The sequence below is a fragment of the Chenopodium album genome, chromosome 19 (assembly GCF_948465745.1).
Source record: "Chenopodium album chromosome 19, dcCheAlbu1.1, whole genome shotgun sequence".
NCBI lineage: Eukaryota > Viridiplantae > Streptophyta > Magnoliopsida > Caryophyllales > Amaranthaceae > Chenopodium > Chenopodium album.
Genome location: NC_137852.1, coordinates 11,767,090 through 11,821,380, shown reverse-complemented (window position 1 = coordinate 11,821,380; position 54,291 = coordinate 11,767,090). Strand labels below are relative to the sequence as shown.

The following is a 54,291-nucleotide window of genomic DNA, read 5'->3' as shown; positions in this document are numbered from 1 at the left end:
TTTAATACTCAAGCCCTAAAAAGCCACTTTAAGTAGCGATTTCTGCATTAAACCGTAAAAATTTAAAAATTACTTGAATCGGTGACGTGGACGGTATTGTGGGAATTTTTTAAAAAAAGTGACTGTATTTATGAAATTGAGTTTTTTGGCAGCATTATTTAGGGAAAGGGCTCCAATATAAGCAAGAGATGTTCCATAATGCAAGATCTCTCCAACGGTCATTCATAATTTAAATGAATTATTTTTTTTTATTGGATTCAATAATACGTTATGTTTATACATGTTTTTTTAATTAATAGTTTAATTTTATTTTTCAAAAAAAAAAAAAAAAAAAACTGTCGCCCGATTATATTATTTGTAATGACATAACATATGACAATGAATGGGAATATTTGAGATCTAACAAAATCTGCCGTCCGATGATTATGTTCGAAATTACTTCTCTCACAATGTATTCATAATGTGATGTAATTAAATATAATAAATGATTAATGCATTGTGAGTATTAATTAAATCCATTTAAAAGCAGTATATAAAAGCTAGCTATTCTTGTTCTCTTGAAAAACAAACACTTATCATCATTAAATAGTACTACTCCCTCCGTCCCAAAAAGAACGACCCATTTAGGTTGATTACGCGGGTATTAAGGAAGTTAAGTAAAAAGAAGTAAAAGTATATTAGAAAAATAAATTTACATGGGGTTTGTATAAAAATAGAGAGAGAAAGTAATAAAATAACATGGAAAATCAAATTTTTATATGGGGAAGCTAATTTTGCACAAATATTGTAGCAAATTGGTGGGTGTTTTAATACAAATGGGTCATTCTTTTTGGGACAAAATTTTGGCCAAATGGGTCGTTCTTTTTGAGACGGAGGGAGTACTTGTCTAAGCTAAGTTGAGTGGTAGTAGAATGGGTAAGAATAATTTGTAGTATTATATGTCGAGTGCTAAAAATGTCGATTGTTGTCAAGAGTTGGTCAGTATGCCAAAATTCTATTTTTTTAAGAACGAATGGATTATGCATTGGAGGGTGAAATATATCTTTAAAATTTTACTTATTATTTGTTGTTAAAATATTTTAACCACACTACGGACACACGTTTACCAACAAAAACTTTTACTACCTCCATTACAAGTTATGTGCAACGATTTGACATAAAGCGGAGAGGGAAAATGTCTAATCGTTACACATAACCTGTAACGGAGGTAGTAATTGTTATCATCTTTAATAATCTGTTACCATAGTCCGTTAATCAAGTCAAGGTTAATATTGCATGTATAAATACTTAATACTCTGTAATACATAAGGCAAAGTGATAAAAAGACCTAGATCACACCCGTTACGAGTGTCCACTTTATATGATCAAGTAGGTTCTACCTCAAAACCGAAGCATTTTTAAGTCTTACCGCATAAGAAAGATAGATTAGCATAATTATGGAGCTGAACCATTATTAGGAAAAAAAAAATTGAATTTTGGTTCATGAGATAACATTTTGGCTCATGGCTTAGGTTTATGGGTTGTGCTTCGAGGAGAGAGAAAGAAGAAGAAAGGGAAAAATTAAATTTGGGTCAACTTAATGAAGCACGTGCTTGGCATGTGACGATCAACTCGGAGTTCGACTTGCCTGAAAATTGGCCTTGGTCCCGCTCAACAACCCAAACTGTCCTTTGATGTGGTCCTTTTAAACAACCTTTTTCTTAATAGGTCCTTCTGAACAAAAGGATCCTCTTAAGTGGTCTTTTTGAACAAATTTTCCTATTTTAAAACAAGTTTCTCATGGACTCATGGATTACAGGTTACAGCTATCACTTGTTCGCGTCAAAGGATTAAGCGTGTTAAACGAACTTCTTTATTTCAAAAAAAATAAATAACTAATTAGCATCTCAGCGTGCTTGTTAATTAATTGCAAGATATATATATTTATATGACGATGAATGGGAATATATGAGATCCATAAAAATCAGCCGTCTAATGATTTTATAAGAAATTACATCTCTCCCACTATAATTCATGATCCAACTAAATAGAATTAATGATTATTGCATTGTATTAATTTAATCCATTTAAAACCAGTATATAAGCTAGTTTAGTCTCGTTCTCTTGAAATACAAACACTTCTCAAATTATCATCATTACATAGAGTCATTTAATTATTCGATCAGAAAATTCTACGTACTTGTCTAAGCTAATTAAGTTGAGTGGTAGTAGAATGGGTAATAATAATAATAAGGTGGTGTTTGGAAATAAGATTGGTATGTTATTGGTTTTAGTTTTGGTCATCAGTTATACTATAACAACAATTGCCCAACTAGATAGAGCAAAACTGTTGGTAGCTCCGAAGCTCGAACTAGTTCAGAAGACAAGGATTGCTGTCATACCCAGCCATTTTTAAAAAGATAACACCTGCTTATGATAACTGGGCCGGTATTTTGTATGTATGCCAGTTGCTTGTTTCTACAACACTAATTTTGAGTTTTAATGTTGTTTCAATTCTTTTATCAATATTTCATTTATGTTCATCTTTTGCATATTTAAATTACGGATGACTTTTGAGTTTGAGTGATCACAATCAAATTGAGGGCATTGTATTAGATTAAATCACACCCGTTTATTTCTTTTGATTAATGTAAACCATTGATGGAGTTGACCTTTTGAATTTATCAATGTACTCCTTATGTTTTTATGATGATGAACTTTTAAGTTTTCCCCCACATGATTAAGTTGTTGATGGTGATCTTTTATTTTTGAGATCAGGAGTGGATTGAAGCTATAACACACAATTAATAAGAATGAAAGCAAACGACATTGAGCAGGGAAAGGAAAGAAATTAAAAACACAAGTACTAAATACAGTACAAAATAACCTAAATGCAGGATTTACTTAAATGTGTTAAAGACAATATTACCCTTTTATTAATTTCCAGTATCCCACCCAAATTTCATTCTTAAATTACATAGCTCCTTTCCTCCATATTTTCTATGTACTGTATAGTTTAAGTAAAAAAAACGCTTATACTAGTTGATGGAAGAACGCTTCTGAAAGAAAGAACGCTTATACCACCTATTCCCCATTGATCGCAACTCTTATTACTCTTATTAATCCCTCTTGATAACAATAATGATTTAACCCCTAAAGAAAACCAATACTCTTTAACCACCCCCACCGAAGTAATTTCCAATATTATCATCCCCTGCAAAATTAATTCCGGTACTCTTCATCAAGCCCCGGAAATTAATTCCGGTACCCTTCATCAAACCCCGGAAATTAAATCCAGCCGTAATACTCATGCCTCTGGAATTAATTTCAGTAGAAAATATCTTGATATTTATACTGACAGTTCACCTTAAGCTAGAAAAGTAGTTCCAGTAAGTGTAGATGCTGTTTTTTTTTTTTTTTTTCGATAGTGATTACATAATTAGGAGTGAAAATGGTTTAGATTTTCTTTTTCTTTTCTTTGTTTTTTTTAAGACTGGTTTAGATTTAAAAAGGGTAAAATTGGAAATATAAGTTTTAAATATTTTAAAGTTATTCTGCAGGCAAAAGTACCACCCATTATTTATGTGAAAAATTAAAAACCGAATGATAGTGGGATGGAAAGTGGGAGGGGTTTTTTTTTTTTTTTTTTTTTTTTTTTTTTGTGTCAATGTTTTTTAAAAATAAAATCAAAGTCAACTCCATCAATGGTTTAGTTTAGTTAAAAAAAAAAAAATGTGATTTGATCTAATACAATGATGGTTACAATAAAACCATCCTTAATTTATTGTTTGCATGTCATATGTCTTCGACTCTTCGCACATATTGTCTTCCTTTATTTGTGGTGAAAGATCAATAATAAATTACTACATTAATTTTGTGAAACCTTTTGTGTTCAAATGTATTAGCAATTAATTTAAGTGTATTAAAACAAGTTGACAAATTTTCATATATGGTTGGTCACACCGTGTGGCCGGGTTACTTATTTAGGAATTACTCAGTTGGTTAGTGGTTACCTTCACACAGAAAATGCGATAATAGCTGACTGAGTAACCCCAAAATAAGTAATCATTGACCGACTGAGTAACTAACCCACTGAATAAGTAACTCTGGTCACACAGTGTAAACAGCCCCGAAACAATGTGTTAGAGGCTTGCAGGTTACAGCTATCCGACAAGTGGTAGTTATTTACAACATTTTTTTAAAAAAGAGGTAGTCATTTACAACAATTTTTTTAAAAGGTAGTTTTCATAAAAAGTTGTATATAAAAGGTAGTTTTTCACAAAAAATCCTTTTTTTTTTTTTTTTTTTAATAATCCTAACTTTATACCTCTTCTACTTTAAATGGTCCCAACTAGGGATGGCAATGGATCAGTATCCGACCCGCATCCATGGATCCATATGGATTTTAAAATTTTGGACCCGACGCATTCGGATAATGTGCTATAAAACGGATTTGCACTACTAGACTCCGGGGAAATACTGACGGTTTTTCTAAGACAGCTTACAAAACTGTCGTAATTTTTTAATTTTACGACGTCTTTAAAAGCTATCGTAATATTACGACTGTTTTTAAAACCGTCGTTAAGTTATGACAGTTTTTGGCCAATAAAACTGTCGCAATAGACATTAAAAATTATAATAAAAAATAAATATTTGGAAACTTTGACTTTTACCACCTCTAAAAAACGATTTAATTGATTTTACCACCTCCTTAAAAAAAAGATTTATTTTACCACCAACAAAATTTCCAAAAATTTGATTTTACCACCAACTAACGGATTGCGTCCATGAATCCGTTAATAGGGTCCACCTTTTTGACGTTTCTTCTTTATCTTCCCTGATCTTCCATGTCAACCAACCCGCAACGAAATCAACTACCTCGGTTTATCGGAATTTCGTGTGGGGCTAAGGAGGGGCCGAAATTTAGTGTGTGACTTAGGGAGGTGGTCGAAATTAGGTGGTGGCTAGAGTTTTAGGAGTGCAGAATTTGGTGGTGGCTAGGGTTTTAAGAGTGGTCGGAATTTGGTGGCTAGGGTTTTGAGGTTGGAAATTGGTGGAAAGGGGGTCGAAATCCAGTGTGGTAACTATGGCTCTGCGGTGCGGTGCGAGGGCTGTGCGGCTGTGCGATGGTTGTTGTGTGGAGAATAGGTGGTGGGGGCTGGTAGCGTTTAGGTGGTGGGGCTGGTCGTAGCTGGTTCGGCGGTGGGGGTCCTGTGGGTGGCAACAACCACTGGTTGATGGATGGGGATTTTATATTTTTATTTTTTTAAAAAATTTTACCCAATAATATGGTGACACGTGTGCAAGGTAGGCCCCACTAACGGATTTATGGACGGAATCCGTTAGTTGAGGTGATTGGTGATAAAAGCCAACTTTTATTTTTTTATGTGGTGGTAAAAGCCACTTTTTTTTTTGGTGGTAAAATAAATCTTTTTTTATGAAGGTGACAAAATCAACTAAGTCGTTTTTTGGAGGTCTATATATTTTCGACAGCCGTAAACCGACGCAAATTACTTTTAAAAATGTCGCAATTTGCGACAATTTATGGCTGTCGTAGTGTTGTTTTTTTTATATATAAATTAATTGTATCGAAATACCTTATTCAAGCCCACACCCAAGGATGCACGGGTACGCCTCCTCTATGCTGTTTCCGTATCGGGGATAGATTCAGGTACGGGTACGCCTAGGATACGTCGCCATGGCATACCCTTAAAAAGTGATACGGGGAGCCTTTTTGGGTACGGCTTTCAAGCGACTTGGGGACGTTTCGGGGACAACTTTGTTACTTTTTGGACGTCCCCTAGTACAAATTGAAGCCCAACCCTAAAAAAACCCTCTTTTATTACTTACCTTTGCGATTTGGTACCCTAAATCTTAAAATACACAGACGATGGAATAGATTGGCGACCTGCTGTTGTAGGCCTGTTGCCCGACCACCATCTCTGACCAAGCGACCACTAGCTACAAAGTCCTCTGCTTCTTTCTCTCGCTCTCTGATTCTTTGTTCTGCTTTGTTTTCTTTATATTTCAATTCCTACTATCAATAGGTTTTTACTTTTTCCTGTCGTCATTTTATTATTTTAATCATTAATGGTGTTATGTTGTGACATTTACCCCTATTATGTCATCGAAGTATATGCGTAGTTTACACGTGCTTATTTTTAGAGTTATAACTTTTATTTGACATGTCTCTTTCCCGTGCTCTACTTTTTAAATTAATTTAAAAAGATTATGAGGTACGAGTAGTATCCAAAGAAATATGAAAAGCAATAGTGAAAAAGAAGGGGAAAATGAATAGAAAAGCCAATATGAAGTAACTAGTACTTTTTGTATGTAATCTTTGTTCAACACCAGCTTAATAAGAAGTACTCCCTCCGTCCCCAAATGATAGTCCTTTATGGGTAAAAATCACGGGAATTAAGAAACTTAGATAAAAGTAGTAAAATTACATTGAAAATATAAATTTACATTGGGTATGTAAAATAGTAGAGAGAGAAAGTAATAAAAGTACATTGAAAAACAAAATTTACATGGAAAAGTTAAATTTGCACAAATATTGTTGTAATTGGGGGAAATTTTGATAAAAAATTGATATTAATGGTACTTGAAAAAAGCAAATGAGACTATCAATTTGGGACTAAAAATAGGCCATAAGGGACTATCATTTGGGGACGGAGGGAGTAATTGCTATAAGGTGTTGGTTGAACTAGTAAGACTTGGCAATAGCTTATTATAATGATCCAATCTTCTCTTTTGCGTTTAATATAAAATTATGGATGCGGGTAAGGATTGATTCATCAAAGTTATTGTATTTAATTTAATATCTTTTTTTTAACTGATGCTTATATATATGCTATAATTTCATTTAAGATGATATAACTATTCATAACATAGAATTTTTGATAATATTTTTTTGGAAAATTTGCGAGGAAGGTTCTTTTAAGTGGTCGACCTTGTGAGAAAGACCCTTTTATATAAAAATTAAATAAAAATAAAAAAGGTGACACAAAAGGTCCTTATATCATGTTTGGGTTGTGAGGAGGGTCCTTTGACCAATATCCGGCGTTGACTTTTTTATTTGCCTGCAAATTGGCCTTAGTCCCCATCAACAACCCAAATTGTCTTTTGTGATCCCTTTAAACAACCTTTTTCTTAATAGGTCCTTCTGAACAAAAGAAACTACTAAAATGGTCCTTTTGAACAAATTTTTCTAGTTTAAAACAAGTTTCTCAGCGTGCCTGTTAATTGATTGCATAACATATGACGATGAATGGGAATATATGAAAATCATAAAAATCGGCCGTCTGATGATTTTATTCGAAGTTACGTCTCTCCCACTATAATTCATAATGTGATGCATGTAATTAAATGGAATTAATGATTATATTGCATTGTATTAATTTAATCCATTTAAAACCAGTATATAAGCTAGCTAGCTAGTCTTGTTCTTTTTGTAAAACAAATACTTATCATCATTACATAGAGTAATTATTCGATCAGAAAATACTACAGTACTTGTCTAAGCTAAGTTGAGTGGTAGTAGAATGGGTAAGAATAATAATAAGGCGGTGTTCGGAAATAGGAATTGTATGTTATTTGTTTTAGTTTTGGTCATCAGTTATACTATAACAACAATTGCGCAACCAGATACAACAGAACTAGTGGTTGCTTCGAAGCCCGAAGTGGTTAAGAAGACAGGGAATACCCACCAATTTACATGCCACAGGCAATGTAAATACAAATCAGGTTAAGGCCGCTGTAAATAGATTAAATGCATTTAAAGTTTCCTGCAATGGAGATGACTTCTGCTAATGATAAGTGGCCGGGATTTTGTATGTATGCCATATATGGCATCAGTTGCTGGTTTCTACAACACTACTTTTGAGTTTTAATGTTGTTTCTTTTTATCAATATTTCATTTATGTTCATCTTTTGAATATTTAAATTACAGATGACTTTTGACTTTTGAGTTTGAGTGATCTTGACTTTTGAGTTTAAGTGATCACAATCAAATTGTGGTCATTTTATTGTATTTGATAAATTACAACCGTTTATTTCTTTTGACTAAAGTGAACCATTGATGGAGTTGACTTTTGGTTTTATCAATGTATGTTTTTATGATGATGAACTTTTGGGTTTTCGCCCACATGATTAAGTTGTTGATGGTGATCTTTTAATCTTGAGATGAGGATTGGATTGAAGCTATAACACACAATTTAGAAGAATGATAGCAAACGACATTGAGCAGGGAAAGGAAAAAAAAAATTGAAAACCGAATGATAGCGGCATCGAACGTTGGAGAATATTTTTTTTGTCAGTGTTTTTCAACATTAAAATCAAAAGTCAACTCCATCAATGGTTCACATTAATAAAAAAAATGAACAATTGTGATTTGATCAAATACAATGATGGCCACAATAAAAATGTCCTTAAATTACTGTTTGCATGTTATATGTCTTCGCACATTTGTATCGTCTGTCTGCCTTTATTTGTGGTGAAAGATCAATAATAAATTACTATTAATTTTGTGAAACCTTTTGTGTTCAAATGTATTCTATTGATAAAAAAAAATACGAGAATTTTTTGGTGTTTGATGCACTGCGGAGTATTAGTTAGTTGTTTCTCGTTTTACTAGTTAGGTTTTGATTATTATTATTGTAACATTTGGCTGGGACTAATTATCACGATGACTACATTTAGAATTAATAATATATAGAGCGAAGTAAATGGCTTTGGATTATGAAAATCTTGCAATTTAGGCCCTGTTTGATTCACCATAATTTTGCTGAACTGAAATTATTTTTACTGAACTGAACTTATTTTTACTGAACTGGACTTATTTTTACTGAACTGAAATTATTTTTACTGAAATTAAATTATTTTTACTGAATTGAAATTATATTTACTAATTTTCTATTATAAAACTTCTTTAGAAAACTGAATTTTACTGAACTGAACTTATTTTTACTGAACTGAAATTATTTTTACTTAATATTATTTTTTTAAGGTGAAAAGAACAGGGTCTTACTTATATTCATTGCCACTATCTTATGAACAATTTTATAAAGCGCTCTTGTATGGTAGAGATGAGATGGCTTCATGAGTATATATATATATATATATATATATATATATATATATATATATATAGAAGGAATTATGTCTTCGATAAGTGCAATTACTAGATATATCAAGGATCACTATTATGGAGATAATAAGTTCATTCAATAGGGTCGTCAATATCTGGTGCTAGATATGATAATTGATCTTTGGGTTAGTTAAATAGTCCAAAGCCTTATAGAATGGATCATATGAGGTCACACAACAAGGGTATTGGGTTAAACAAGTAAGAGGCCATTAATGGGCCTCATGAGATTATGACATCCATGTAGAGTGTTGGGCTAGAGTAGTGTGTTTAGGATAAGGGTTTTGGGCTTTTGACATGGGCTCTTATTTAGAGATGTGATCTATAAATAAGATCCATGCCTAGGGTTTGGAGCAAACAGTCATAATTCACACATTGTGAATTTTGACATCAAGGAAACCAATCCCAAAACCCTAAACACTCTCCTCACTCACGGCCCTCTTCTCTCCCCTTCACGTCCGTACGTGCGGCGCCCCTCATGGTGGCTCGTGGTGTTCGTCGTGGTGGTTTGTGGTTAGCTCGTGTCTCTCTTCTCCGTTGAAGGTTGATTGAAGCGTTCAATCACGACTAACTAGCATTAGTGGAGGTTTAACTTGTGCCCGTGGACCAAGTAGAGGAATCATGCTTGGGGTTCTTTATCTCCCTTTGTTCTTGCTCGATCGCACGTGGAATCACGCTTCAAAGGTACAATTATTTGTTCTTTATGTGTTATGCATTAGATCCTTGGATTAGGTACTGTATGAATATGATTCATGTTTTTTCCGCTGCGTAGTACCTATAAACTCCTACAGTGGTATCAGTTAGCCTATTGCATTTACGCATATTGCCAATAATTCTTTGATAATCCACAATTTTAATTCAATTAGGAGGGAGAATAATTAATTATGGTTCAATCTTTATATTAAATGGAGATTTAATTTTTGGAATATGATTAAATATGATTTAATTGCTCAATTTTCTTTCTATGCCCTAGTCGAATTATTTAAACCCTAAAGCCCTAATTAATTTTTCGAAATTTTGGTGTTATGAACCCTAATTTTTCGAATTTAATTGTGTTATTTTCATATTATTTGATTTTGTTTTTCATACTTTAAAAGTTTTGGTTTGATTAATTAATCATATAAAAATGTTTTATGTGATTTAAGAATTGAATTTTATGAAAACCCCAATTTAATTGAAATAAGGATTTTGATTAATTTTAAATTAAGCATAAAATGTTTATGTTTAATTAAATTAAGTCACCAAAATTAATTTTGCAAAAGTTGTATAATTAATTTAACTCAAAAATAAAGATTGAGTGGGAGCAACCACGGCTGGCTGGCAGAACCACCTGCTGGTGGGCCACGGTGGCTGCTCCGGTGGTCAGGTGGGCAGAGGGCAGCGATCAATCGATTCAACTTTGACACCCCTATAATAAAACATGTCTTGTATCATTGTATTATGTACCAGTTAGGCCTGTACAAAACTATCCGAGAATCCGAAAATCTGAAAATTCGATCCGCAACCGATCCGAATTTTAGGATATCCGATCCGAGTTTTCATTTCATCCGATCTGAAAAATCGGATATCGAATACGAATTCGGATACTGGTTTTCAAATTTTCGGATATCCGATATCCGAAAATTTACGGGTATCGGATATCGGATATCCGAACTAATATCCGAAATTAAAAGGGTAAATATTGATATCAGGAAATAAAAAAGCTGAAATTTTCCACTGTAAAACAAATTCACAAGTCACAATACCTTACTTACTTTCAAAGTTTCAATATCTCACTAAAAAAGAAAAACCCTAAATTCTTGCCCTCTCTCTATGTTCAGGCCGCCACCCACCCTTCGTAGGCTCATAGCCACCGGCCACCGTTCACGGTGTTCAACGTTCATAGGCCCTCACTCTATCACGACAAAGATCGTCTTCAATTCTACGCCCAACCTCCCTTAATTTTTTTTTTCATTTTCGATCTTCACGAAGACGCCCAACCTCCCTTAATTTTATTTTTCATTTTCGATCTTCTTCTACTTGCATTTGCTCGGCAAATCGCCATTCTTTCGACCTTAATTTCCAATATGTATGTCTATTTCATTGTTTGGAAGCTTATCATAATGTTAAATAAAACTAAACTTGAAAACTTTGTCTTTTTTGCTCCTACTTGCTGCATCGTTGCTAAGTTGCTAACTGTTTGGAAGTTGATTTGGTTCTACACACAACCACCTTACATAATTTGGTTCTAGTTGTTGATAATTTTGATTTTTTGTTTGATTTTAGATCTACTAGTATTTGTTGCGAGTTTCGATCTGTTTTTTTTTCTTTAATCTATTTGTGTTAATTTTCTGGTTTTCAATTTGGGAATTTTGATTTAATTTGTTATTTTATTATCATTATATTGATTGTATTGCAAAGTGGTTATATTTGAAATTTAAAAAATAAATAAATAAATAAATTGGCCGTGGAATGATTATACTACCTCCGTTTCTTATTACTCGCAACAAAGGGGTATTATTTGTAAGATATAAAATATTCATTTGTTGCAAGTAATAAGAAACGGAGGTAGTATTTGAAATTACGGGCCTGTTCATATTTACTGAATTAAGCTGAACTGAACTGAACTAAACTGATTGGAGCTGAACTGAACTGAACTGAACTGATTGGAACTGAACTGAACTGAATTGAGCTGAAATGAATATATTATGTGAGAGGGAAATTAAGAGCTGAACTGAACTGAACTGAACTGAACTGATTGGAGCTGAACTGAACTGAAATTAAGTAAATATGAACAGGCCCTACATCTATCCCACTTTATATTCGTGTTGTATGCAACTATGCATGTAATTAAATAGAATTAATTATTATTGCATTGTATTAATTTAATCCTTTTAAAACTAGTATGTAAGCTAGCTAGTCTCGTTCATTCTCTTGTATAGTGTTTATTTTAAAACAATGCAAGTTCATATGTCATGGACATGGCTTACAGGTTGCAGACTTACAGCTATCACTCGCCCGCGTCAAAGGATTAAGCGTGTTAAACGAACTTCTTTATTTGTGCAAAAAATAATACTACGTAAATAACTAACCAGCATCTCAGCGTGCTTGTTAATTAATTACAGGATATACATATCGAAAAAATACAAGTTCATCTTCAATTTGTTTATCTAATGGCATTTTCGTAAATAAATCAACAAAAAATCCCAGTTAGCATGGCATTCTCGTAAATAAGTTAACATTTGTGGGACCCGCATATTAATAAAAGTTGTAAACTTATTTACAAAAATGTCATGCTGACTGGAGTGAATTGTTGATATATTTACGAAAATGCCATTAGATAAACAAATTTTGATTATCATGAAGATGAATGGGGGCTCCCTCGGGCAATCAGGCATTACATATGAGTATATGACGATGGAATGGGAATATATGAGATCCATAAAAGTCGGCCGTCTGATGATTTTATAAGAAATTACATCTCTCCCACTATAATTCATGATCCAATTAAATAGAATTAATGATTATTGCAATGTATTAATTTAATCCATTTAAAACCAGTATATAAGCTAGTTAGTCTTGTTCTCTTGTAAAACAAACACTTATTATCATCATTACATACTACACAGAGTCAATTAATTATTCGATCAGAAAATACTACTTGTCTAAGCTAAGTTGAGTGGTAGTAGAATGAGCAAGAATAATAAGGTGGTGTTCGGAAATAGGAATTGTATGTTTTTGGTTTTAGCTTTGGTCATCAGTTATACTATAACAACAATTGCCCAACCAGATACAGCAGAACTAGTGGTAGCTCCGAAGACCGAACTGGTTCACAAAATTGTGGGTCCCACAATGACGTCATCTTACAAAGTGTTGGGATTTTCAAAACTTTTGGAAAAAATTAGGTGGTAAAATTTAAAAAAAAAACTTGAGGTGGTATTTTCAATTAGGAGTTTTTTTTCGATAGTGTTTGCAGTTTGAAGGTTAGGCTGGTTATACATCTAGTCATCTATTTTGTTGAACTGTAAAGAGTGATTACATAATTAGGAGTGAAAATGGTTTAGATTTTCTTTTTCTTTTCTTTTTTTTTTAAGACTGGTTTAGATTTAAAAAGGGTAAAATTGGAAATATAAGTTTTAAATATTTTAAAGTTATTCTGCAGGCAAAAGTACCACCCATTATTTATGTGAAAAATTAAAAACCGAATGATAGTGGGATGGAAAGTGGGAGGGGTTTTTTTTTTTTTTTTTTTTGTGTCAATGTTTTTTAAAAATAAAATCAAAGTCAACTCCATCAATGGTTCAGTTTAATTAAAAAAAAAAAAAAGATTTGATCTAATACAATGATGGTTACAATAAAACCATCCTTAATTTATTGTTTGCATGTCATATGTCTTCGACTCTTCGCACATATTGTCTTCCTTTATTTGTGGTGAAAGATCAATAATAAATTACTACATTAATTTTGTGAAACCTTTTGTGTTCAAATGTATTAGCAATTAATTTAAGTGTATTAAAACAAGTTGACAAATTTTCATATATGGTTGGTCACACCGTGTAGCCGGGTTACTTATTTAGGAATTACTCAGTCGGTTACTCGGTTAGTGGTTACCTTCACACATAAAATGCGATAATAGCTGACTGAGTAACCCCAAAATAAGTAATCATTGACCGACTGAGTAACTAATAACCCACTGAATAAGTAACTCTGGTCACACAGTGTGAACAGCCCCGAAACAATGTGTTAGAGGCTTGCAGGTTACAGCTATCCGGCAAGTGGTAGTTATTTACAACATTTTTTAAAAAAAGAGGTAGTCATTTAAAACAATTTTTTTAAGAGGTAGTTTTCACAAAAAGTTGTATATAAAAGGTAGTTTTTCACAAAAAAATCCTTTTTTTTTTAATAATCCCACCTTTATACCTCTTCTACTTTAAATGGTCCCAACTAGGGATGGCAATGGATCAGTATCCGACTCGCATCCATGGATCCATATGGATTTTAAAATTTTGGACCCGACGGATTCGGATAATGTGCTATAAAACGGATTTGCACTACTAGACTCCGGGCAAATAATGACGGCTTTTCTAAGACAGCTTACAAAACTGTCGTAATTTTTTAAATTTTACGACGGCTTTAAAAACTGTCGTAATATTACGACTGTTTTTAAAACCGTCGTTAAGTTACGACAGTTTTTGGCCAATAAAACTGTCGCAATAGACATTAAAAATTATTATAAAAAATAAATATTTGGAAACTTTGACTTTTACCACCTCTAAAAAACAACTTAATTGATTTTACCACCTCCATAAAAAAAAAAAAGATTTATTTTACCACCAACAAATTTCCAAAAATTTGATTTTACCACCAACTAACGGATTGCGCCCATGAATCCGTTAATAGGGTCCACCTTTTTGACGTTTCTTCTTTATCTTCCCTGATCTTCCATGTCAACCAACCCGCAACGAAATCAACTACCTCGGTTTGTCGGAATTTCGTGTGGGGCTAAGGAGGGGCCGAAATTTAGTGTGTGAATTAGGGAGGTGGTCGGAATTAAGTGGTGGCTAGGGTTTTAGGAGTGCAGAATTTGGTGGTGGCTAGAGTTTTAAGAGTGGTCGAAATTTGGTGGCTAGGGTTTTGAGGTTGGAAATTGGTGGAAAGGGGGTCGAAATCCGGTGTGGTAACTATGGCTCTGCGGTGCGGTGCGAGGGTTGTGCGATGGTCGTTGTGTGGAGAATAGGTGGTGGGGGCTGGTAGCGTTTAGGTGGTGGGGCTGGTCGTAGCTGGTTCGGCGGTGGGGTCCTGTGGGTGGCAACAACCACCGGTTGATGGATGGGGATTTTTATATTTTTATATTTTTTTTAAATTTTACCCAATAATATGGTGACACGTGTGCAAGGTAGGCCCCACTAACGGATTTATGGGCGGAATTCGTTAGTTGAGGTGATTGGTGGTAAAAGCCAACTTTTATTTTTTTATGTGGTGGTAAAAGCTAACTTTTTTTTTTTTTTGGTGGTGAAATAAATCTTTTTTTATGGAGGTGACAAAATCATTAAGTTGTTTTTTGGAGGTGTTAAAAGTCAAAATTTTCTATATATTTTCGACAGCCATAAATCGACGTAAATTACTTTTAAAAATGTCGCAATTTGCGACAATTTATGGCTGTCGTAGTGTTGTTTTTTTTATATATAAATTAATTGTATCGAAATACCTTATTCAAGCCCACACCCAAGGATGCACGGGTACGCCTCCTCTATGCTGTTTCCGTATCGGGGATAGATTCAGGTACGGGTACGCCTAGGATACGTCGCCATGGCATACCCTTAAAAAGTGATACGGGGAGCCTTTTTGGGTACGGCTTTCAAGCGACTTGGGGACGTTTCGGGGACAGCTTTGTTACTTTTTGGACGTCCCCTAGTACAAATTGAAGCCCAACCCTAAAAAAACCCTCTTTTATTACTTACCTTTGCGATTTGGTACCCTAAATCTTAAAATACACAGACGATGGAATAGATTGGCGACCTGCTGTTGTAGGCCTGTTGCCCGACCACCATCTCTGACCAAGCGACCACTAGCTACAAAGTCCTCTGCTTCTTTCTCTCGCTCTCTGATTCTTTGTTCTGCTTTGTTTTCTTTATATTTCAATTCCTACTATCAATAGGTTTTTACTTTTTCCTGTCGTCATTTTATTATTTTAATCATTAATGGTGTTATGTTGTGACATTTACCCCTATTATGTCATCGAAGTATATGCGTAGTTTACACGTGCTTATTTTTAGAGTTAAAACTTTTATTTGACATTTCTCTTTCCCGTTCTCTACTTTTTAAATTAATTTAAAAATATTATGAAGTAGTATCCAAAGAAATATGAAAAGCAATAGTGAAATAGAAGGGGAAAATGAATAGAAAAGCCAATATGAAGTAACTAGTACTTTTTGTATGTAATCTTTGTTCAACACCAGCTTAATAAGAAGTAATTGCTATAAGGTGTTGGTTGAACTAGTAAGACTTGGCAATAGCTTATTATAATGATCCAATCTTCTCTTTTGCGTTTAATATAAAATTATGGATGCAGGTAAGGATTGATTCATCAAAGTTATTGTATTTAATTTAATATCTTTTTTTTAACTGATGCTTATATATATGCTACGGAGTATAATTTAATTTAAGATGATATAACTATTCATAACATAGAATTTTTGATAAATTTTTTTGGAAAATTTGCGAGGAAGGTTCTTTTAAGTGGTTGACCTTGTGAGAACGGTCCTTTTATATAATTTTTTTTTTTAAAAAAAAAAAAAAAAAAAAAGGGTGACACAAAAGGTCCTTATATCATGTTTGGGTTGTGAGGAGGGTCCTTTGACCAATATCCGGCGTTGACTTTTTTATTTGCCTGCAAATTGGCCTTGGTCCCCATCAACAACCCAAATTGTCTTTTGTGATCCTTTTAAACAACCTTTTTCTTAATAGGTCCTTCTGAACAAAAGAAATTACTAAAATGGTCCTTTTGAACAAATTTTCCTATTTTAAAACAAGTTTCTCAGCGTGCCTGTTAATTGATTGCATAACATATGACGATGAATGGGAATATATGAAAATCATAAAAATCGGCCGTCTGATGATTTTATTCGAAGTTACGTCTCTCCCACTATAATTCATAATGTGATGCATGTAATTAAATAGAATTAATGATTATATTGCATTGTATTAATTTAATCCATTTAAAACCAGTATATAAGCTAGCTAGCTAGCTAGTCTTGTTCTTTTTGTAAAACAAATACTTATCATCATTACATAGATAATTTAATTATTCGATCAGAAAATACTACAGTACTTGTCTAAGCTAATTAAGTTGAGTGGTAGTAGAATGGGTAATAATAATAATAAGGTGGTGTTTGGAAATAGAAATGGTATGTTATTGGTTTTAGTTTTGGTCATCAGTTATACTATAACAACAATTGCCCAACTAGATAGAGCAGAACTAGTGGTTGCTCCGAAGCCCGAAGTGAAGAAGACAGGGAATACTCTCATACCCACCAATTTACATGCCACCAATAATAAGGCCGCTGTAAACAGAATAAATGCATATAAAGCTTCCTGCAATGGAGATGACTTCTGCTAATGATAAGTGGGCCGGGATTTTGTATGTATGCCATATATGGAATATGGCATCAGTTGCTGGTTTCTACAACACTACTTTTGAGTTTTAATGTTGTTTCTTTTTATCAATATTTCATTTATGTTCATCTTTTGAATATTTAAATTACAGATGACTTTTGACTTTTGAGTTTGAGTGATCAAAATCAAATTGTGGTCATTTTATTGTATTTGATAAATTACAACCGTTTACTTCTTTTGACTAATGTGAACCATTGATGGAGTTGACTTTTCGTTTTATCAATGTATGTTTTTATGATGATGAACTTTTGGGTTTTCGCCCACATGATTAAGTTGTTGATGGTGATCTTTTATTTTTTGACATGAGGAGTGGATTGAAGCTATAACACACAATTTAGAAGAATGATAGCAAACGACATTGAGCAGGGAAAGGAAAAAAAAAATTGAAAACCGAATGATAGTGGGATCAAACGTTGGAGAATTTTTTTTTTTTTTTTTTTTTTTTTTTTGTCAATGTTTTTCAACATTAAAATCAAAAGTCAACTCCATCAACGGTTCACATTAATAAAAAATGAACAATTGTGATTTGATCAAATACAATGATGGCCACAATAAAACTGTCCTTAAATTACATGTTATATGTCTTCGCACATTTGTATCGTCTGTCTGCCTTTATTTGTGGTGAAAGATCAATAATAAATTACTATTAATTTTGTGAAACCTTTTGTGTTCAAATGTATTCTATTGATAAAAAAAATATGAGAATATATGTATATATGTTATATATAATTGAGATCATGTAATAACCAAGGTGAATAATAAGAACTACGAACTAATCTTAGCCATTGATCGCACTCCATCTAATGGTTCACATTGCACCCGCTCTTATTAATGGTATTTTTGTAATTTCGATGTTTTCAAACTTTTTTCCAGTTATTTAACTTTTAAGCCAATTTCATTTATTTTAAGACTGATTTCATTTACTTTTACCAAATTTTCATTTACTTTTGAAAAATGAAACTAGAAACTACTTTATAAAGTTAAAAAATTACAAAAATGTCATTAATGACATGGGAAGCATGTGAGCCATCCGATTAACATGATCTAATAAGGGCCTAGATTAGTTTCTAGTTCTTATTTTAACCTTGGTTCTCATTATAACTTGGTTATATATATATATATATATATATATATATATATATATATATATATATATATATATATATATATATATATATATATATATATATATATATATATATATATATATATATATATATATATATATACATATATATATGTATGTATGTATGTATGTATGTATGTATGTATGTATGTATAATTAATACCCACACAAGTTGAAATTTAGATTTGATTTATCAATCTATTCAACTTTGACACCCCTATAATAAAACATGTCTTGTATCATCGTATTATGTACCAGTTAGGCCTGTACAAAACTATCCGAGAATCCAAAAATCTGAAAATCCGATCCGCAACCGATCCGAATTTTTGGATATCCGATCCGAGTTTTCATTTCATCCGATCTGAAAAATCGGATATCGAATACGGATTCGGATACTGGTTTTCAAATTTTCGGATATCCGATATTCGAAAATTTACGGGTATCGGATATCGGATATCCAAACTAATATCCGAAATTAAAAGGGTAAATATTGATATCAGGAAATAAAAAAGCTGAAATTTTCTACTGTAAAACAAATTCACAAGTCACAACACCTTACTTACTTTCACAGTTTCAATATCTCACTAAAAAAGGAAAAACCCTAAATTCTTGCCCTCTCTCTATGTTCAGGCCACCACCCACCCTTCATAGGCACATAGCCACCGGCCACCGTTCTCGGCGTTCAACGTTCATACCCTCACTCTATCACGACAAAGATCGTCTTCTACGCCCAACCTCCCTTAATTTTTTTTTTCATTTTCGATCTTCACGAAGACGCCCAACCTCCCTTAATTTTATTTTTCATTTTCGATCTTCTTCTACTTGCATTTGCTCGGCAAATCGCCATTCTTTCGACCTTAATTTCCAATATGTATGTCTATTTCATTGTTTGGAAGCTTATCATAATGTTAAATAAAACTAAACTTGAAAACTTTGTCTTTTTTGCTCCTACTTGCTGCATCGTTGCTAAGTTGCTAACTGTTTGGAAGTTGATTTGGTTCTACACACAACCACCTTACATAATTTGGTTCTAGTTGTTGATAATTTTGATTTTTTGTTTGATTTTAGATCTACTAGTATTTGTTGCGAGTTTCGATCTGTTTTTTTTTTCTTTAATCTATTTGTGTTAATTTTCTGGTTTTCAATTTGGGAATTTTGATTTAATTTGTTATTTGATTTTCTGGTTTAGTATTTGAGAAGTTGTATGTCAAATTGTCAATTAATACGTAGGTGGTCTTTTGATAATTTAATTTGCAAAAAAAAAGACTACAATGCTCATATATATTGTACAGGAACGTCAGGAAGGCTTAATGTTACAAAATTGATATAATTAATGAGATTTATTAGACAAGCATAATCAACTTTTTAATATTATCGGATAATGGATATCCGAAATATCCGATCCGAATGATTTCGGATATCCAAAATTTTCGGATCAGATTCGGATATCAATTTTAACTATCCGAAGCTTCGGATATCCGATCCGTGAATAGGTCTAGTACCAGTGTAGTATTGTGTTACAGTGTTACACATGGTCTGATCGATGGGGACAATAAATAAAAATGATTAAAGGCATAAGTGCAAAACAACAAAAATTCATATACCATGTTACACAAATTATGGATGGGGCCGAATGGCCTATAGCATGACAAGCAATTTGAACACCCAACCTTTTATAAGAAGGATGTTTATTTAACCATCTAAGCCAATTATCAACTATGTTATAAACATGAAAATAAATGTATATAATTGATAATCACAAGGTCTTTTTTTTTTTGAAAAAAAAAAAATTATAAATACCAAATTCATATAATCACAAGTAATAATTAAAGCTAAACATCTGTCTAAAGCTGGTAGAGCAGTCCTCATTAAGGCTACCCTTTCTTCCATCCCTGCTTATTCTATGCAAACTATCTGCCTGCCCAAGTCCTTGACTTCTCAGATTGATCAAATCTGTTCTCACTTTTTCTGGGGCACTACTCCTGAAGCTAAAAAGATTCCCCTCATTGCCTGGGACAAAGTCTGCTCCCCTAGAATTAGGGGAGGGCTCAATCTCAGATTAGCCCACTTGCAGAACAGAGTGTCCATGGCAAAATTGTGCTGGAAGTTTCTCACCTCTGACAGTCTGGCTGCTACTCTAATTAAGGAGAAGTACTGCCATAGACCTGTAGTTACCCCCTTTGTCAAGGGATCCCACATTTGGCAAGATGCTGGGAAAGGATGGGACATTCTCACACACTTCTCCCAATGGGGCCTTGGGAAGGGAGACCAGTGTAATTTCTGGTTGGATAACTGGTGTGGGTTGGGTTCTATTAGGTCCTTGGTTCAGGGGCCTCTTCCTAGACAAGAGGAAAATAGAACTGTTTACTCTCTTCTGTCAAATGGAGGGATTGAAAAGAAATCCCTGGATGATCTCTTTCACCTCCCTCCTCATATTTCTACCTTACTATCCTCCATTCCCCTTCCATGTCATGGTGAGGATTTTCCTTTCTCTTCCCTTGGCCAAGGAGGCCACTTTGACAGTCAGACTGCCTACTCCTATCTTTGGGACCAGTCCCACTCTACATATAGGTCAGAGCCTTTCAATAGTACAATCTGGGATCTTAACATCCCCCCCCCCCCTGCCAAATTCTTCCTGTGGTTATGTCTTTGGGATAGGCTTCCTACTGCTGATCATCTCAACTATAGACACATAATACCCTCAGGCTCCTGTTGTTTCTGCCCTTCCACTAGGGAAACTGCTCTACATGTCTTTAGGGATTGTAATAGAGCTTCTGAGATTTGGAACATTGTCTCCCCCCCCCCCCCCCCACTTTCTTCCTTACACTTAATGATGATAACTGGTGGTGTGACAATCTAAAATCAACCATAACCCATCCTATGTTTAATCTTCCCTAGAATGAGTGTTTTGCCTTCATTACTTGGAGAATGTGGCTAAGAAGAAATAAATGGCTTTTTAACAAGAAGTCCATACAGCCTGAGAGATGGCTAGCCTCTGTGAAGAACTTGATGTTAGAATTCTCTTGCCTGGGGAAACCTGCTACTACCATTCCACCTGGGACCACCTATGAGAATCAACACACTCTGCAGGACTTTAACATTTATGTGGATGCATCCTTTAAGTCTAACTCTTTTGAAGCTGGTATTGCTTATGTATGTAAAGATAGACAGGGACTGTGGATTAAGGGTATTGCAGTCCATTGCAATGCACTCTCAGCTGTGATGGCTGAAACTATGGCTATCTTAGCTGGTGCTGCTTGGGCCATATGGGAAGGCTGGAATGGGGTTGTCATTTTCTCTGACTGTCTAAGGGCTGTGCAAGGCATCACCAATCCACGAGTTGGGACTGATGGAATGAAGAACTATTATTCTTTATGCAGGGGCCTGATGGAAACAGCAGGAAGGGCAAAGCTGTTCAAAACTTCCAGGGCAGCAGTAAAGGAAGCAGATGCGGTGGCCAGGGAAGCTTTGTTGGCTCTACAGCAAACTACTACTAGCCTATGCAATCAGGAAGCTATTTTAGAACATTTTGTAATTATTCAGGAGCCTTTACAGGCTAATTTGCAAACTTGTAACCGTGCTAATGTATCTTTTGGTCCAAACTTATTATGCTCCGGACAACTAATTGTAGGGGACATGGTCCCAGTTCTGCATCAACCACCCTAGACATGGGGGTTGCTTTTGTAAGTTGGCTATGGCCACTAACTTTATTGATGCTTATCCAATATAGTTCGTAATCAAACCAAAAAAAGTAATAATTAAAGTAGCAACTCGGCGCAACGCTCGGGCTACACACTATTTTTGTGATTATATCTATGTTATCATCAAATAAATTTCATTAGATTATCAATGCAAATTTAATTTAACTATTAATAATTGATTTGAATTACATTGAAGACTTTAACATTTTTTTATTATCAACAGAAGGTTATGACCGTGCACATAATAGGTCATTACATTATGAAACGATATATGTCAAGCTTATGTGTAATGAAGTATTTATTTAGAAATGTAATTCAACTAGTTTATAAATATCAACGAACAATGACCTATAAGTTATTTATTTAATCTGGCACGCACTAGCGTCGTGATTTTTGCGAATTCAAAAAATAATACTATAATATTATTTTTTTAAAAATAAAAATCTAATAAACAGTTATATATGGTTAACTTCACAGTTAAAACCTAAATGTCTTTTAATATTCAATAAAAGATTGCTAGGCAAAACTTATATCACATTACAATATGTCAATTTAAAAAATCATGCCTTCAATAAATCGAGTTATTATAATAAGTTATTTATTATCATTGATTGTATTGCAAAGTGGTTATATTTGAAATTTAAAAAATAAATAAATAAATAAATTGGCCGTGGAATGATTATACTACCTCCATTTCTTATTACTCGCAACAAAGGGGTATTATTTGTGAGATATAAAATATTCATTTGTTGCAAGTAATAAGAAACGGAGGTAGTATTTGAAATTACATCTCTCCCACTTTATATTCGTGTTGTATGCAACTATGCATGTAATTAAATAGAATTAATTATTATTGCATTGTATTAATTTAATCCTTTTAAAACTAGTATGTAAGCTAGCTAGTCTCGTTCATTCTCTTGTATAGTGTTTATTTAAAAACAATGCAAGTTCATATGTCATGGACATGGCTTACAGGTTGCAGACTTACAGCTATCACTCGCCCGCGTCAAAGGATTAAGCGTGTTAAACGAACTTTATTTGTGCAAAAAAAAATTAAATATCTAACCAACATCTCAGCGTGCCTGTTAATTAATATATATATCAGGCATAACATATGAGTATATGACGATGAAATGGGAATATATGAGATCCATAAAAGTCGGCCGTCTGATGATTTTATAAGAAATTACATCTCTCCCACTATAATTCATGATCCAATTAAATAGAATTAATGATTATTGCAATGTATTAATTTAATCCATTTAAAGCCAGTATATAAGCTATTTAGTCTTGTTCTCTTGTAAAACAAACACTTATTATCATCATTACATACTACATAGAGTCAATTAATTATTCAATCAGAAAATACTACTTGTCTAAGCTAAGTTGAGTGGTAGTAGAATGGGTGAGAATAATAATAAGATGGTGTTATTGGTTTTAGTTTTGGTCATCAGTTATACTATAACAACAATTGCGCAACCAGATACAGCAGAACTAGTGGTTGCTCCGAAGCCCGATATGGTTTTCAAGGAAATGAAAATTGTCTTACAAAATTTACATGCCACAGGCACTGTAGATAGAAATCAGGTTAAGGCCGCCATAAAAAGATTAAACCAGAGCAATACTGAATTTACAATTTCCTGCGATGAGTATCGTGCGTTAACTGGAGATAACACCTGCTTTTGATAACATATATGGCATCAGTTGCTTGTTTCTACAACACTAATTTTGAGTTTTAATGTTGTTTCTTTTATCAATATTCATTTATGTTCATCTTTTGTATATTTAAATTATGGATGACTTTTGATGAGTTTGAGCGATCACAATCAAATTGTGGTCATTGTATTGTATTAGATCAAATTACAATAGTTTATTTCTTTTGACTAATGTAAACCATCGATGGAGTTGACTTTTGGTTTTATGTTTTTATGATGATGAACTTTTGGTTTTTGCCTACATGATTAAATTGGAGGAAATACAAGTTAATAACTGATATCAACTTGGATTGTTGATATCAGGGGCATTGCCGTCATTTACACAATTAAATGAAGGGTACGAATGTCCTGGAAATTAAAAAATGTAATATCCCGTTGACGCCCCGTTGCAGAATTGAAGCTATAACGCACAAAATAGAAGAATGATAGCAAACGACATTGAGCAGGGAAAGGAAAGAAAATAAAACTACTCTGTGAAAAATTGAAATCCGAATGATAGTAGGATAGAACGAGTGCATATCAAATGCATCCAAAAGTAATGAGGCAGGGTTATCTTAGTAATTCTATCAAGAGAATCAAGTTAGTTTTGCCAGCTTATTTGTGTCAGCTGCTTAGTTTGCTAAGTTCTCTGTATCATTCCTAAAAGGGAATCTTAGCCGTTATTTTTCTGATTCTTGTTGCTTTCCCTAAAGCTGATCTTTGTCTTATTGTATATAATTGGGTGTACTGTGCTCAGCTTATGGCAATGAGAATGATCGGTTATTTTCCTCTGCTAAATTTTCTCTGCTCATCCCCTTGCATCATACTGTTATTTTAGTCTTCATGGTATCAGAGCGAGTGATGCAACATCGGGATTGATTACAGCAGAAGATTATCATTCTCATTTGTTTCTTATTTTCAGCTGTTTTTCTTATTCTTCTCAGATCTTTCTCTTTTCTTTTCTTCTTCCTTCGTCTGTTCTTTCTGTATCTTCTTTTCTCAGATTCTTTCTTTCTCTTGCTCTAAATGGCAGCTGATCCTAGTAGTGTGTTGTATTTACACCCTAATGATGGTTCTTATTCCATCAGTGTTGCAAAGCTTACTGGCTCTGCTGATTACAGATCTTGGAAAAGATCAATGGAGATAGCACTTTCTGCTAAAAAGAAGGCTGGTTTTGTTAATGGCACTGTTCATCGCTCTACTTATGCAGCTGATCCAGTGAAGGCCGATCAATGGGACACCTGTAATGCTATGGTAATATCATGGATTCATGCTTGTTTATCAGATACTATTAAACAATCTGTTCTGTTTGTCAATACTACTAGAGAGACATGGATACAACTTGAGAAACGTTTTTCCCTTACAAATGGTTCTAGGAAGTATAAGTTGAATAAGGATTTGTATAATCTAAAACAGAATGGTAGTTCTGTGAATGTTTATTTTACTAGCATGTCTAGTCTTTGGGAAGAAATAGATGCTATGAATTCATTGCCTGTTGTTACTGAGTCAAATGCTGAGATCAGGTCTTTAATGAATGCTATTTCTAAGTATCATGAGGAGCAAAAACTATTTCAATTTTTAAATGGCTTAGATGAGCAATTTGCAGCTATGAGGAGTCAGTTGTTAATGCTTGTTCCTCTCCCTACTGTTGATTGTGCTTGTTCTATGCTGCAACAAGAGGAGAGTCAGAGAGAGGTGCTGCTCTCTTCTCAGTTTGACTTAGATGTTTCAGCTATGTACAGCAGAAACTCGGGATATTCTGGATATCCTAGAAATTCTGGAAATCCTGCTACTCTGGCTGTAAATGCAGGTGATTCAAGGGCTGCTAGTTGCTTAGTATGTGGTATTAAGGGTCACACACCGGATAGATGCTGGAAGGTTGTGGGTTACCCCAGCTGGCATCACAAATCTAAGTCTGGTGGTGTGCAGCACAGACCACAGGATCATAAATGGAGCAAGCCAACTCCTAAACTGGCTGCTGTTGCTCATACCTCTGGATTGCTTCCTACTCCAACCTCTGGGAATGTAACTCTCACTCAGCAACAATTTCAACAGCTGCTGAAGCAACTTCCCTTGTCTGTAAAGGGAAATGATACAGATGATGAGTTGGAGCAGAGTTTTTCAGGCATGGTATCCTGTAATACAGCTAATGTTAGCTCAAATGAGTGGATTGTTAACTCAGGAGCCTCGGATCATATGACTTCTTCTCTACAATTTGTAACTAATCCCAGAATATGCCAGCAAGTTCTTACTATTAATCTTCCCACGGGTGATAAATCTCAGGTTTCTCATATTGGAACTGTAAATCTTCCTAATTGTCTTTCTTTGAAAAATGTCTTAGTTGTGCCAAATTTTAAGCACAACCTACTTTCAATTCAAAAACTGATGCAGGATTCGCAGTGTGAAGTGTCTTTCAGCAACACTCACTGTATTATCAAAGATGCTCATTCTAAACAGGTCAAAGGCATTGGACAGGCTAGAAATGGATTATACTATCTCTCACCTTCTTCTTTTACAGCTGATCTCATCTCTCAATGTTCTGTATCTCCTCAAGCATGCTTAAATGCTAATTCTAATTCTGCTGAGGTACCTTTTGCAGTCTGGCATCATCGACTTGGGCATGCTTCCTTAGGCAAGCTCAAATATATTCCTTGTATTAACAAAACTGTAACTGAGAACAGTCAAGTGTGTGTTACTTGCCCAATGGCAAAATTCACTAAGATGCCTTTTGACCTGAGTTCATCTAGAGCCTCTCACCCATTTGAATTGATTCATACGGACATCTGGGGTCCTTACAAGGTGTGTACAAGGGGGAAATACAGATATTTCCTAACAATTGTAGATGATTACACCAGAGCTACATGGATCTATCTTTTACAGCAGAAATCAGAATCTCTTTCCAAGCTCAGGAAGTTTTCTAAATATGCTGAAACACATTTCAATTTGAAGATTAAGTTCTTGAGATCAGATAATGCTCTGGAATTTAATGATCAGTTTTGTCAAGATTTTTTTACAAAACTTGGTATTATTCACCAAACTTCCTGTGTGGACAGACCACAACAAAATGCTAGAGTTGAAAGAAAGCATAGACATATTCTTGAAATTGCCAGAGCTTTAAGATTTCAGGCAGGGTTATCCTTGTCTTACTGGGGAGAGTGTGTAATGACTGCTGTGCATTTGATAAATAGGCTTCCTACTCCTGTTCTGCAAAATAAAACTCCTTTTGAGGTGCTGCATAATACTGTCCCAGATTACTTATATCTTAGGGTCTTTGGTTGTCTTGCTTTTGCAGCCAATCCAAGTCCTGGTTCTGATAAATTCTAGCCTAGGGGATTACCTTGTGTTTTCTTGGGTTATCCTGCAACTCAAAAAGGCTACAGACTTCTTGACATACAGACTAAAAAAATTTTTGTCTCAAGAGATGTCACTTTCAATGAGACAATATTCCCATTTCAACTGTCATCCCTTGAGCATTATATGCAACCTGTTCCACCAGTTCTATCTAATAAAGACAATTTCCAGTCTGCATATATAGATGATTTTTCTGAACTCAGTCTTGACAATGATATTTCTGATATCTCACATCCATCTACTTCCTCCCAAACACATTCTTCTACCCCTATTTTTTCTCCTGTCTTCTCTATTCTCACTTCTCAAGATAATATATCTTCTGAGCCTGTTCATATTTCTGTTCCTCAGTCAGCTGATAGTGATATTCAGCCTAGACAAAGTTCCAGAATCACAAAACCACCTTTCTGGGCTAAAGATTACATACAGCCAAAGAAAAAAAATGACCTGCACATTTCTAATCTTGCTGCTCAGGAAGTCTCTGCTGAATTTCACTGTTTCATGTCTTCTCTTAGCAGTGCTCAGGATCCTGTCCTGTATAAGCATGCTGTAACTAGCTCTAATTGGGTTTCTGCTATGAACCAAGAGCTTGATCAGTGTGAGAAAACTGGCACTTGGGTGGTCATTGCTCTTCCAGCAGGCAAAAGAGTGATAGGTTACAAGTGGATTTATAAAACAAAATATAAATCTAATGGTGATATTGAGAAACATAAAGCCAGAATTGTAGTTTTGGGCTGTAGACAACAGTTTGGGATAGATTACGGTGAGACTTTTGCCCCTGTTGCCAAGATGACAACTGTGAGGACTTTACTAGCTGTGGCTGCTATGAAAGGATGGTTCACATCTCAAATGGATGTAACAAATGCTTTCCTGCATGGAGATTTGACTGAAGATCTTTATATGTCTCTTCCCCAGGGTTACACTGGTTATGGCTCTAGAATCAGTGTTGATCCTCAAGGTAACACACCAACCAAGCATCCTAACCTAGTCTGCAAATTAACTAAGTCCATGTATGGGCTTAAACAGGCCCCTAGACAATGGTTCGTGAAACTGTCCTCTTCCCTTGAATCTTTTGGATATAAGCAATCAAAGTCTGATTACAGTTTGTTCACTAAGTCCAACGGAAGTTCTTTCACTGCTATTCTCATTTATGTTGATGATCTTCTTATTACTGGCAATGACAGCACTGCAATAAGTGCTTTGAAAGTTTTTCTCTCTTCTCATTTCAATATGAAGGATCTAGGTGCACTGAGATACTTTCTAGGTCTTGAAATAGATCATACAGCTCATGGCATTTTCTTGTCTCAAAGGAAATATGTCACTGGCTTGCTGAAAGAGCAGGGGTTACTCGATGCAAAACCTCTCAAACTTCCAATTGATTCTCATCTTCAACTCTCCTCTGATAAAGGCACTTTACTTCCTAATCCAGTTGTTTATCAGCAACTTCTTGGGAAACTCATATACCTGACCATCACTAGGCCAGATATTTCCTTTACAGTTCAACTGTTGAGTCAGTTTATGCATTCCCCTACTTCTACTCATATGCAAGCTGTTAAAAGGATCCTAAGGTATCTAGCTGGAACAACATCTCAGGGCATTTTACTTGCTTCTGCTTCAGCTGCTGTTCTCACTGCATTTTGTGACAGTGATTGGGCTAGTTGCCCTATTTCCAGAAGATCTACAACAGGCTATTGCATTCTATTAGGGCAGTCACCAATTTCTTGGAAATCCAAGAAACAACCTGTTGTTGCAAAATCTTCTGCAGAAGCAGAATACAGGGCTATGGCCTTAACTGCTTGTGAAGTTACTTGGTTAAAGGCTCTTCTCAAAGACTTAGGTCTGTCTCACCTAGGTGCTACTGTTCTTCACTATGATAATCAAGCTGCAATTGCTATTGCTGCAAATCCAGTTCTTCATGAAAGGACTAAGCATGTGGAAATAGATTGCCACTATGTTAGAGACATGGTCAAATCTGGTGATTTAATTCCTGCTCATGTTTCATCTCAAGACCAGCTAGCTGATATTCTAACTAAGGGTCTGTCTGTCAACCAACATCAGCACCTTTTGCTCAAGCTTGGTGCTCGTTCTTCCAAGCACTCAGCTTGAAGGGGGGTAATGAGGCAGGGTTATCTTAGTAATTCTATCAAGAGAATCAAGTTAGTTTTGCCAGCTTATTTGTGCCAGCTGCTTAGTTTGCTAAGTTCTCTGTATCATTCCTAAAAGGGAATCTTAGCCGTTATTTTTCTGATTCTTGTTGCTTTCCCTAAAGCTGATCTTTGTCTTATTGTATATAATTGGGTGTTCTGTGCTCAGCTTATGGCAATGAGAATGATCAGTTATTTTCCTCTGCTAAATTTTCTCTGCTCATCCCCTTGCATCATACTGTTATTTTAGTCTTCAAAAAGAAGTAAACCTATGTAAGAATTTGTATTCAATTATTCGATAATAAGCCACTTCCAACATGATATGGCTTACTCCCCCTAACTGAACTTGATCATCTTTCAGTCATTACACATACGTACTTCTTATACTTCTAAAATAAACCAATTCAACACGATTCGTGTGTTACATCACATTAACCAACAAAATCGGCAATACTCTTAAAGACTCTTTGAGTCGTGTCTTGGTTCCATATTATCCTCTAGCCGGCCGGTTGAGTTGGATAGGAGGTAGTCGGTTCAAGCTCGAGTGTAATGCACTTGCATTTTCTCAACTTTCACTTGCATTTTCTTTATCAATCTCAATTGATCATCAACCTATTGTAACAGGTCAATTGAACGCGTGTTATTATGAGATTGGTCCAAAAAATAAAAAATAAAAAAAATAAAGATATCTCTTCCCTAACCAAACTTGCCACACTAGCCACCCTTCCCCTTCACTCTTGTCGCCCCTCCCTAGCTGCAACCACTTCTTTCCCCCAAGTCGTAGCCACGCACCCTTTGAAGATATTGATGGTCAAAGTTTTGCCTCAGCAAATGTGCAAACTCAAGGTATGTATTAAAAAAAAAAAAAAAAAGGTAATAACACAAATTCCTAATTTGTTCATACCTTCTCCTTCTGTCCTTCCCCTACGATAAGGGCTTGTTTAGTTTACCTTATTTTTGCATATATGATCCGAACTGGCCTAATATGATCTGATTTGATATGATTGTTTAATTAATTTGACTAAACTTTGACCTTATTCGTACGATCATCTATGAATAAAAAATATATCCAGTGAAATTTTGTTAGATTCATACATAATATTCTGTTTTTTGTAATATGTAATTTTTATAATTTTTTTCATTACGAAACTAAAGATATTTATGATAACAAAACCGCACATATTTTTCTAATTTGAACTTATTTTTTCTAATTTGATCTGAAATAAGTAATATAAAGTGAGCTAAACATGTCCTAAGCGTATGCGTATGTCGTATATAAGCAACCACAACTAGCAACCTTAAATTTATGGCTAAAATCTATACTAATATATTAAAAGGCGTTCCTAAAAATGTCTATGTGCTACGTAGACTCCTCATTGCGTCACGTTATATACTCAATTCCTCAATATGTCATGTCACCAACTTCATTCCTTAATACGCCACATCACCCATGCAACCAACAATAACACTATATGATGCCTTAACTAAATTTTTTAAAAATATATATATATATATATATATGTGGATGAAGAGGTTTAAACACTCAACCTCTAAGAAGAAAAGTAATGTTTTGTTTAAAAAAAAGTAAGCAATTGTCACTTATGTTATAATCTTGCACGCAAATTTATGTTATACCACAAAACTATTAAAAACACTTACAAACTACAAACTATTAAATGTCTAATAAAAAATTGATACTTGCATAACTCAAAAAAGTTGCAATTCGGGGCAACGCCTGGACCATACACCAGTTAAAAATGAAAAAAACTTTTCAAATTTTTTAGTCTTGATGAAGTATTAAATGTCCATATCCATGTTGAAGTATTGAAGAACAAATATGAGTCTACGCTAAAGACTGCAAAGATTTAAATTAGCTAGAGAGTACTCGTAAGCCGTAACTGTAGCTAGGGACATATAGAGCTCAAATTCGACCCAATTCGCACAAAATATAAGTAGTATATAGTTCTCTACATGTTAATCCCTCTGTCCCTAATATTTTGCTTCATTTGACTTTTTGCGGTTTTTAAGATCACGTCTTATAACAGTTTTATCTCTATTTTTATGTGTAATTTTTTAAAAAAATTAGATATTTATAATAATATAATATAATCAAGATCACGTCACATCGCAAATGTTGTTTCTGAATTATGTTGGCTCCAGAATCTCCTACTCGAGTTACATTGCCCTATTCATCGGGCATCCTTGGTTTATTGTGATAATATCTCTACCGTGTACTTGTCTTCCAATCCTGTACAACACCAACGTACCAAACACATTGAGATGGACATTCATTTTGTACGCGATAAGGTCACTCTTGGTAAGATCAAGGTCTTACATGTCCCATCTTCATTTCAGTACACAGATATTTTCACCAAAGGATTACCTCGCCAACTATTTTTGATTCCAGAGACAGTAGTCTTAGCGTTCGACCCTCTCCCGTTTCGACTGCGGGATGTGATAGATAATAGGTTAATATTATCTTGTTAATATTCTGTAAAGATATATCTTGTGTAATTAGCCTCTCATAATTAGGTTGTAAATCATATAACTAATATATAAAGCTAAACTTTTAGCCAGACGACGAGACAGCGACACTTGGCCTTCCAACTTTTCGCCAAGTGTCGCGCCACGTAGGATAGACTTATATAGAATTCAATTTATGGGATAAAAAAGTTAGTTTAGAATTCTATCAAATTTGGATAGAATTTTAGGATAAAATTGTTAATTTAGAGTTTTATTTTCAATAAAATACCTCTATTTCATATGTAAAAATTGAATTATAATTTTATTCAAAATATAATTAGATTATAACCCTCATAAATTATCATATAAATTTATTTTTGTATCATAATACTTTTTGGAGCGAAGGAATTAGTTCAAATATATACCACATCCATTATTTTTAATATATTCTAATCAATTAAAATAATATACTTCACAATCTAATATAATTTGATTACTGTGTGTAGACATGTCAATCAAGTCGGGTCATGAGTCATTTTGAACAGGTATTCACCAATATTATTATTATTATTAGTCATTAGTTCATTACATGCCTACTACGGTACCGGTACTACATAGTTTAAATCGTCACAAAAACACATCAATTTCTAACTAATTTTGTATCAATGATATGTTTTAAAATTGGAAAACTTTTGAATACACCCGATTTTCAGTAATTTACTGTACATCGGGTACACTTTTGTCAGATTTAGTGTCACTTTTGTCAAATTTAGTGTCACTTTTGTCAAATTTATCAATGAAGCATAAATAACTCTTATATATGTCAGGGTAACTTTTGTGCGTTTTAGTGTAACTTTTGCACATTTTATTGTCACTTTATGACGGATGTTCAGTAATTTACTGAACATCCGTTTTATTTAAAAGTTTGTCTTTAAAATTTGACATATAGAATAAAAATTTTATCTTAAAATTTAATAAACAATCCGAGCATCGCACGGGCACAAAACTAGTACCTATTTATATTGATTAATGAGAAACACTCCAAAGAATTACACTATTCTACACTTTAGATAGTATGAGTAAAACTCAAGCACTTCAAATATTCGGTGTAAGCAATATGTTAGGATAAACACCAAGTCTTATATGCGGCCGGCCACACCGTGTGGCCAATCACTATAGGGGTTACTTCGCTAGTGTAATGGGGGTTACATGGTCAATTTTGAAGGGGTTACTTCATCATTGTTATAGAGTTACCCGGTCAGTGTTATAGGGGATACTCGATCGGTATTATAAGGGTTACTTAATCAATGTTATAGAGGTTACTTTAAGTGGCCACACGGTGTGGCCGGCCGCACACAAGACGAGCTGTAGGATAAATGTTTAGGTGACAAGAATTGCCTCCCGTAATAACAATCGTGGGTGATGGCTTTTGTAGTGTAGGCTAAAGACTAGCTTGGTCCAACTAAGTTGGGCCGAGAAAACCTGCACACCAGAATATACTTGGGGATTAAAAACTTGTATAAGTGTAATAATTTTTATTTCTGATCCCATTTTCCTTTGTTTGATTTATATATATGGATTAAATTGATTAGGATAACGAATTAGAATAAGTTTTTTTGAAATGTAAAAATGAATTATTCTAATTCGTTATACTAATAACTTATTTAAAAACCATTTTCTAATCCCATAATCTTTATTAGTATAACGAATTAGAATAAGTTTTCTTTGAAATGTAAAAATGCATTAGAAAGCAACCCCGCATTTTGCCAACATCACTTCTTCATTCTCTCCACCACTAGCCTCTACCATCTCTCTTCATTTCAATACTCCCTCCGCTTTTAAATGTGTGCTTATTTTCTTCTAGACACGTATACCAATACTAATCTTTAATCAATAATATCTTTATTTATAAATAAGTATAAATTCTAACAATTGAAAATTAATCATCTATTCATTGAGACGATTCCAACAAGTACCTACATGACTATATATTTTATCATGTATAAATCACAAACATTAATCAAAGTAGGACAAATGAATAGTGCAAAAAGTAGAAATTGAACAAGTATTTAAAACGAAGGGTATATCTCTGTAATTTTCTATACCATATTTTGGAACCAATGGAAAAGTTTGAAAGCTATTCCATTGACATATTTTTCCTCATTTCTTTGTTAAAAACCATAGGGTATTACAGCTTGAGCAAAAGAAACCGCCAAAAGGCTAGTTTGAAACACTCCCTCATCAAATCCCTTCCATCATTTTTCATCAACTTCCTAAATCTTCAACTAGTTCACAAAAAATATAATTCATATTTCACTTCCTTGAACCGTACTGTGTAGGACATACCATATGCAAAGGCTATATATAACACATTTCTAAACTAGTATCCCAAAATGTGGAGCTCCTAAAAACTCACAGATCATAGATACCATTCGGAGGTAGGCGGGGACCTTTGATCTTGAATTTATGTGGATTGTGCTGCAATGGAATGCTGCTATGTGTGTGATTTGCTGATGGCCGAGCCTTCTTTCTTGCTGGCGGAGTACCATTGCTGGCCGAAAAGCCATATGGGCCAGGTCGACTAATTTGCAAGGCTGAGGCATTATCTGGGGCAGCCCATGATAAAGGACTCGCTGCAAAGACAGCACATAATACATTATTTGTGTGGGGTAAAGGGAGATCAATTAAACAATCAGAACATTGGGATAAGTGTTGCTTAAAAAGAAAGAACAATACACTAGAGCAGCTCATAATGCCGATTATGACCCTATCAAGCAAATCATGAAACACGGGGAACGCCAAAACTATGCAAGACCAAAACAGTGTATAGACATAGCCGTTCAGCAATACTAACAGATTTTTGTCATCTTTTAAAAGATATTAGTTCAAGCAACAAAAGTATGCAAAACCTACCAAAATCATTTTAAAGTTAGATGAATAGAAAGCAACATAAAAATCAGTTTGACTACTATACTATTTACAACAAAATATAATTGTGAATTTGTGAATGAAGGATATTTAAGAACCTAGCACAAGAATTTCATATTCAACGGTAAGTAAATGAGCGAAAGCCACCTTATGATCTTACTATTCCTTTAGATAGGTACCAAGGCGTACTTTTCATCATTTTAGTTTAAATTACCCTGCCCAGACCCCTATCTGCAGCAAACAGTATCAGAACAAGAAGAGAAATAAGCACATCTAGTAGAATAAACTCTTGTATGCATGCCCTTAATCATCAAGGCTGAATAGAAATGCAAAGCTTTTTATTTGTATCAGATGGGGATAGTTATCATCAAACCTAGTTTTCGCTAATTTGCTTGTTACTAATCATCAAGGCTTTCCAACACAGCTCTCAAAGGCATCCATGAAGCAATCAAGACAAACAAAAAATCAAGCCTCCACAAACTAAATCCAGTTAGAACATGGATATCCTGCCATCAACTGGCATATAAATTCAGGATTATTTATCTACTGCACTGATCCCCCCCCCCCCCCCCACCCTCAAAATAAAATAAAATAAAAACCTCACCAAACAAACAAACAAGGAGAGCTCGTAAGTTAACAGTCAAATTTTTAAGGAAGGCAATGTCCATGCATCCATGCTTTAATGTGAGGTTATAGTTATGCCATCTTTTACCACCTAAATACTTGTCTTCGGCTAGAATACTACTATCTTAGTTTTGCATAGACCCAGATCATGCAGCACATAAAGCTGTTACACAGCTGGGACACTGCTAATTCCTTGACTATTAGTTATGACTTACATTCATATATAAAAAGGGACAAAGAAAGATTACAGCTTCCCATTTACAGTGCAGATCAGTAATTAATACAGCAGGGTACATAAAAAGTAATATATTCCAGCCTGCCCCAATTCCTATCATTTAGAGAACGTAATCTTATTTGCATTTCCCTAGCATACCGAAATTTGCATTTCCCTAGCATACCGACATTATCTTTAATGGACATAGATAGTAATGAATCTATAGCATATATCATCACAGACACCATATTTAGAGTATTATGTAATCTTATTCGCATTTCCCTAGCATACTGGCATTATCTTTGATGGTCATAGATAGACATTTACTATGGAAACACCATGTTCAATTTGATATTCAGATAAATGTAATCAATGAAAAAATACGTATATAGTGAGTGTTTTTAGGAATGTTACAGGTATCAGTCATCACCATTCACTGTCAGATTAGTTTCCCTTATGTATCATTTGCTTTTTCTTAATTTTTCTTTCAAAACATAGAGCAAATACTTGGTACACTCGATTAGAAGAAATGATACTCTGATGAAACTGTAAATTGTGATTAACTTGCTATAAAAATCCAAAATTAACACCATGTATACCTGCAATGGTCTGAAGAGGTCTTGCCATCCCAAAATTGGAGCCATCAGGCATAGGTGAACGAGCAGCACGCTTTCTGACATAATTCTCTTGCAGAGGCTTAGGAATTTGAAATGAAAACTGGGATAGTGTCACTCCTTGCATAATGTATTCTGGATGCTCCAACAAGTATCTGCACAAAATTAAAACATAGGAGTTAAGGATATAGCATAAGAACGAACATTTGCACACAAGTAATAAGTACAGGACAGACTACAAAAAATTTAAAAATACCTAGTAAAGAAGATAATCTCAAAAATGAAGAGGTTTGCAGAAACATACCTCTGAACCTCAACCATTGACCGAAGTCTCTTACCAGTTGGTGCAATATAGTACCTGAAATTGTTATTCAGATTTATTAGGCATGATAATAAAAATAAAAACAAATAAAAAACAAATAAATAAGAAAGTCGAATAAAACAACATAACTCGATTGGCCTCAAGCAGATAAGGCAACAAGAAGTTACAGCATAAGCTAGTTAATGATATGAAAAAATGCCATTGTATGGTGTAGGCGTGTAGCATATACATCATTCACGTCCGTATAAATGAGCCTTTCCTTTCAATAATAATCCTGACTTGAATTACCTTATCACTTTATCAGCATATGTATAATGTAGTTATGAACTGTGATAGAATCTAGATAGGCTAACCTAATCTAATTTGGGAAGAATTGTGCAGGTCAGACCCATACGGCCATAACCATAAAAATTCTAATTCAACGTGAAAAATGCTAAGCGGTTACCAAGTTTAGGGAAGATGGCCAAGCTTAAACCCACCTTTTATAGACGAGCAAGCTGAGGAAAAGAGAAAGATAATAATCAATCAGACATAAACAGGGTAAGTAAATTAACCTTTTTACATGCCAGTACCAAGCAGAATATAACTTCACTTTTCCTAACCTCTACCCCGCAGATCAAACAGAAACTCTCTTCTCAAAATCATTCCCACTGGTCATCTATTTTGGTCTCTCAATATTGATGTTTTAAGTTTTTAACCTGTAATTGACAAGGGTTCAAGTTTCATGTAGAAATCCAAGTTACCTTACGGGAATCTGGTGTATGACATGATAATTATCATTAAGTGCTCCTAAAGAATCTGGTGTATATAGAAGGAACACCAAGATATCTTATGGGGTTACGGTCATTATGATTCCCTTCTTCGTCACCTACTTGATAAGGTTGCAATAAGCAAGCATGCAGCTCACAGCAACTAGAATATGACTTACTTCACAAGAAGATACCAACTTGCTATTCAGTGCCTCAGTGGTCCTTGGTACTTAATGTGATCCCCATGACATACCAAAGGCAAATAATAACATTTAATAGCAGCCCAACACTTCTACATGATCAATGATCGGTAAATGAAGCATGCTAGATAGATTTGAGTATAGAAGTCATTGCTCTAAGGCACGAGACACCTAAATTTACTTTCCAACTTGCATTCAAGATCATGATCAGTGAGATATTCCAAAATCTATACTCGGATACTCCAGATATTAATTACAGATGACGGCTACAAAGTGCATCCTCTACCCATGACAGCAAATCCAGATAAAAAGCACAGAATAAAATAATCTTGTAGATGAATAAGCAGACCACCAACAACCAAGAGAATGATCAAAGCACAAGTACAAGCAACGTCTAACAACACATGAAAGCAACCAGCCAAAGATTCCTTAGAGATTTGGTAACCAGCCACCAGTATAGCCAAAAGGTCCACCATAAACACAACTCACATGCAATCAGATCATAGAAGAATAAAAGTAAAAAACAACAAATCAACATGAGAAATTCATCATTTAGCAACAACTAACTACTACAAAGTTGAAATGTGTACACCAAATTCACACCAAACCAAACACAAAGAAATAATAAACCAGCTTAGTTATCAAAATCTCCAGAGGAAGGTGTCTAAGTCCGAGACCAAATCTCATCTACATCATCGCCCTAAAAACCCAAAAATCCGAAACGATAACCAAACCCCTTAATCAAACAACATATTCATGGTTAATACAACTAGTTTAGTAGTAAAGTCTCAAAAAGCAGACCAATTACGAAAATCACGTCTACATCACTGCCCTTACCAACATTAATGAATCAAATACCATACAAATTCCATCACAAAACAAAAACAAGTTCAAAATCCCAAATAATCACATTTCCACCAATATCATCACAAATACACGTCAAACAAAAACACCCAAAAAAATTAAAACAAAAAAAAATAAAAAAATAAATTAAAATAGAGAGAAAAAAACATACACATCAGCAAATTTAGAGCAGCCTTCACCACGAATCCTAAGCTCCCTTTCCCAACCAGGAGGAGGCTGAGAAATATTAGGTTTATCAATAGCCCACAATCTACTATTATCCTGCTCAATATCAGTAGGAGTATCACAACAAATATCACCCCTCCATTCCTTAGCTAAATCACATGTAAATGGTTGCTGTAAAATATGTTCTCTAATCTCCTCATATTTCTCCTTTGTTGGTATAAGCCTCCATTTGAAGCACATAGCACATTGAACTGTAAATGAACCTACTGCTGGTAACACTCTTTGAGCTCCTCCTCCTCCTCCTCCTGAGTTTTGCATCAATGGCGGTTTCCAATGTAACGGATCGGGTTCGGGTTCGGGTTCAGCTACTGCTACGGCCATGGCTAGGTTGTCGTTTGAATTTGCCTTTGCTGGATCATATAAGACTATTTGATAGTCGTTCTTAGTGGGTTCTTCTTCATCATCTGAGGATAAAATGACTGGATTTGAACTGGGGTTTTCTTCCTGCATTTTTATCTGGTTTTTGTTTTTTGAAATTTCAAACACCCAGAAGCTGAAATTTACCTGCAACAAAAAAAAATGGAAAAAATGTTAGAAAATTGATTGAAAGAAACCCAGAAATACCCAGAAAACAGAATTTTAAGATCTGGAGAAATTACTGATTATCAATGAAAAGTGATCCTTCTGCTGTATTTGTTTGCAAAAGTTCAAATGAATCAATTGAAACAATATTTTGATGAATTTGAAAAGGGGTTTTTTTTTTTTTTGTTTGATTAATTTAGGGATTTGATGATGGGAGTAGCAGGAAATGGAGAAAAACTGCGGGAAACAGGGGGAGAGAGGGAAAGGGTATGGAGGGAGGTGGTGTAATGATAAAAGACAGAACAAAATAGGAGAGAGAAAATGAGGAGAGAGAGAAATGGGGCGAAATGAAAATGGGTGATGAAAGTTTGTTTATTTGAATGTTAGAGGATGACTAATGGTTCATTTTCCGTGATTGGATAATTAACCGAACCGCTACGAAGTATAATGATATATACGAGATTTAATTATTATACCGCATATTTCATACTTCCTCCGTCCCCTTTTGATAATCCCTTATGGACATTTTTTACGGAAATTAATAAACACAAATAAGAATTAGTTAAAGTAAATTGACATTATCACATTGGGTATGCAAAAAAGTAAATAGAGAAAGTAATAAAAGTACATGGGAAAACAATATTTACATGGGAAATATAACTTTGCACAAGTATTGTTGCAAATTGGAGGGAGTTTTGGTAAAAAGTTAATATTAATAGTTGTTGGAAAAAGCAAATGGGGTGAACATTTTGGGACTAAAATTTGCCCATAATGAACTATTAAAAGGGTACGGAGGTAGTATGTGCATGTAGTGTTTTACTCGTAATTACGAGTATATGAGAATTTATCCAACCATATAATAGTATAAATGAAATTCAATTATTATATGAGTGCTTTAATATGCATTAATTAATAAGGATATTACTGGTTTACTCAGATAATTTAACATTTATTGTAACATACGGAGTAACTAACACTAATAATGGATTTATTAAGGTTAAATTATTGTAAGTAGGGTTGGATTATACGAGTATGAAATTGAAGGTGATTATTTGACTTGATTTTGTTGTGGAATGATGTTTGCTTGTTTTGTTTGCACCAAAAAAAAATGTTTGCTTGTTTTATGCAAATAATGATAAAATATTACTAATAGCACATCTTTTGAGGATTTTTGAAGTATTAAACACAAAGGCCTAATTTGACTGGGTGGGAGAAGATTTTCGTTATCCATATTTCAAAAATCAATTGATTCATCTCTTTTAAGGTACTTTTTTGTCATTTTAGAGTGACATAATTATGGATTAATGCAATTAATATTCATTGTAGTACGGAGTGTTTAATTAATTTAGAACTTTCTTTAAACAGTAATGTTTGTTAATTTTAATAATGAACTTTCAAGAATTACATTAAACAATGATGGATATTAATTTATGCATCGATAATTTTGAATAGTACGGTTTAAATCCATGAGAAACAAAAAAAAATTATTTTAAAGTGACATCTCAGAACTCACCATCTAAGGTCCTACTCTTTTTAGCTTCTGGGCAGAGCAGAGCAGAATAGGGGTCAGTAGATTAGAGCAGATTAAATTTTAGCATAGCAGATTTCAGGAGAGCCGAGCTGAGCAGAGCAGATTATTAATGTTGTTGTTGTTGTTATTATTATTATTATTTTCTCAATAACTATTATTATTATTATTTTATTATTATTATATTAAGTGCATATACAATTGATTTAGGTGAGTGAAAACATAAATATATGTTTACCATATTTAACATATGTTATTAATAGTAGAAAGATAAAAGACAACGGTTTACTTATATTTATTTCACAAAAAAAATTTAAAATAAAATGATTTAATGAGTAATAATGATTTTACTTATCAATTTGTCTTAATAATATATTTTTAACCCTAAAAATAATAATGATATACAAAGTACTACTTGAAAACAACCTCTTTTTTTTAATTCTTAAATGGAAAGATTTGAAAAATAATTCAACTCAATGAACTAACAATCAATATCCACATAAAATGTTTCTACACATTGTGATTCTAATATCAAATGTTTATAAAAGAAATTGATATTAATTGTTATTATTATTATTTATTTATTTTGAAAGTTTTGTTATAATTATTAGAAATTATTAATTAATAATATTATTAAATATTAATTCTTACTAGTTTGAATTATTAAATATTATTTGATAATTATTATTATTAATTACTGTTATGATTAATAAATATTAATTGTTATTAAAATTATTTTTAATATTAATAATTATTATAATTATTCAAAATAATAAATTATTATCATCAATACAATATTAATTATTATTATTATTATTGAATATTAATTATTATTATTATTATTGTTATTATTAATTATTATTTGAAAATAGAGCAGAGTAGAGCAGATTTCTTTTGAGCAGAGCAAATTTGATTTGAGCAAAGCAGATTTCTTTTGAGCTGAGCAGATTTGAGCAGAGTAGAGCAGAGCAGCACAGCTCTAAAGAACGGGGCCTAACTCTCACCAAACCAAAATATTTCCTCCCCTCCCTCCCTCCCATGGCATGCTGATCAACCCACTTGGTCTCGTCACTTTGCGGCGATAAGTCGAACGGGTAATCAAAAGACACTCTGGTAGCAAAACATATAGATTGGGTCCATACTACCCTCTTAGAGAAAAGTTTTTGCTAATCGTCGAAACATTTTTGGTCGAAAATCTTAAAAGTAGTGGTGGTAATTTCCATAGCTAGTGGTCATATAGTGGGGAGGACTTTGGTTTGGTGATGCTAGCAATCGTCTATCGTGTTGATGGTGGCCTAGTGGAGTAGCTAGGGTTAAAAGGGTGGGGGAGGCATGACTAACGGTTTTACGTGGAGGGGTTTTTAAGGTTTTTTGGGGTTGGGGGAAGTTTTCCAGGGGAGGGGGAGCTTTGCGATGGAGGGGAGCGGCGGCGAGGGGCGGGGGAGGTGGGGAAGAGTGGCGATGCGTTGGCTGGATTTTTCGGCAGTGTGGGTAGGTAGGAGGGTGGTGGTATAGTGGTGGCTAAAGAAAGGGAATGGAAAAGTCTAGGGGTTAGGGAATCAATGTACGATAGAATGAGTGAACTCAAAAATAAAATTGGGTAAAGGGAATGACAAAAAGTGATAAATTAGACAACAATAAAGGGAATAGGGCTTGTCCACTCCTTTTCTCTGTAATTATTTACCCCAACCAAACTGTCCCTAAGAGTAATTTATACGGTTCTTTTATTTTGTGAATAGTATCAATATTCCAAGTGAGAAGAATTTTTTGGAACGAAGGGAGTAATAAACAAATAGTTGACCAAGAAACTAAACATGTCGATAACAGATCAATTCAAGCTAAATCTGATCAGCTTAAGGTCTAAAAAGCTCTTATAAGATCATTTTAGATACTCCTCCCGTGTTTTAAAAAATATCATCAATATCAATATAAATAAATATATATTATAAAAACTCATGGCAAGACATGCTATTTTGCCATGTGTCACCTATTTTGCCATTTAACATATGACGTGATGCCACATCATCATAAATATCTATATCTATACTTAGTATTTAAAAACACAAACCACACATTACTCATATGCCACATGTCAACACAAATCACTCATATGTCACATACCACCTTCTTTATCAAAAAATAAAGTTCATGTCTTTATGCATTCTGTAGCTTGCAAATTTAAGTAAGGAAATTAAGTGTTTCAACTACACCAAAATAAATTCAGTCTTATGACTCTTATCATCTCCTAAACTTAAAATAAAGTAATAGTAAAAAAAAAAAAAGTTGAGCTAATTAGTCCACATTATATAAACATATATATAAAGTACAATAAAACAATGCTGACTCATATAACACAAATAAGCAACACATTACAAGAAAAATATTTTAAGTAATAACCCGTGCATGGAACGGGCCTGAAGGCTAGTATATTATAAAAACTCATGGCAAGACATGCTATTTTGCCATGTGTCACCTATTTTGCCATTTAACATATGACGTGATGCCACATCATCATACCAATCCATTATTGTTTCCATGCATTAACCTCCATGTATTAATGTTTAGTTTAATTGAAAAACTCTTTATATACATAACACCCTTTTTAAATTTCACTCGAAATGCAACTCCTTAGTAATTTCACAACAATGAAATTTGTAAGAAATTAAACACTACTCAATTTTTTATCTTTTTCCTTTTTTTTTCCACAACGGATTTGATTTATCATTATTTAACTTATGCAAAAAATCTAATATATATATTTATAAAGGGGAGTTTTTTCCCGAGATTTTAGAGCGCCACGTAGGATTTATACTTTTTAAAAATTATTAGAGCGCCAAATAGGATTAATATTTTTAAAACGCTACAATACGATTATGCCACCTAAGATTAGTTAACGTGCCACGTAGGATTATAAATTATAATTACATCCAATAAATAATTCAAGTACCACATAAGCATAATTGACCAATGAGATTTTAATAGTTACATTAATTAAATACGAAATATTATCTTTTGAGATTAGGAATTTTATCTAATATTTTAAAACAAATACGGAGAAAATGATATATTACGTACAACTAATAAAATAACAAATGTAATCACATAAATATGAAAAATATTTTTTTTTTTTTAAAAAAATAATAGATCGACCCGTGCATCGTACGGGCTTCATCTAGTTATTCTTATAGTTAAACCATCTCATACAAACAACAAACTACTTAAACTATCATCTTTGAAAAAAAAAAGATCCACTACTTAAGCTCTGAGTGACAAACAAGCCAAAAATATATATTTCAATTAAAGTAATAAATTTACAATGATCCGGGGCATCGCCCCGGCCAATAACTAGTTTTTTCTAGCAAATCCGGCCGTGTTATTTAAGTCAATTAAATTGCCTAAAATTATGTGTCAGTCAAACTATAAAACTTATTAAAACAAGGAAGGAGTATGCAATTTGAACCAGCAAATTATGTTCAATCAATAATCATGAAACCAAACTATCCCAAAGCTACTACAAAGTACTAAATTAAGTCAAGACCTTGAAATTAAACTAAGGGCCTGTTCTCATTGACTGAACTGAACTGAACTGAATATTTTATAAGAGAAGGAAATTAGGAGCTGAACTGAACTGAACCGAGCTGAACTGAATTGAGCTGAACTGAACTAAACTGAACCTAACTCAGCTGAACTGAACTGAATTTCAACGTAGGAGAACAGACCCTAAGAGTCACTACTCACTACTCCCTCCGTTCTTTAATTCTTTTCTAATTGTAACGTTTGATATTTTACACTATTCACGCACAATCCTTAATATTGTAGTTAAAACTACGGAGGAAGTAATAATTTTTAACCACGCCAACCTCAAAACCAATCCGACTTTACCCAAACGGAACCATACCGAAAGGGAAAAGGTTCGATCACAAGTCATTCGGACGGGTTAACCCATGAATCCATGATGATCTTTGAGCACAACAACAACAACTGGGCCTATTCTCAGCAACAAATCCATCATCAAATCTCAGCACTACTGAACTCTGCAATAGCAGGTCTTCTTCAACTCCAGAAGTGGTGAAACATTTGAGGAGAGAGAAAGAACGAACGAAAAAGAGAAGAAAAATGGGGGGAGGTATGGAAGCATCGAAGAACAAATTCATTGAAGAATGGGGTTCTGCTAGAGAAAATCTTGAGCACAATTTCCGATGGACTCGTCGTAATTTTGCTCTCATTGGTATCTTCGGGATTGCTCTTCCTGTTTTGGTTTACAAGGGCATCGTCCGAGAATTCGTAACTCCTCTTTCTCTCTCTTATTTAATGGATTTTGATTTGTTGATTGATGTTTTTCTGAATTTGTCATTTGATTTGTTGCAATTTGATTTTGTTTGCGTATTTATGGTATTAGGGTTTTGGGATCTTTCGAAATGTGGGTCAAATTCGAATCTAGGGATTGAAATGAATTGGGTTTGATTTGATCAGTTTTTGAATATAAATGTTGAAGTTTGCTGTTTGTCTGATTCGTTGAGCTTGTGTTGCTCAATTACTCTATGTAATTTGAGAAGGGAATCGTGGATTTTTCAAGAAATGGCTTTAGGATTCGTGGATTATGGAGAATAAGTTTTGTGATTCGAAGAGAAAGTGTACATGTTGCTGGAGTTTGGTTTGGATTAGTGTTTGATTTGCAGGTGGAATAGGGAATTAAATGGTTTCTGATGTTTGTAGTTTGTACCAATGGTAGTTGTTAGTCGGGGTTGTTTCGTTGGGCTTCTAATCAACAAAAGAAGATCAGCCGACTATGTTAGCGTTTTTTCCGTAGAGGGTTTGTGTACATGTTGGAGTGATTTCAGTTATATAACTTATATTTACTTGGGAGGTGGAAAGGGGAATTAAATGGCACCTTATTTCTGTTTCGATTCAGGTTGTTAATCGAGGTTGGCTAGTCTTGATTGAATTGCCAGAATATATTGAATCGAATGCGTTTTACTTGGTGATTCAAGTTTTTGGGTTTAAGTAGTTGCTAGAATTCCAGGAATTCTTAAAAGAGTATGACTAGGTTCTGTTTGATTGGCTAGACATCAAATTTTTTAGGAAAATTGGTTCTAAAATTCTTCTATCTGATTTGGGTTGGAGTAGGAAATTTTAAACTGGGCAAAAACTTTTTTCAAGGGAGTAAAATCGCCCTGCTCTTAAAGCTAACTATGGTACTATATGCAGCCTTCTTCTGTTAACCTTTTGATCCTAACACCTTTGCTTTTTTTCTGCATGAGCTTCTGAGAAAAACTTCCTTCTACCTCTATATGGGTTTATAAAAAACTCGATTTAGCCTTTTATGCTCTTGCGCATCTAACTTCAAAAGCATTGGCTGTATATTGCTGATCTGTATCATTGAACCTAGGTTCATTCACCTTTGGATCTTCACTAATGGATAAGGTTTTAAATGTTATATTTGTACTGAATAGTTTGGATTTGTTGAGTTACGTGGTTGTTTAAAGGAAGTTAACAGTGGTTGTGTCCATTTAAGATGGAAGTGGAGATGAGAAATGAGAGAGGGGTTTAATACAATTGGTTCTCTCTACAACGAATAGTGGCTTTGAAAAGTTACATCACAATATCTAATAGAACTACCAAACGACCACTAAAGTTTTTAGTGCTTTATATTATATAGTTTCTATTCAGCATTCCCTTGGTTAGGTGCAACTTTCATTAATCCCAAGATATAATCCTTTGCTTAGTACCATAGTACACCATGTCTCAGATAACTAGGGGCTGGGAAAGGGGTATTTAGTTAGATGAAATTCGTTCTGACCCTAGGCTGCTTTTAAATTTACAGGGTTAATCCTCTTATCTAAGACACTTGTAAATGTATAATCTTAAAATGTCTAGTCTTGTTTGTGAGTTTGTGACACACCCATTCTGTTCCTTTTACTGGTAAAAAGTGTGCTCATATCTAAGAGACTTTCTTCTTCCACTTTATCCTAAGAAGGCATTAAATATATGTTATATATCCAGTTAGCAACATGTGTCAGCTCAATGCTTTTTGATTTGTAAGATTCTCATTGTGTTTTTGGACATTGGAAATTTGGAATGTCTTACTGAAACTCTTGAATTACCTTGCTGTACATGGCTTATAATTTGCCTCAAACTTATATGGATATGTGGGTATGTTCCTCGAAGCATAACAAGGAAATGTAAAGCCTTTAAATGTCAGTGTCACTAGTCTGACATTGTGAAGTATGGGTACAGGTCCAAGTATTAGACTTATTGGAGCTTAAGTCTATTGTTATATATCCCTGTTCATAAAAGGCTTTTGCACTCAAATGGGCTTGATCGTTTGAACAATTACTTTATGAATTATGATAGCCTACTAAAGCTTCCTCTATATGACTGGAAATAACATAAACTGGTGGTTCTTTAATGGCAAGGGCAGGACCTGGTAGCTTTAAGGTTTTAGACTTTTAGTAGACATCATGATGCAGACATGAAAGGGGTATTCTATAGTCTGTGACTTAAATGCTCCTGACTTAAGTGCTTTGAGGCTTGGGTTGGAGTTATACTGGTAAAAAGGGGATGGGTGTAAGTCATCTAGGCGTATTATCGGATTTGATTCGTTAAGTGGCCGAGATTCAAGGCCTTGTTCGGAGGAATTACTTTAACTTCACTGATATTTCAATGTGTTAGATGATTGGTTTTAAGGTGCAGGACACAAATCTGAAATTAATACTTCGTATATTGGCTAGGAAAAGGTAATGGGAAAGTGTTGTTTTGTGTGCCTGAATTACTTGTAGTTTCTTTCAATGCTGGCAATTATTCTTGCTATTTTTTCCATGGGGGTCTGTGTCGCAGGAATGTAAAGCTTTTGCCTTTTTGACCTATGTTGAGTAGGATGTCTTTATTTATTAATATATTTTTTTTTATCCAAAATTTAAAGAAATGGTAACATGTAAAATATAATAATTAAAAGTACTTCGAGCATTTTCACGAACTTTTCAAGTTGAGCAAAGTTTTCGAGCTGAGCTCCAATAGTTCACTAGCCAGCTAGGCTCATGAACACCCTTAGCCTTCAAGCAGATAGTGTTGGATATCATCAAAGAAAATGATGTTTTATTGAATTTTAGTTGTTGTTCTATGTGCATTTCTTGAGTAATCATATGTTGGGAACTCCACATAGTGTAATCTAATTTAAGTTAACATTTGGTAAATCACCAGTTGCTACCAGCCTACCATAGTACACCATGTCTGAGCAGAATACTAGTTATCTGAGTATTTCCAAAAAGAAATTGTTTGTATTTATTTGTATTAGGTGGATGAAGATTCGCACGGAGTAGCATTGTTTGATTACCATTTCTTGACTGTGTTAATTATGATTGTGCAGCACATGCAAGACGAGGATGCTGGGAGACCATACAGGAAATTCATATGAGTATTGCTGGTATCTTGTGTAATAATGGTGTTTAAACACATACATAAAACAAGGTTTTGTTAGGCACCAGGACAATTGCTTTTCAACATTGGCCATTTCTGTCTCTTGTTTTTCCTTGTAGATTTATATTCATTTGCTTTGAACTGAATCCTGATCATCGTTGAAGATCCTGAAGGTTTTGTTGCTATTCTAATTACTCCTGCAATGAAGCGTGTATTTTTGCTCCCCATTTGCAAATACGCCTCGTCGCCTCCTTCCCTTTTTGCTTAACTTTGCCCATGAATTTAGGAAGTGAAAAGGTACTGTGATAAATTGGAAGGATAAGTGTGATACCTAACTCATAAAAGTAGAGAAGATTTACCAAAATATAAATGGTGCAAGTTGTGACACCCCAAAAAGGTGAGGGCAAGTAAATTGGGACAAAGGCCCCAAATTTATTATTCACAAAATGCATGAGATTAAGTTTGTAGTTTTTCATCTTGGATCATCTGAAAAGATGTTATATTTACCACTGCAAATGTGTTGTAAGATGTACATGAATTTCACTGCATGTTCGTTGTAGGATCCTCATGATATCGGGATTTTGGCTGTTAAAGACTTCCAATTGTCTTCTGCAAATGTCTCTGTAGTCATTTGAAAAAGAAGTAATCCTACCTTTCTGTAGTCAACAAAACTAGAGTAATCACTCCTACGTTGCCTCTAAATATACACAACCTCTGGCTCTTTGATGCAAAACACCCCCAATTTTAATTCTATGAGTGATTGAGCCCAACTTTCAATCAACTCTAGGGAATTTAAGATTAGCCTTACCCATTAGCAAGCTGTATTCAGAGGGTGCTTAGAAATGCACAATTAACCCGTCTTAAACAAGTTTTCAAGAGATTTTACCCATTAGCAGTGGGATTGTTGTATGCTGCTGCTACTGCTGCTGCTAGGTATACAAAAGAACAAATTCAATCCAGAACTGAACCAAACACGGTATTAGGGATTATTGACCCCATTTCATAGTATTCAACTTGTCTATGTGGTCAGTAATTTAATCTTTAGGTTTTATACCAGAGCTTTCCTATCTAAATAGCGTATAGTACCGTGTCACACTATATATGATCTGGCTGACTGGCAGTTAACTTGCCTGAGCTCAACAACCCTCTTTTGTACTTTTATCCTTGTCCTTGTTTCTTAGATTTGGCTCCATAGTACTTGAAACCTGATGCTCATTGTATTGCAGATTGTCTGAGGCTAATGTAAATACTAGTACTTTCCTACTGCAACACTAACTAAAAGATTTTATAAATTACCTTGTCTTCTCCTATCTTGAAGAGAAGCAAGGCTCAACTGTATCAACTAAGAGGCGAAAAATAATCCAATCTATACACACTAAAAGACATGATGGATCAAATGTTCTAAAATACCTTAACTTCTCAAGGCCAAGCTCTCAAATAAGCTTTCAAAGAACGTTTTAAAGTGATGAAAAAAAAAATGGTTCATACAGTATCCTTCAAAAATACAGGTCTGACACTCACAATATGTTGAAAGGTTCAGTTTAAAATTGAAAGCTTCAATAAGTTTTGAGTTTTTTTCACTGTGATTCATAAATAGGCAACAGCCTCCAATGAGGAGAATAGTTTGCTGTGCAAAAAATGTACATCTTAAAATCTCATGTGAAAATTTCACTACAAAAAAAGGTAAAACAATCCTCAATTCCTCATCATCTGGCAAAAGAAGTGACTTATCATATGAATGTCAGAATATGATGTTTTGTTAAGCAGATCGTTCGATCACCTCTTTAAGCTTCCTTCCTAGTGCAAATGCCAAAGGTGGTGGAACTGCATTACCAATTTGCCTGTACCTATGTTGAATATTGCCAGCAAGTTTATAGCCGTCTGGGAAGCCCTGAAGGCACAAACAACAAAAGTTCAGCAAGGAAATCATTTCAGAACCTTTTGCAGATCTTGACCGAGTTTGAAAACTTATGGTTTGTACCTAGAACTATGGTCTGTACTGGCCATGTAATGGGTACTGAAGCCAGAAAAAAGTGTGTACTAAACGTATGAACTAACTCGTATCAGTGGCTCCAACAAATGAACATTCTATAGTTTGCTTGACTAGTAACAAGTAGTTCTACAGCTTTAAGCAAGCAAAAGTTTCCAGAGTTGTATATGATGAATAGCACTAATTTTTAATAACCAAGAACATGATTTGTGACTATTTGCTGTTCCAATCAATTTAGCTTTGTGAACCCTTGAGCAAAAAGTTAAGCAATTAAGAATGAGGTTAGGAGGAAAATGAGGTACCTGAGATCTAGCGCATTCATGGACAGTAACAATTCTATCCTGATCTGGGTGAAAGCACATCCCAACCTTACCCATGGGTTGAGGGTCAGTTATAGATGTAGGAAAATTTCCTTCCCAATCCAACCTCCCAAACAACCCCTTCCATTGATTATGCCTTTCAGCAGTGTTTGGCAGGCACCAAGGAACCATATCAACCATCTGTCCTGTAGACAAGCGAACCTGCAACAGAGAATGATATCACAAGTGAACAGAGTTTTTATTAATTCCCTTTGTCTCTTGATAATGACAACATTTCTAAGGTAAACTTACCTTCTCTTCTGGTAAGTCGCGCCAATCAGCACCAGGGCGTTTTGGGATTCTTTGACAACGAATCAAATTTAGCTCATTCATTTCTTTTGTTATATGATCAGTTAAAGCCATAGTATATCCTCGTATCATCTTTTGATACCAAGACACTGAATCATTTTTGTACTGTGAATCATAAAGATCAGTATAAGCAAGCAATGAAAAGCAACCAAAAATTAGAAAGTTGTAAAAGGTAAATGTAAACCCAATGCAAAAAATTTCACCTCCATAGGTGTTATGGAAGCCCCATTTTTGACATCAGGAAGATCACCTATCGTATCTCTGACAGTAATAGAGCGGAAAGGGGCACCAGATGCTGTGCTTCGCACAGCAGCATATTGGCGATTGCTGTCCAATGAGACCTTCAGTTCAGAACCAGCAAAAACATGCATTGGCTCAGGCCATTCAGGCAAGATCTCTTGGGGAGATGCAGCCCATATGAATGCTCGTTTACGAGATTGAGAAACTCCAAAAGCACCAGCCTCCAAAATGCCAAACCTCACCTACATAAAGGCCATTTCAGAAGGTTCAGAGACATATCTACCTCTGTCCACAATAAATTTATACCATGTCCTAAGACTCTTAACCTCTCATAATTTAAGTATGAGTTGTATGATATGATTTTAAAGATAACTATTTACTACAAATTATAGTTATGCATCTATTTTCACTTGATTTGTAAGCATGTATTAGGATATTCAATCATAAATCACTAATTCATTACTACTAATTATTAAGAAACACAGTACTTATTTCCGTACATCATAAAATTGTCTATTACATACAGAAAAGGGGAGTGTTGTTTTAAGCTTGTCAAAATTACTCAAACTGAAATAGAAAAGCCTACCTGATATCCCATCTCAAGAAGTGAAGCTATTGTCAATCGAAATGTTTGGCCCTTGTTGAATGAGATAAAGTTCCTTACATTCTCCAAAAGGAAATATTTAGGGCGAAAGTAGTCAACAAATGACAAGAAGGCCAAGATCATTTCACATTGAACCTTACTCCATGCACCTTTATTGAACCTGTTCATCCCTGAAAACCCCTGCAGAAGAAGAAAATAAAAGTATACAGAACTGAATTGTTTATACATTTGTTACGAGTGTCATTGGCAAATGTATCTTCAATGAGAGAAAACCGAGAGCACTTCACATCTACCTGACATGGTGGCCCTCCATTAATAAAATCCACCTGTCCTGGCCGAGGCAACTTTCTGATAATGTCGTCATCAAGCTTTTCAGCCAACTCAGAAGTTTCAGGATCAGTAATGCAGTCATCTTCATCTCCACAAGTAGACATGATTGCCCTGCACAAGTCTCGTTAACAAGATGCCAAAACTTTTACTACCTTCTTGTATCAGTTGTCCAAACCTCTCATAATAAGATATGATTTTTAGATTATATGAAGATCATGAGTTCATACTATGCTTTCCCATACTTGGTTTAAGAAAATATAAAGCATTACAGATTTTGGACATTAGACTATGAATTCTGGACAAAGGAGTACATCATATAAAACGAGATGAAAAATTAAGGAGCCTGAACACAACATAATAGTGGTATGAAATTCTTCATAAACACACCCAATGAAGATAAAGTGAAAGGGCTGCAGAACAAGAAAAATGTTCTGACCTGAGGATCACATTGCAGTTATTAATGAACACAACACTTTCAGGATGATTAAGATTAAAAGCTTGTCCTGCAGGCTCTTCATACTCGATTGCCCATTTGGTCAGTGACACACCTACAGTTACCGGAAAACAGGTCATCTATGGTGATCTTTTTACATATATAAAAAGAAACAGATGACCACCAAAATGGTTTCTCTCCCTCAAACTCCCTTACAATATGATCAGAATTACCTGATTGCTGCAGACCTTCTGACAAGCCTCCACAACCGGCAAAAATGTCTAGAGTGGCAAGCTTATCCTTTAGCGATTCCTCTTGGACAGTACCTTCAGTTTCTCCCTCCTTAATCTTGCCTTTGTTCTTTCTAGATGCAGAATCATCAAAAAGTTTTTCATTCGACGAACTCAGCTTGAGAGAGCTTGGTAGCTGTATCAGAATTCCAATATAAGTAGTTTAAAAGATACAATAACTGTAATGACATTGCAGGACACAGAAAGGAAACTACCTTTTTTAATGACCCACTATCCGGATCATAAAGATGCTCACAAAAGAAGACGTGCTCATGGATAAAGGAATAGCTTGAAGATAGGAAGTCATTCTTCTTCTTTACGTCACACTTGCCTTGAATAGCAGTTAAGGTCAAGACATGCACTTTCTCGCTGTAATAAACCTGAAAGTATCATAGGAGCATGTGACTGTGAGCAACAATCACACCAAAACTGTGCATAGTAACTTACAAGCCTTGAATTTATCATTTATGTACATAGTCATAGTTAAGAGAACGATATGCACGCAATTCCCATACAAATATTAGCTAAGGAAGCTTAAAACCATGTTAACAGTATTCTAAAATAGTCCCTTGTTCTATCCAGTTATCTCATTAGATCTTTTTGATAGAAACATTTTTGTGATTAGAAAAAAGAATTAATCGGATCTTCACTAAACACTCGTAAATGGATGTCATGTAGAATTAAAAGACACTGAAAGCATAGAAATTTTCATTTTTACCTCACATATATGAGAACGGTATGCTTTTTCCTCAGAGATGTCATCTGGTCTAAAGAATCTCCGAGCTTTGATTTTCGCAGATTGAGGAGTAACCTGTCGTGAACCCTTAGGCATATCAATCCCCAAGAGCTGAAAAATGATGTATGGCTTCAAGCCAACATTTCTTCCACCTTTAAATTTTTCGCTTTCCTTCTCATCTTCAAATTGACACGGAGCAACATAAACAAAGTCCAGAAGATTGTACTCAGTTCCCAAATACATAAATCCAGTGTTGGAAGAGTTAATTTTGAGCATGTTATTCTCCTTCTCCGTTTTCTTAGTTTTGCAAGCATGACATATTCCGTTACCAATACCCATAGCATCACTTGGAAGTGCAAAGAATGCACCATTCTCAGGGCAGTAAAAACTTCTTACATAGTATTCAATTGGTAATCCTTTGCTTTTCCTCTCATCTGCTCTTGCACGATCCATCTTTTCACCGTCAGAATTACTTTTACGATGCTGATAACCCCATGGCAATGACCGAATCTCAACCACAACACTTTCTTTAACTTCCTTCAAATCAAAGTCCAGGCAGTTATTTGTTAGGAACACTTCTCTTTCATTAGCAACATTGCCTAGAACCGTCTGAAATCCTCTTAGCATAAGTCGGCCATGAGCCATTTTTCTCCCATCTGACTTTTCATACATGTATTCCACAAAATAAATAGGAAGAATATCTTCAGAATCAGTTGTTTCAACAATGACACAGCCCCCTACAACCACGAAACCTCCAAGAACATCAGCTTTTTTGTACAGTGCCTCATTAGCAGAAGTGTTTTGTGTTGACTCATCTACCCACTTAACATCCTGTGCCGAACATTGTACCTTAACTCTCCTCACATTTTGATGAGATTTAACAGTCTCCATCACTGGAATATCATCGTCTTGCTCTTCAAATTCTTCTTCAGCATCTTCGTCTTGCTCCTCCAGAGGTTCTTCTTTAGAATCAGACACAAATGTATTCTTCGAGTCCTCAGGAGAGTAATTAGAGTAAAATTCACCCCAAATTCTATTGA

The 54,291-nt window shown here is 34.4% G+C and overlaps 2 protein-coding genes across 2 annotated transcripts in view; both read right to left on the bottom strand.

The window, feature by feature from the left end:
* Window positions 1–33,735: 33,735 nt before the first annotated feature.
* LOC145594662 (methyl-CpG-binding domain-containing protein 2-like) lies at window positions 33,736–39,389 on the bottom strand. The gene is made up of 5 exons (XM_081650997.1): window positions 39,094–39,389; window positions 38,421–38,998; window positions 36,439–36,492; window positions 36,120–36,289; window positions 33,736–34,387 (listed from the first exon to the last, which is right to left on the bottom strand). Exons 2-5 carry the CDS (start codon window positions 38,942–38,944, stop codon window positions 34,167–34,169), a joined length of 969 nt encoding a protein of 322 aa, XP_081507123.1. The 5' UTR covers window positions 38,945–38,998; window positions 39,094–39,389; the 3' UTR covers window positions 33,736–34,166.
* Window positions 39,390–49,719: 10,330 nt separating this feature from the next.
* Window positions 49,720–54,291, bottom strand: part of LOC145594051 (DNA (cytosine-5)-methyltransferase 1B-like) — a 7,898-nt gene continuing 3,326 nt past the window's right edge. Inside the window, exons 4-13 of the mRNA XM_081650398.1 lie at window positions 53,234–54,291; window positions 52,731–52,895; window positions 52,459–52,651; window positions 52,229–52,340; window positions 51,756–51,903; window positions 51,445–51,642; window positions 50,822–51,100; window positions 50,562–50,723; window positions 50,253–50,471; window positions 49,720–49,851 (exon numbers count right to left, since the gene is read on the bottom strand). The exon at window positions 53,234–54,291 is cut by the window's right edge and continues 443 nt beyond it. Coding sequence (XP_081506524.1) covers window positions 49,720–49,851; window positions 50,253–50,471; window positions 50,562–50,723; window positions 50,822–51,100; window positions 51,445–51,642; window positions 51,756–51,903; window positions 52,229–52,340; window positions 52,459–52,651; window positions 52,731–52,895; window positions 53,234–54,291 — 2,666 coding nt within the window. The remainder of the gene's footprint in view (window positions 49,852–50,252; window positions 50,472–50,561; window positions 50,724–50,821; window positions 51,101–51,444; window positions 51,643–51,755; window positions 51,904–52,228; window positions 52,341–52,458; window positions 52,652–52,730; window positions 52,896–53,233) is intronic.

Coding starts and splice junctions, on each gene's coding strand:
- LOC145594662 (XM_081650997.1), bottom strand. CDS start 38,944: ATGCAGGAAGAAAACCCCAGTTCAAATCCAGTCATTTTATCCTCAGAT. Junction 36,493..38,420: donor TGCTCTAAATTTGCTGATGT/GTATGTTTTTTT, acceptor TAACAATTTCAG/GTACTATATTGCACCAACTG. Junction 34,388..36,119: donor ACCTCTTCAGACCATTGCAG/GTATACATGGTG, acceptor CTGTCTTTGCAG/CGAGTCCTTTATCATGGGCT.